Source organism: Lissotriton helveticus, chromosome 9, assembly GCF_964261635.1.
Source record: "Lissotriton helveticus chromosome 9, aLisHel1.1, whole genome shotgun sequence".
In the NCBI taxonomy this organism is placed as follows: domain Eukaryota; kingdom Metazoa; phylum Chordata; class Amphibia; order Caudata; family Salamandridae; genus Lissotriton; species Lissotriton helveticus.
The window spans coordinates 469,243,756-469,315,844 of record NC_136070.1 but is presented as its reverse complement, the minus strand read 5'-3'; positions in this window follow the sequence as shown (position 1 = coordinate 469,315,844).

Genomic DNA, 72,089 nt, shown 5'->3' with positions numbered 1-72,089 from the left:
AATTAGTTGTAGTTTGCTCCTAAGTATGTTCTATGGAAAAGGCCATTATGAGTACTGCTTCTCATGTGGTATTCTCAGAAATACCAGTCTATAAACATTTGAACAAATACGACTATTATAAGCAGGAGGTGCAATGCTGCTTACCCGCAAGGACATAACAGGACCTGCATATTAACAGACATTGAAAAGAAATTTGTAGACTTAGTAGAGGATAGACACAGGGGATTAGCTGTTACATTTATCGGCCAGGATAGTAAGGCCTGAGCACACTGCCTGGCTTCAAAACGGCCCCTTGACCCCCACCCACATGGCCAGGCCTTGCCTGTACCAGGCCTCAAAATGGCCCCCACCCACATAGCCAGGCCCCAACAACACCCCAAAAAGTCAAGAAAACACACAAAAATCACCACAATCCAAGGCCATCCATGCCCTCAATGATGTTTCAATTCAAGACACCCCACAGAAAGACTTGGTCCATGCACCACTGAGTACCCCTGGGCATAATGGATGAAAGCAAGGCAAACTGGGTGCAGGCCTGAGCACACTGCCTGGCTTCAAAATGGCTCCTTGATCCCCACCCACATGGCCAGGCCCTTCCTGTACCAGGCCTCAAAATGGCCCCCACCCACATGGCCAGGCCCCAACACCACCCCAAAAAGTAAAAAAACACACATAAATCACCACAATCCAATGCCATCCATGCCCTCAATGATAATAATAACAATAATCTTTATTTAGATATAACACAGATATCTTTAAAAGAAAATTGCAAAATTCACATTTTATACAGACTGTTAAAATAAAAAAGAAAACAAGGCGATCAATTAGGCGACCGTAATAAAAATAGAGATCTTTCGCATCCTGGACCTCCTATTTCCATCACATATTAAAAAAAATTAAAACATAATGTACAAAATTATTCACCCCATTTTTGTTAAACTGACAGTCAGTGGTATCGTACGTGTAAAAGACAGACCAGTGTTCTGAGAAGTACCACTCGATGTGTTGGCCAGTCAAGTTAAAAAACATGATGTTCTTTTTGTTTCATCTTCCCTTTTTTTGTTCTTTTGGGGATGTGGAGGAAATATATTAGATGATTTAAACAATAAAGTAAGGGGAAAGCATTAGCAGGACCTCTTTTGCATAAAGTTACGATACGCCTGCTGAATAAAAATTAATAATCCTTTGTTTAAATCTGTATTTTCGGAGTTCAGAGCCGCAATGATGGCTTGCCTACAGGTTCAACACCCAGCCTGTTCCATTCAGCTTTGAGTTTGCACCTGCGTTGGAAATTAAGGGCTGGGCAAAGGCAGACCACGTGCAACAGAGTTTCAGCTGTCTTGCCGCACCCTCTACAGGTTAGGTTTTCCACAGTACGTCGCCAAGGGGGCAGATCTTGCAAAAATCGCCAGTCACCCATTCTAATGGCCATAAGGCTGCGTTTTAAATACAGTGAGTATGTGCAAGACAGGTAGGTGACGGGGGCTAACCGTCTGTAAGAATTTACAAGAGCCCAAGCATGACTGCGTTTGGAAAAGAGGGTTTTGTCCGTAATGAGTGAACTCATTCTCACACATTTTTTAATACCGGTTTTGAATGCTGTCTGGCTGGGGTTAAGGGCTCATAAATCACTCGCCGACATTTGATGAATAGAGTCCTTAAAAAGGCGACCAAACGCACCTCTTCTGGATTTTTCTGGGTGATTTCTAGCCAGACTAGGGATTCTAGTGTGCCTAATACCGCTTGTCTCAGTTTATGACAGAGGTTTAAGTATGCGCCGATGTTAGAGGCCTCATAATTTAATAAGCCCAGCTCTAATCTTATCTGGGCTGCAGAAGCTGAATTTGGCAAATGGAGGACCTTTTTATAGATTTTAGTCGTGTGTTGATTTAAGACAGTGTTCAGTTTGCCCCTAAATATCTCTATGCCGTATAATAGGGTAGGGCCAATTTGTGCTCTCAGGACTTCCAAAAGTGGCGAGAGAGTTGGGCCAGAGAGATTTTTCGTAAGCTTGGCTAGTGACACCCCAAGGGTCATAGCTTTAACTGTGATCTCGTGACGCTGTTTAATGAGATTACCCCTAGAGTCCAGGTGAACACCTAGATCTTTGTACGAGTGACCTGTAACAAGGCTTGTGTTGTTATATGACCACCCACCACCGACATGACGTTTCCTTCCAAAGGGGACAACTTGGGTTTTCTTTAAATTAACCTCTAGTTGGTTAGTGATCGTGTAACTAAGTAGTTTATCAAGGAGCCTTTGCAGCCCGACCGTTGTGAGGCTAAAAAGAACCAGGTCATTGGCATATAAAAGGTTACTTAGTGCCGTGCCTCCCACCTTTGGGGGATGACTATTTGTTTCATCCAGTGCCGGTTCTGCATGCCTTGATGCATTACGGCTGAACTTCCGTCGCGTGGGACTACTCATCAGTATATTGTAAGTTATCTTTGGCACTATATGCTGTCTAACGATGTTGTTTCTTAGCTTGTGTAGTTGTCTTCTGCCTAAACAAATTCACTATTGCGACCTGCTAACTTTAAATCCAAGTAATAGGCACCATTTCTAGTAAATGTTGCTGAGGAGATCTCCCGTAATAGGGCTCCAGTCACGCTGTCTAACCTTGAACCTTTCAACTTTCACATGCCTAGATATAGCTCTCGCATGCCCCAGTAATGACCGGCATGTGGAACATCGCCATTATTTGATGTATAAATCTTGTTTTCTATTATGTTAAATATATAAATTTTGGGCTTAACATTCTAAGGACAACACGCATTCTCTATCTTTCACTTATGTGACAGGCATAACTGTTCCAATACCTGATGCCTCATGTTGCCTTTTGTCGATCTATTACAATCGGGCGATTAGTGACTTTGCTTTGCTGTTTAGGTAATTGGATGCGATGCGATCATTTTTTACCATGATTTCTTCGGTGCGGAATAATTAATTGGATTTTAAGCATTTTTTTAGTTACTTTCGACTCCTTTTACTGATTTTAAAAGAAGAATATATCATTTATACTCTCTTTTTAGGTGCCTCTGTGTATGGAAAACCTCCATCAGTCGTACATCATTTGCTATCGGTTGTTGTAAGTTTGATTCTTCTATTACTATTAATTCCGGTACCTAAGACATTCCCAGATCATGTCCGACGCCTCGACCAGTAGGATTGAGTCCTGTTTAGTCTATAATTCACATTACTTTTGGCTCTAGATTGGTGTTTTAAACAGGCAGCACATTGGCCTATATGGTTGGGTCATTGTTTTTCTTCAATGCCTGCCTTGCTAGCAATACTATATGAATTACCTATATATTGGCACATTTTGGTTTAAGCTCCAGTTTATATTTAGCAGACTGAATTGCCAATCTTTATAATTAGTAATCTTCATGATTAGTTTTCATTCATGTTCCAGCCCTATGAGTAACCTATGATACTTTGTTCATTATATGCCTCCATAGAAATTGGAGTTCTTCCGCTCTTGAAGAATATAGGTAGACTCACTCTTGGTTCACTATTTAGACATTTTTGTTGTCCGAAACGAACAGTTATGCATCTAATCGGTCGTTTACTTTTTCATTTCACATACTGTTGATCCGTTGAGTAAAATCTACTCGCTTGACTTATTTTGACAGTGATTTCCACGCTGTTTTCCACTGCCAGTGATTTCCAAGCTGTTTTCCACTGCCTTCTTGTCTCAGGGTCAACTTGTGTCTCCTTGTGATTACCATAAGAAGTAAGCTGTTTTGTTATCTTTGGTTCTACCTGTATTCCCTTTAGTCAATACACAGGGTTAAAGGTATTGATGTTTTGATTTACCTGCACTTTCTTGGGCTATGCACAGATGTGATCTCTTGACACTGGTAGCTTTTCTATGCCCATTTCACTATTTTCCCCATTGCACACGGTTGTCTCTAGTTTAGTTAAATCGATTTTGTGTTAATATTATGTCATGTGATAACATATTATTACATTTATTTAGGGTTGTATATCCTGCATAAAGTTATTTGTCCTGGGGATGGCCTAATGGACTGAAGCCACAAAGACAGAAACGTCAACAGTCCCGCCAACTCCAAGAAAAAAATGTTTTTCTTAAGCATTATTTTTTGATTGTTGGATTATATTTGCTTTGTCATTTTCAGGAGCTGGTGTAGGTTATGAATTGTGTGTTCAAATTCATTTGTACATCTTTATCATAACTGTATTTGCTGATATCTACTTTGTTCAACTGTACCCTTCTTAATTTTAAAACATGCCAAAATCAGATAAATTCATTTTCTATGACTAGGATCTTCTGTGTGCTTTGTTTTCTATTGTGCTCTATTACATTTAGTTTGGTTGTCTTAAGTAGACACCTAGGAGTCTGATTACATTTAACTGACTCATCAAAAATAATTTTGTATTTCTAATACTTTGAAAACAAGTGAAATCCCTTGTAGACATCTTTACTTTGATTGATTTTATTGCTCAAGCCTACAAGGGTTTATTGGGTGCGCCACCTTTTCTTAAACACTTACTGGATTAGCCAGTAGAAAGTACTCCAGTGCAAAACGCCCACAAATCCGCGAGTTCGTGGGAAAATCCGCGAATTTGTTTGCGATTTCACGCAAATTCACGGACCGCAGATCCGCAAAATTCGCCCATACTTACTGAGGAGTTATTCTGATCAAAATCATCATTTTCAGAAGGTTTATGCTGCCTGCGGTGGATTTCTTGTGCAGAATTGCAATTTTTGCAAGTTGGGGAAAGCGAGCTGTTCAAATCTCCCGCCGGAAGTCAGCTGCGCGCCGCATCTACGTGTTCGCAATTGTTTACTCCCGCGATGCGTGATCGCGGGCGCTTATGATGTACTCGCGTTGTCAAACTCTCGCTGTGCAAGATGGCGGGCCGTGATGACGTACTCGCGGTCGAAAAACTCTCACACCATTGCGCAGCAAGATCCAAAATGGCGCAGCGCACGCAAACCGGGAGAAAAAACAACTCGGCGAACTCAGAATCACGGTAAGTCAATGCCGCGCGGGCGAGATTGTATTTTTGAAGCGCAACCAAGCAAAAAAGTCCGCCAGCTTGCGAATTGCAGATTTTTTGACAAATTTGCGCGTTTCGCAGACCGCGAAATTGCCAAAAATCCGCAAATTCCACGAAAGGAACGGATTTTCAGCCCATAGTTAGTTTGAATGGCCCAAGGAGGAGTTAGCTCACAAGGCTAAAGGAATTTATGATCCTATAGCTCTAGATTGGGAACAACAAGGCAAGCTTTGCATATGCCAAGTTTAGAGTCATTATGAGACTATATTTGTGGAACTGAGTGTGTGTAACCATGTTTTTCTAATTGGTGGTCCTTGGAAGACGTTTCTGCCAGAAGCTGTACAATTGGTTCCAGGAGCATATTCTGTGGGTGGGAAGAATGCATATGTTTGGCTTCCAAACAATTGGTATGGTACTTGTTATGTGGCAGTTGTGTTTTCAAAGATATATCAACTGAAATGTGTGGAAAGTTTTGAAGGGAAATCAAACCATAGAAAAAAACGTGGATTGAGTGCTGGTTAAGTTGTGGGAAACATATGTGGAGCGATGATATCTAGCTTAGGAGCAGTGCTGAATGACATCAAGATCAGGAAGTTGTCTACTATTGTGGATAAGTTGTCGATTAACACAGCTCAGGTTTTGATAAGGGCAATGGTGAAGCAAAACCATCTTGCAACAGATGTGTTATTGTCAAAAAAAGGTGGAGTCTGTTGAATGCTGGGGGCTCAACAGGGTTGTACTTATATCTCTGATAAAAGTAAAGATCTGAGAGGACATATAAGCAACATAGGTGTGATACATCATGAGATGCATGATCTGGCAACGAGGGAGTCTGGGATAAGATTGAAAAGGGATTTGGCGTAGTTGGACGTTGGTTTGCTAATCTAGGAAAGAGAATTATTGGATATATCTTGAAGCCAATCATAATTGTTGTAGGCTGGGTTATCATCGTCATAGGTATGATAAGGGCATACAAATGGCATAAGGCGAAGCAAGTGGAGAAGTCCTTAAGGGAAAGAGAGAGAAGGGTGGAAACACTGCAGGAGAGTCATTATGCAAATTTGAAATGGTTAGAGGAGTTGAGACAGAGGAGACTAGCTACGAAATCTGTTTAGATCAGTCTACTCTACAGGGATTTTAATGGTGTTTTGTGATGACTCAACATCATCAGAGGGGGGAACTAATGCAGCGGGAATCGCAGTTTAATTGTAGGGGTGCATTATAATCACACAAGTAGAGCTCACTCGCATATATTCCTTTGTTGTGTTAACATGCCTTGTTAGAATTGTGAAATGTATTAACTTGAAATGTGATGTATTTAGGCCATTGAAAAGTAACATGGAGAGAATTAATGTGGAAAGTAAATGTAACTAGCAGGGAACATTAACGTAAAGAACTTGTGTTATGATACGGACAATTAATTATTCATGTACTAAAAATGCTAATTTAGTTTTGTATTTTAAGTGTAGGTAAATGCATTAATTGAATGTGCCTTATTTTACATGTCACTCATAAAAGCTCATGTGCTGTTTTCTTATGTTAGCTGAATCTTGTAGGCCTGAAATGCAGTTCTCAGTAAACTCTCACTTTAGAGTTAACAGTTGAATTTCATGTGCATTGTGGAATTTATTCTTTCTCACGTTTGTGTTGCAGGTGTAAGAAGTGTTCTTGTTAGTTAGAATAATGTCTTTGTCTTACTAGTCAGGCAAGTAGAGAAGAAATTACATAATGTGACTTGAGTTGATAAAGGAAGGTTGTTGTGTTTCACACAGGAAGAGGCTTTGGAACCAAGGACAACGTGTTGCGAGAGAAGAACACCGTTGTCCCATGGAAAACTACTTTTGGGATTTTACCCAGAGCAGATGACATGATCCACAATGAATCTTGGAAAAGTTAAATGAAATAATGTGATGTTGGGAGTAGGGAAAGTGCCCACTTCTTCTTCTGCGGTCTGAGAGAGGCATCTGAAAACAAGCTCTGTCTCAATAGCTTTATGCTACATAAGAACAGAGTCCTGTGCACACGTTTCGTAGGAAAATAGGTTCTAGTGTCAGAACCCCATTGTAGGGACAATGTTCATTTGAGTAAATGAGGGTCAAACTCCAGGTTTTTGCATGTGATAAAGATTTATCATTCAAACTTGATCAGTACAAACGATAGTCGCCAGCCGACACGTGTTTCGTCACACCGTGTACTTGATGTGATTCATCAGGGCTGTCAAAAATCTTGTATAGAAAAGAGATCGCAAGGGTGGAGGATGTCCAAACCGGCTGCATGCGCAGTGTTGGAAAATGGCGATGGCCGTATCCTGCTCAGGGTGGAAGGGTAGACAGTGGACAGATACGTCCCGAAACAAAGGTAGGGTCCATTACCCGGAGCCACGACCGACCACATCCCTGCACACATCCGTGCGGCCATCTGTTCATGAATACAGGACCCTACCTTTGTTTCGGGACGTATCCGTCCACTGCCTACCCTTCCACCCTGAGCAGGGTACGATGGGGCTCTGACACTAGAACCTATTTTCCTACGAAACGTGTGCACAGGACTCTGTTCTTATATGTTTGGTATAGGTCTCCTATACCGGTGCAGGGGTTGTTAGCTTTGGGTTTGTTTCCACTGACCTTCTTGCACCGTGAAACAAGTGTACTTACAAATTTACTTACCAGTCATACACGCATGAGCGCCACATCTTCCTGTCAATCAATGCAAACCCTTTTCTTTGTCTACAGCTTATGCTACATGACCCACTGATTGTGGAGAAACTTCTTAGGAAGACTCCACATGCTGAAGATGCTTAAGTTGGGATGTCACTTTAGTGTGGTGTAGGGATAGATTAATGCTCTTTATTCACCAACCCTCGATCCAGGGAAATTTGGACTCATGCTTTCTGATCCTCTGCATTCTGCTTCTTGAGCTAATTGCATTGTTTATGCTACAAAGTCTAAATTGGATAAGCAGATTTGCCTTTATGCTAATTCAAATGTATTACGAAACTCTCATTTTGAGGTGTCTTTAAGTTCAGTTTTTTTTTTTTCACAACAAAATGTTATTGATTTTATAGATCGGGTAAGCAAAACCGCAGACCTCCACAGTCAGGAGAATCCTGCCACAGTGTTAAGTATACAGAAGCAAAATGCAAGCCCAATCAGAAACAACCCCACCCAACCCCCCCCACCACCCAACACCCCCAAAAGAGCCCACTACCCACCCCTTATCCCTCCCTAGCCCCGTGCACGTGATCATTGCCAGTCACCAGTAATCGGTCAAATCTAGTAAGAGAGCCAGTGTCTCTTCAGGCCCGCAGCCCGTCCATTGAATCTGTTTCTTCGTCATCCGGTTCCACCGGGGGATCAAGTGTCAAACCCCTATATTCCGCCCACCTCTTCCAGATCTTGAAATGTTTACGGGGGCACCCTCTTGCTTCAAATACCGGGCGCTCTAATCCCATGCAATAATCAATCCCTGCTTTCCAAGCACTCAACGGGGGAGCCCGCTCACTCTTCCACGCTTGCGCCAGGTCCCGCTTGGCAATGACAAGGCCCAACAGCAACAGATGTAAATGTTTCCCCCAACACCCTCTAGGACATGGAGAAGGGCCAAACGAGGAGTCTGGGGAAGATCCCATCCCAGCACCTCCGACAGACAGCTCCATACACCCCTCCAGAACCGGGACAAACCAGCACAGGACCACACAGTATGTAGCAGCGTGCCTGTTTCAGTACCACATCGCAAACACTCCGGGGACCCAATCGAGCTCGCCTTCCACAATCGCTCTCTGGTATAATAGGCCCTGTGTAGATATTTGAACTGAATCAGGCGCAAGCGCACCGCAATAGCAGCACCCCGCGGAGACTCTAGAGCCTCCCTCCAATCATCCTCGTCCAGTGGGCCAATGTCTCGCTCCCAGGCCTCCCGCAGTTTAAGGAGGGAGGGGGAACAGTGAGTGACCAATGTTTGGTATATGCGGGACACTTTCTTATCGCCCAGATCCCCCATAAAAACCTTAGCCTCCAGATAGCTGAACTCCGGCAGCGACTCCAGGCCCACCAAGCTAGGTCCAAGTGCGTGGCGGAGCTGAAGATATTTAAAAAATTGGGTATTGGGCATATGATACTCAACCCTAAGCTCTTGAAACGACTTGAGTGCCGTGCCGGATACGACATGTCCTAGCGATGAGATCCCAATTGAGTCCCATCCGTCAAACCCGGATAGCGTGGCCAATGCAGGGAGCTACCCATTATGCCACAGTGGGGTCTCGGCTGTCAGTCTGCCCCACCAACCCATGCGGGGCAGCGCCTGTCTCCATATCGTAAATACCACCTGTGTGGCACGGGGCAGCCGCCGCCGCAATCTGGCCGAGTAGAGAATCGTGTGCAGAGTGTGGCCTTTCATCAGCAGGTGCTCCAATGCGTATGCAGGGTCCTCTCTATCTCCATACCACCATTCGTTTAGGACCAACAAGTGGGAGGCTTGGTAGTAGGACAGTACGTCCGACGTCGCAAGCCCGCCACAGTAGGTAGATAGAAAACATGTACGCAGCGCTACTCTGGCGGCGCCCCCAGCCCATAAAAAGCGTCCTAAAGCCGAGTTAACCTGCCGAAACCACTGGGGTGCAATCGGGTGTGGGTGATTCTGCAGTTGGTATAAGAGGCGCGGCATTGCAACCATCTTAAATATTGCAGACCTGCCTAAAATAGTAAGGGGCATTCGCGCCCACGTTTTAAGGTCCGATTGGACTTTATCCCAGACCGGCACCACATTTCGCTCCCAGGAGATCGACGCAGATTCTGATAAGAAGACACCCAGATACAACAGGCCTCCAACCGCCACTTTCAGGGCCGACGCCCAGCGGCCCGCTCGCGCTCCATCGCCCAACACCCATAGGGTGGACTTACGCGGGTTAAGGTACAGACCTGAGACTCCTCCGAAGATGCGCATGATCTCTAACACCCGCGGGCCTGACCTATCTAGGTCTGTAGGAAAGAACAGGACGTTGTCCGCATACAGCGCAATCCTATCCGTGCGTCCCCGATCCCATCTAAAACCTCGCAACTGAGTATCAATGCGCACCCAAGAGGCAAGGGGCTCCATAGCTAACGCGAATAGGTAAGGGGAGAGTTGGCAGCCCTGACGGGTCCCCCGCCCAATTGGAAACCGCGCAGAAACAGCACCCGAGACCCGCACTGCCGCCGTGATGTCAGTGTAAAGCAGCCGAACGTATGAGATAAAAACGGGCCCAGGTTAAGGTGAGGCAGGAGCGCAAACAAATAGGCCCAACTCACGGAGTCGAACGCCCTATCTATATTCGCCAGCAACAGGGCCGCTCGCTCACCCGTGGCCCCCATCGCATCTATGGCCGTCTGGGTCCGTCTAACATTGTGTCGCGTCGCCCTGTGCGGCATAAAGCCTGCCTGGTCCGGATGAACCAGATCTGCCACGTAGGGGAGAAGCCGGTTCGCCAGCACTTTTGCCAGTAGTTTAGCCTCTATGTTAAGCAGCGATATGGGGCGATACGAGTCGTGCGTAGCAGGCGGCCTAACCGGTTTCTGGAACACCACCACCTCAGCATGTCGCCAATCAGCGGGCAACCGGCCCGACTCACGCGCAGCCTCCAGGACCGCCTTATAGTGAGTCCCCAGTTGGAGCTGGAACTTCTTGTAAAATTCGCACGGGAAGCCACTCGGTCCGGGCGCCTTTCCCGTGTTGAGTTGCGCCAGTGCGTCATCTAACTCTTCCCCCGTAATAGGGAGGTCCAAGATCGCCCGCGCCTCGTCAGAGACAGCCCTCGGGGGCAGGACAGCGATAAACTTGTCCGCCGCTTCGGCTGGGAGGCAGTCCTGTGCGGGTTAAAGTGCGGCATAGTATCGCGCGAAGCTAGCTGCCAGGTCCACCGGGTCCGTTATTGTAACTCCAGCCTCATCTGTGAGTCCAGGCAGCGTAATCGGCTGCATGGTATTCTGACACAGTCGATGAAGCATAGTGCACGACTTGTCCCCCCATTGATAAATTCTACTGCGGGTGGCGAGCCATGCCTGTCGAGCTTCATCAAGCAACACATATGCATGGGTCTGTTGCGCCTGCAGGAGCAACCGCACAGCGTCGCCACGATGGCCTCCCTGCGTCTGCGGTGAGCCGCCGCGCACCACGCTATGTCCACCCCACGAAGCGTGGGCTTCATAGCTTCCCAAGCCAATGACACTTCCGTGTCCCCGACAAGGTTTTCCTGCCAATAGTGGGCTATCGCCCCCCGCATATGTCGGACATAGTCATCTTGCTGGAGATGCCATGGGGACATTCGCCACCGGAACGGCTGCCTCCGCCTGCACAATTCAACATCTACGGTCACTGGAGAGTGATCGGACAACCCACGAGGCAGAATGGCCGCCCCCCGCACTCGACTCAGGCACCCACTGGGCACAAAAACACAATCCAGCCGTGAAAATGAGCCATGCACTGCCGAAACATACGTATACTCTCTGGCCACAGCATGCAGATGTCGCCACGCATCAACCCAGCCCAGACCATCCACCATAGCACACAATCGAGAGGGGGCGGCCACCACAGGCGCACCCCGTGACCGATGACGGTCCACAGTCACATCCAGCACATCATTCCAATCTCCACCAATCACAGCCAGGGACTCTGGGACCTCTGCCCATACCGCGAATAGCCTCACAGCCAGAGCCCATTGCAGAGGGGGAGGGGCATAGACACTCCCAAACACGACCGGCTCCGTACCCACCTTTCCCTTCACAACAATGTACCTGCCCTGTGGGTCAAACCAGAGTCTCTCATGTACATATGCAAGTCGTCTATGAATCAAGATGGCAACCCCTCTAGAGCCCCTCGTAAAGCCGGCGTGGAAAACCTGGTGGTAGCCAAATCTTCGCAGGCAGAGTGCTTTCGTTCCCAGCATATGTGTATCTTGCAAGAGCAGTACATCCGCCCCCTCCCTCTTCGCCCCCCGCAGAACGGCTCCCCTCTTAATTTTATCCAGCATTCCCCTGACATTCCAGCTCAATATGCGCATAGACCCACCACGAGGCCCCGTAGGCAATGCATCAACCATGATCCCAGGGAAAACAAAGCAAAAGTACCCAGTAGCAGGCCCGAATACATAACACCAGCTCTAGCTCAGCATGAAAATCACGTGCACAACAAACCGAACCCCCCCCACTCACCCACCCACGCCCCCCAAAAACATCCCCCTGAACTTCCCATCTCTCAACCCCCACCCCCCTCCCCTATACCTCATAGAACACAGAAGTATCTGTCGCGGCATGGGCGACCTCGGGCCTAAAACAGAGCGCCCAAAGCCAACCATACCAATGGATCCCAACTACCCACTCAACCCGTAGGAACCCCCCCTTACCAATACCCGCCTATGAAGAAGGGATGTAGCCCCTAAAAGATAGCACCCCGAACCCCACCCCGCAGCCCCACATCAACCCCAACATGTAAAGCGAACAATGTCAAGGTATCCTGTCCCAGAATGGTTGAGCAGCAGGACATACTAATCAGCCACACACTGCCAAGATCCACCACAGCAATAAGTCACCTTATACTCCAACGACTTTCAATTGTCCTTATTAGATTGGTCCGAGTCTGCAGGTGCTCCATCTCGTGCCCCAGCGTGAGAAGGGGAGCGCTGCCGTGACCTAGAACTCCTGTGTCTTTTCCCCCGGACGCGCTGGTCCGCCCGCTCCGGAGAGGAGCTCCTGGATGAACCCGGGTTCAGGCCCGGTTGAGCATGCGGCCGAACCCTCACCATCTCATCCGTCCACTTGAAGACATCCTCCGGGGTGTCAAAAAAGTGTGTCCGCGATTGGAAAAGCACTTGAAGGCGAGCCGGATAGAGTAGCGAATACTGGAGCTTCAGTCCGCGTAGCTTCGCCTTGGCCGCTACGAAGGAGTGTCGTTGCTGCTGCACCATTTTCGTATAGTCTGGGAAGATCATGATTTTCTGACTGTCAAACATGACCGTGTCCTTCGCCCTCGCCTCCCGCAGAATGGTGTCCCTGTCGTGAAAGTTCAATATCCGTGCGATCACCGGTCTGGGCCGCTCGCCTGTAGGCGGTTTCTGCGTCAGGGCTCTATGGGCGCGCTCTATCACAAAGCACCGCGACAGCGCATCCAAGTTCAGTTGTTTTTGGCTTTGTAATAAATCAAACTAACTTTGCATAGTGGTTTGTGGTTACTATGTGTACAAAGGTATTCTTGTTTAATTGATTGGCTGAATAACAAATTTCCTCCCCTCTATGCTTTCATGCTGCTAAAAAGTACAGTCGGATTGTGTCTCTAGAACAGGTCTAGAATTTATGAGCACGGCCCTTTCAAAGGCATCCCAGAACTTTAAAACTTTGAGAGACTAATCTTTTTTATCCTGGAACCAAGTTTTGCAAAGTTACCAATGTCAAGCCCATAGGCCAGAGATACTAGTATGTATATAATTGTAATGTGCTCTATGTCTAATGTCATTCTTGTCGAGATGAGAGTAGTTTAAACTCAAATGCTTTTGACTTAGTGTCTGTGCACCATATTGTTGCAATATCCAGCTAAAATGAGGTCTAGAAAAGCATCTGGAAGACCACTGTAGTAATATCCGAATAACCAGTGGAATCCGAGGAAGAATCTGACAGTCTCCTACATGACGGTTGTCTCCTCGTGTAGTTTCTTTTTTAACTTGTTTTTATTAAGAATTTGCACAGTATAGTACATTACATTTTGTCATGTATGAAAACAATACAAAATTAAGCAACATGTAGCATCTTACAGTTAAGAAGAAAAAATCAAGTGGAGGAGGATGGATCACTTGTCCTGTATACCAGGGTCTTAGATTTCTCGGGGAAGTTTGGTAAAAACCCTCATATACTTACACAAATGGCGTGGGCGGTATATCTTGTTTCTCCGCCTATTGGTACTGTAGTAGCATCATAATTGGGTCTTTATCATCGTAGGTATGCTAATCCTCCACCCGGAGGAAGACCAACTGGTTTACCAGTAGTGTCCAGAGATGAGAAAATTAGCAAGAGGGCATTTCTGTGCTCTGGTGACAGTGAGGTGGAATTAAAAGGCCCTACATCACTGTGACGTTAGGTTTTACTGGTGGAATCAGTGATGTGAGAAATTAAAAACAAAAAGGCGTGCGCAAGTGGATCTTATTATGAGCCCACTGCACTGGTGTAGGTCGACATGTTTCAGCCTTGTGTTGGAATCTAGAGGCTTTCTTCAGGACCAATGGTGTATAAGGAGACGCTTTGTGGCTCCTGTAAAGATGCCCTGTCCGCCAACTGTGTGTAGGAACGTCAGATCTAGTGTATCTGTACCTACAATTGAAGAAAAAACAGAAAACACATACTGGTATTTTATTCGAACAGGGTCCATATGGGCAAGTTCTGTCCAAGGGCCGCTATCTACTGTGTGTGCAAACTCAACTGTCTAATTGAGTGTGAGCTCAACTACACATGTGAACTTAGACTTAGATAATACAATGCATTTTACCTGGGAGTGAACCACCCCCAAAAACATAGTAATAATCCACTGTGGTGGCAGCTACGCATTAAGGGGGGTGATCACCCATGGCAGTCAGGCAAAAATAAAGAAAAAACAAGATTTGGGGCCCTGGTCTTCAAGAGAGGTCAACCGCCTCCCCCAGATGGGGAGCATTTAGGGGAGGAACAGGGAGCCAGGAGGCATAGAGCCCAACCTGTTTGTAAATGGCTGCCACTCATCTAGAATCTAATTGTCCCAACGGCCATAGGGAGCCATTCTGTCCCAGATGGGACCCCTCAGTCAACCTCGGGGATCACAGCTGGTCCCACCTCTATTGCCTTTGTAGGTGACCCTCTACCCACATACATCCTACTCTTGCATACTCTGCTATTTATCATTCAGATATTCGAGGAGACGATCTCTAGTGGTATCAGCAGCGTGGTGGATCCCACAATCTGAGAAGGAATAGTTTGCACAACCCCTGGCTCTTCATCTGTCATCAGCCTTTCCAATATATCACCTCAGATCTCTAAGTCATGTTCCGTGTTCTCCTCTGTGCGGACCAGCTGGAGTCACCACTCCTTGGCTACTATCTATTTACTCGAATCAGCCCTTTATTTATCCAGTCAGGGGGGAGCAGAGTGGATCCAATTGATTGCAATGCAGCGCTTGGCCAACACAAGCTCCAATAGGGCAAATCTATGTCACATTTGTGACACAGTTTTTGGGGTTTGAAATATGCCCAATGGACAGTGCTGAACCTAGGGCTCAGTGTGGATTTCCACAATGCCCCACAGTACCTGAAATTCCTCTGTCCAATAATCCTGCAATCTTGCGCAAGTCCAAGTCATATGAAGGAACATCACAGGTTCCTGACCACACCGCGGACACGCCGAACAGTGCACCACATAGAAATGAGATATTCGCTGAAATGTCAAACAAGTGTGATGTGAATAATGGAACTGTGTGAGTTTAAAGCAGGTGTTGATGCCAAACTCTTGGATCGGTGCAAATGCCTGCCACCATTCCCCTCTCTGAGGGGCTGCGGCAGGTCTGCCAGCCTTCTGTCCTGGATCTTTGTCACGTCGACCTTGTGGTGTGCCTTTAGAGCTGTATATATGCGCCTAATCAGTTCCCTAGAGGACCAACTGCAATGTCTTCCAGCTCATCCAGAAAAGTAAACAACAATTCGCGGGCGGTGCCTGAAATTTTCGCATATTGCAGAAATTGACCAGGTGACAGTTAATAGCATTCCCTCGCATCCTCAAGCGAGAGGAAGGTTCCATTAAAATACAGATCCCCAGCTGCAGAGCATCCACCAGCATTCAACTATATAAGGTACACCACATTCTGTTTCCGACATGCAGCCTTCAAGGAGAAGCAGTCGAGCATACTAACTGCCAGCTCCCAAACACCCGCAACCTTATAGACTATGAATGGGTAGCCCTCAGCACACCACTGTGCAGCATAGTGCAGTAATACTAAAAATAATAGAGGCTAAGGTCGGGTAGACCCAAGCATCCAGACTCCATGTCCAGCATTAATACCTCTAGCTTCACCCTACTTTGCCGGCCGGCCTACACCAGAGAAATAAGGAGACTATTCAAGATGGTGAAAGTGGTACACAGAATGCAGCCTAGGGAGTTGTGTAGGACAAAAAGGCAATGCAGGAGCAGAACCATGTTGCTTAGTGTCACTCTTCCCATTATAGAGAGGAGGATGTCGTTCCAGAATTGAACAGAGGCGTCCAGACCTGCAATAACCTCTCCCATATTTAGTAGATAGTTAGCCTCAGCCGCATGGGTGACCTATATACCAAAATCCCGAAAGTGGTCACACTCCCACCTGAGTTACGTCATGGGGGAGCGACAGCATCCACCCCAACCAGTATTGCCAGCGGGAAGGGAACCAACTTCTGCCAGTTAACACGTAGCCCCAGATCATCCAAAGGAGGACAGCACTTCCAAGAGTGGGGGTACCGACCCTTTCCGGGTGGCAAACCTAAAGTAATTTGACGTCGACATGTAAGGAGATGACACACGTGTGTCCACCCCACCGGACCACATGGCGTCACAACAGTATCACCAAGGGCTCCATTGCCAGTGCAAAAAGGAGCAGGTACAGTGCTCACCCCTGCTTTGTGCCCCTCTATATAGGGATGCACTCAGATACCACACTCCCACTGCAGACACACGCCATCGGTCAGCTGTAAAGTAGCCGGGCACAGGAGATGAACTCCTGGCCCAGTCCCATCCTCCTCAGGACTTCGCAAAGATAATCCAAGCTTCAAGTATCAATTGCTTTTTCGATGTCCAAAACGACCATTGCAGCTGGCATATCGACACCTGCCACCGAGTGAACAACATTGGTCGCCAGATATTCATATGTGCCTCTCTGCCTGGCATAAACCCACACTTGTCTTCATGGTCCAGATAGGTCACCACATGGCCCAGGTGCATCGCCATGGCCTTAGACAATATGTTTGTGTCCACTCCTAGCATGGATAAGGGATGTTGCAAACTGGGGTCCAGCGGGTCACTACCCAACTTGGGGAGCATGACGATCTGAGCCGCATGAATGGAGGTAGGACACCTGCATGCCTGAATTCCAGGACGGCTTCCATCAAGCGTGGCTATAAAGGGTCAGCGAACATCTGATAGAACTCTACCGGGAGAAAATACGGGCCCAGGGCCTTGCAGCGGGCCATGCTTTTCACAGATTCCTATAAGTCTTTGAGTCTGAGCATCTCTCTAAGACCTTTACTCTGCACTTCAGTTAGGTGCAGGAGTGGTAAGTCATCTCAAAACTTCCCAATATCAATCAGGTCAACTTGTGAGCCCCTTTTATAAACCTCAGCCAAATGGTCTTGTAGCAGGGTGTTAATGCTGATTGGGAAGTTTGAGCATCAATATGGGTGGGGTAGACTTTGCTGATTCAGCAGCCACCCAGTAGTCTCCTGGATTGTCACCCAAACGATGTAATAGTGGCCGGTATTGGGTCCGAGTCAGGCATGCCAGTCTGTCCAAAATATCTTCCACTGTAGTAAGATCTTATGATGTGTTACTGTCAGGGGTCCTGGACCCTGTAGATCAGTCGGAACCTCATCCCCCTCAGTAATGTGTCTCTCCAGATGCAGCCTTGTACCACCAACTCTAGACAGGCACTCCTCATGTGCCACCCCCTTGAATACATCCCACTTCAGCCCCTTATTAGAGGTGGATAGGCAATTAGTCTTGAAATACCCAGCGGTCATCTCCCTGAGCTCCTCCTTGAACAAGGTGTCTCTGAGTGTCTCCGGGCGGACGGTACAGGGGGATTGTCGATCGGACTCCGCCCATTCCCGCACTTCAACAGTACCGGGGCATGGTCTGATAGGAAGCGTCTCAGAGTTTGTGTCTGTAGCACAGTCGCACCATCTTGCCAGAAATCAAGAACCTATCAAGTCAGCTATATACGTCACAACCTGGGCATCAGGTTCATTCTTGTACCCCAGGATGCGTTGCACGCCACTCATCAATGCAGTGCAAATGGTCCATTACTGTGCGCAGTGTGTCTGTTATGTGGGGCTTCGTACGTAACCTTGGGGTGTGTATATCCACAGCTCCATCGAGCACACACTTCAAATCCCTGGTCCATAGCAGAGGCAGTCCCACATAGAGAAGCAGTTTCTTCTCCAGCTCTAAGTAAAAACCCCTTTTGTCAACATTTGGAGCATACAAATTTAGCAGGCATACCTCCACACCATCAAGCATACCATGTACTAGCACTCACCAGGCATAAGTGGAGTATGTAGCTGAGAACATCTGACCTCTCCATTTCCTATGAATCAATTGGACTTCTGATTCCAACAAATACATCTAATTCAGCATTGCAATATGCGCACCATGTGTACGGGGATAGGTCTGCACCGTGTAATTGAATTGCTTTGAATTTAATTTTAATTTTGTGTACAACATTTTTGAGTAACCCCAGCTTTTCAGAGCACACTTCTAGTAATTCTACCCACATACCAATGACAGATTCATCAATCAAAAGCACTTGTTATTCATTGGTGGGGTCAATTTTGATGCCCAGATTTGTCTGATGTCTTTAACCTGGTTCACTGACATAATATCGTTGCACACAGTAATGAAACAACACAAATATTGGAAATTAAATAACAAAAATATCAACTTCCTTTACTTAACTAGTAAAACCAAAAATATTGAGTACAACAAATATATTTGGGAAACATAGTGATTTTAACCGATATTGAAAACAGAAACATTGAAAGCAAAAATATCACTATCTTTAAATAAACATATAATGGGCCTCATTAGGATGTCGGTGGGATCGCCAGGGACAAGAAGGTCGATGGCGGTCCCTCCGACATCCAAGATAGCCGTCCGACTGCCGCATTATGATACATTAGGTTGGACTGCATCAGTTGGAGGCTCAAGGAGCCTGTTGGGACGGCGGTCAGATTCCTAATCCCTACAGTGGGGCGGTGCCTGCACAGGTACCACAGTAGGGATTAGGATATCTCACTTCCATGAACAAACAGGCTGTTGGAAAAGCACTTTTGTGGCCCCTAGCAGGGCCACTGAACTGTAACCAGAGGGGCACATGTGGTGCCCCCCAAACAGCCATGCACCGTGTGCCAGGCACCACATGCTGGTGCCTGGCACATGGTGTATGGATGTTTGAGAACTGCCCTTTCCTCTGTGGCTTGTGCTGTGACTCTTTTCTGGGATACAGCACAAGCCGCTATGGAAAAGAGCAGTTTTCCGGCCACCTGCACAGCATTTGCATTGTAATCGGGCAGTTGGTACTGCCGACATATAGTTGATCTGACACCTGCATGAGGCGATGGCGGTTTGATGCTCAATATCGGAAGACCGTCCAACAGCCCCTCCAGCATCACTTGCTGCCCTCAGAGTCAACGCAAGTGTGCAGGACTTCTGGCTGTGTTCCAGGGGCCACCAAGATCAGTGCACCCTTAGCATTGGCAGGGTACGGGGTTCCCATCAGTGTCCCCCTCCAATGCTTGCACATGGAGTTCAATGTTTGTGAGGTGAGATGAGTTTCCTGTAGGAGAACTATAGTGATCCTATGTCTCCGAAGATATTGGTATACATGATAGCATTTGGCGTACCCGGATGGGGCACGGACATTCCAAGTCAATAACAGTGTGGTTGAGCTCTGTTCACATGTCATCAAAGCCATATTATTTCAAGTGAAGTCCACCCTATAAGTAATAACAACTCACCCCGCACCCACCATCGTAATTGACCCACTCGCACGGCATGAAAGGACCCCCATTTGAGATGAATAATAGTTCCTCCTTTGCGTTGTGAACAATGAAAACAGAGTAGTACCAGTCCCCAATTTCCACTACCAGGCCAGTACGCCAACTGGCAGCCAGCCTTTAGCACATATATGCAATAAATACAAAACAAGAATCAAAAGTGTCTATATCAGTGATACTGTGTAGCTTGGGGGTAAAGAAATGCCGCAACCGTGGTAGGGCCGCATGATATAAACCACCATCTGTGGCCTGGCCTATATGTAGAATTAGGCCGGTAATGCATTCCCAACCTAGCAACAGTCGTAATCACTCATTCAGACCCCTTCCCAACCTATTTGATATTCGACATATCAGTTATTCGGATGTTTGTGGGGTGATGATGGGCCTCCACCTAGCACCGCTGCGAGCTGAGAGGCTGTCATTGCCAGTGTGTCCTCATGAAGGTCTCCGCCTCGGACCCGAAAGTGAATGTGGTGTGTTTCTCAACGTCCCTTACCTCTGACCCTTATCCTTTGCTGCTTGTTCTTTGGTGGGACCCTGCAGTCAGCGTCTGTTGCATGCCCTTTGATGACTCTGCGTTTGCCACGGAAGGGGGGATCCAGTTTTGTCTCCATGTGAAGGTGCAAGTCCTTTATGCTCCAGCCAGGACCAAGCCTCTTCCAAAGTTGCACAAAAGGAGGTAGTGCCCTCATGCCGCGCCCAGAGCATGGCAAGGAACTGTAGAGCGTATTTCACATTATGTTCACGCAGGCTTTTCTTCACTTCAAGAAAGGATGATCTGCATCTCTGAACCTCCAGAGTGTAGTCCGGGTAGATATGTACCTTGGTGTTCTCAACTGTCCATCTGCCTCTTGCTCTAGTCGCCTGCAATTTGTGATCCCTGTCACGATAATTGAATAAGCGCACCACCACAGGACGCAGCGGGCGCCTGGGTAGGGTGGACCACCAGCACCCTATGGGCCCTCTCTACTGGAAAGAAGGGAGACTGTTTACCCTGGAGGATTGTATGAATGAACCAGTCTTCCATGTAGAGTTCCATGTTTAGAACTTCTGCTCGGTCGGGGAGGCCTACTATTCCCACGTTGTTTCTCTGTGACCTCCCTTCCTGGTCTTTAAGACAGCCTTGCAGATATTGCACCTATTTCTGCACAGCCCGAAGGCACTTCTCACAGTCTAAAACCGTGGGTCTGAGAGTTGCCAGCATAGATTCAGACTTTTCGTCCTGATCCTTCAATTTTCTGTGGTCTTCACGAAGGCGGCCCACCACTATGCATAGGGAATCCAGTTTTGGCTCCAAGGTAGATTTGATGTCCAGAACCTCTGAGAGCAGTTCATCAAATCGGTGGGAATAATGTGATAGTGTGGCCTCCAGTGGCTTATCCGCAAGGATATCACCCGCCAAGTGTTCATTAGTCTCCTGCACACCCCTGGCCGGTGCCTGAATCCTGTCCGGCTTGTTTTTCACCATTGTGGTGGATGCTCCATGAGGTAAGCAGCAGTATTAATGTGGCAGCTGACGAAGGGTACGACCTGAGGTCACAACCTGACCCAGGTGCCCTGCAGGGGGACAGGTAGCAGTGTAGTAGGCCGAGGCCACCCTGGTCTCTCCGCCTCTATTAGTGTCTCAGCGTTCGCTCACCCAGGCCATAAGCACAGGGTGGGGTAGAACTCGGATGCAGAGAGATCAGAAAGGGGATGTAGTAATGCAGATTGATCAATCGAGGAATATTTAAAGAGTGTGAGTGCCTTTCTTGGGCAGGGCTTAATATGGCAGGTGACAGCGTCCACTTCTTGTTGCTGAGGAGGGTTATGGAGACAGGTGCACTCGTATCCTAATGCCAAGCGTGTTGTGAGGGTGTCACGGGTACTGAGCTCTTTGTCTACGTCTTATCAACCTGGTTAAGTAATTACCTCTGGGCACTGCTGTCTGCAAGTGCACTGGCTAGGGCCTACCATCTGATGGACCTTTAGGGCCATGTGAATGAGGGTCGCGTTATCCTCAAAGCCCTCCCTATATGTGTCCCGCCACTCATTAATGTCTCCGAGTGGTTCCAGAGAGTAGAGATGGCAAGGGAGGGCGCTCCTCTGCAGCCAACGCACTCGACCGGGTAGCGCATCGCAGTGCCTCAGTTCCCTAGGCAGCACAGTCCTTGGGCGGCAGCCCAGCACAGGCGAGTTAGCAGGAGCAGAATAGGCCTCCAGGCCTGGGATTTCAATCAATCAAATCGGTGCTCCCCCCTCGAGCATAGCCACTCCCAGTAGCAGGGACAGATGCTGCGCAGGTAAGGGGGAGCACTTTGTGTACCACTGGGCCAGCGGGGAGTGGTGGAATTTTCAGGATCAGCTGCGTGCCAGGCGCGGAGCTTTCTATCACGTGTCCACCTCAGTTGCATATTGGCCACACCCCCACCACCTAACTACACTTAAATAGCATTTTCCCATTGTGCATTTTAATGCCATAGCAGCATTGTGAGTTGTCTGAGCGCCATGGTTCAGCACTTAGACAGGGCTGGCGGCTGTGCATGTTCTCCACCCAGGCTGTAATGCAGCCTGAAGGGAGAATATGTAGAGTGCACATGACAGTTTGGGCGGCCCAAGATGGTCGGTCAAACCATCATGCGCACTTTAGGTGCTAGCACCACTCCTGCCTCTTTGCCGCAGGGAGACCAGTACCCCCCCCCCCCCAGCCTGGCTTCAGCTGCAAGCTGAATACAAAAACCAAATGATAATATTTCTGCATTCAGCTTGCGGCTTAAGCAGTGAGGCGACGCTCCTCCGCCTTAGCGGAATTGATGCCACTGCATGCACCTGTGGAAGTTGGTTCTTGTGTTGATGGGATCTTATGCGAGCAAGAGGATAAACTGGGTGTCGTCTATGTGGGATAAGATGTTTAGTCCGTGGGATCTGACGATGTTGGCCAAGAGGGTCATGTAGGTGTTGAAGAGAGTGGGACTGTGGGAGGATCCTTGAGGGACACCACGGAGGATTTCTCTCGAGGTTAAAAATGTGGCGCGGGCAGGGGTCTGTGGGCAATCCTGAGTGAATAGAGTTCATGAAGTTGGTGGTGTCCTGGGGGGTGAACTGGTCCCATGAGGTAAGTCGATGGTCCGTGTTGATTTCCAAGGACCGAAATCTGAGGACTTGAGCTGGCGTTCAAAGTTCTTATAATTGGTGGGGATTTTTTTGTGGAAAAAGTTAGCAAGACTGTCACATGGTTCTTGGGAGGGGTGATGCTGTTTTCTGTGGCTGCAGGGTTGGCAAACACTCTGATCATGTTGAAGAGCTCTTTGCTTTGGTTGGAGCTAAACTTGATGCTGTCAGCTAGGGATTTCCTCTTTATCTCTCTCAGTAGCCAGTGGTAGGGATTGAGGGAGGTCTTGAAGGTTGTCCAGTCTGAAATGTCCTTGCTTGTGTGCCATCTTCTTTTCAGTTGCTTGAGTGGCGTTTTGCTGTTCTTAGTTCCTAGGTAGTCCATCTTGCCTGCTCGGTAAATTTCCTATCTGCTTGTCTTCATGCGAGTGATGATGTCAGCGCAGTTGGTGTTCCAGGAGTGGAAGCTTTTGACAGATTTGTCCAGGTTAGATGCAACTTAAGGGCAGGATGTGTTGAGGGCGTTGGTCCATTGCCTCTCTGATACTTTGCTCCAACTACACTAGCGGGTGTTGGGTGGCTTGGTGGAAGAGGTGCCAAGGCTGGAGATGTTGAAGTGTACATGGAATAGTCAGTCCAGGTGAGTTTGGTGATGTCGCTGTACTTGACCCTGTTGCTGGAGGTGAAGATCGGGTCCAGCATGTGTTCTGCATTGTGGGTGTGGTTGGTAATGAGTTGGATGAGTCCAATTTTTTTCATGCTGTTGAGTAAGCTGGCGGAGTTGATGTTGTTGAGATCTTGGAGGTAGAAATTCAGATATCCGAGGAAGATGTAGTCTTTGGAGTCAATGGCGAGAGGGGTGATGAAATCGGGGATGACGGTGCAGAAGCTGGAGCTTGGTGCATGTGGTCTGTAGATGAGGATGCCTCTGATGGTGTCTTTTCCATTCGCTTGAAGTTGAGGTGTTCCATGGTCAGGATGGTGTCTTCTGTCTCGGTGGTGCAGTGGTTGTTTTCTTTGTAGATGATGGTGATCCCTCCTACAGGTTTGTTGGTGCGGTCTCAGTGTATGATCTTGTATCCTTTGGATTTTGCCATGGCAATGTCAGAAGTGGATGTGGGTGTGAGCCAGGTCTTGGTGAGGAAGACGATGTCGGGGGTGAGAGTGGTGTGAGGTCCCAGATCTCTGTGGGGTGTTTGCAAAGTGAGCGAGTGTTGAGGAGGGGATAGGCGAGTTGTTGTAAAGTAGGTGGGTTGCGTTGGTTGGTTTGCGTAGTGGTGGATGTCAAGTTGTTGTGCAATCTGATGGTACAGGAGAAGGAGCAGTGGATGCAGGAGGCCATACAATGAGAACTCGCTTTGCCAATATGCATGCTTCACATTCCTGAAACATACACAAAGACAATAATGGCTTTGGGGAGCTGCAGAACGTGCACATACTGCCTGGGTGGCACACCTTTAGTGGGGAGCAGGGTGCTCATGGCCCTTTTCTAAAGATGGCTAAAGATGGGGGGTGGAGCCCCTGCACAGACAGTGACAATACAGCAGCTGAAGAAAGAATAGTATCTGCAGAGTGGTGCCCTGAAACCATTGAAAACCCCAACCTTCTGTGAACCTTTGGATTCCCTCCATCTGGTGCTCTCTGTTAGTGAGACACACTCTTCAGTTCATGTATTAGATCGTACACCTAACACATGGGCAGGAGACTGCACTTGTAGTTTTTAGTTAATTGGCACATTGACCTAGTCTGAGCTTGTGGCACCAGTATAAGTCATAACTCTGTGGTTACACTACTTAAAAAATGGCAGCACATCCCTCCCATTGATATTCCATTGATTTCTGTGACTTCCAATCTCAAGGTGCAGGTTTGTCTTTTTGATATTTGTTAGAACTGGAGGTCTCTAGTTAGCAATGGTATTCACCTTTAACAAAATATGGATCCTTGAGGGACACCACAGAGGATGTCTCTCGAGGTTAAAAATGTGGCGCGGGCAGGGGTCTGTGGGCATAAGAAGTCAGGGAAAGGGGATTACACTGCTGGATAACCCCTGCTCACCCCCTTTGTAGCTTGGCACGAGCAGACAGGCTTATCTCAGAGGCATTGTGTTAAGCATTTGTGAACACACACAATAATACAGTGAAAACATTATAGATGGACACAACACAGGTTTTATAAAAATAAGTATTCTTTATATAGACTTAACACAAGACCACAAACAACAAAAATCCACAATACTGTACTTAAAATAGACTTAAAGATGGTAGAAGTCACTTAGTTCAAGTTGATGATAAATGCGACACAGTTCTCACAAAAGTAACTGGATGCAAAACAAACAAAAGACTAGCAGATTTTGGAGATGCGTTGGTTCCTTGCTTCGGGGGAGACGATGCGTCGCACCTCAATGCTTGGTCCTTACCGGGGAGGGGTTGATGAGTAGATTCTCGTACTGCGGCCCGGTTATGATGCGGCAAGATGGCCCCTCGATGCGATGCGACAATCCGGTGCGATGCGATATGATGCGCCCTTGATGCTACAATGTGAAAACGATGCATGCACGCCCGGCGGCTGTGCTACGAACTCTGCAACTTTGGAGCCGCGACAGGCCCTGCCACACGCTTCTCCGGTGATGTGACGGCGACCCTTGCGTGGCAACACGCTTCTCCGGTGATGCATTGGGTAACAGCTTTGACGAAGGCACACTTCTCTGGTGATGCGGCGGCGACTTCTGTGGCGGCGACACACTTCTCTGGCGATGCGACGGCAACAGCTACGACTGTGGCATGCTTCTTTTCATTGAGTCGCGCTTCCAGCTCCCAGCGACAAGCAGGCTTCTGCAGACAGAATTCCCAGCAAGGAAATTCAGAGGGGAGCTGGTGGTGAAGTCTTTTGTCCCTAAGACTTCAGCAGTGGGCAAGACCAAGTTCAAGCCCTTGGAGTAATATTCTGCAAGATGATGAAAGTTCTTTAAAAGTTCCTTCTCCTCTCCTTGGCACTGAAGACACCACTGTAGGCCAACCCAGCAACACAGCGCACTGTCTGCGGGGCAGTTCAACTCCTACAGCTTCCTTGGTTCTTCTCCTTGGCAGAGGTTTGTCTTGTTGTTCCAGAAGTGATCTAAAGTCCTAGGGTCTGGGCCCCAATATTTGTACTACTATTCTCGTTATTCCCTGAAGGCAGAGAGTGTCAATACCTAGTCCAAACCAGTTCTGGTCGGTCGTGGAGCACTTTGTTTACAGGACTCCTTCTTTCCTTTGATAGTGTGGGCTAGGGACATCAGACGTACAAAAGAGGTGGAGCCAGCATTGTGGAAGGCAGGCACAGCCCTATTCAGACCCAGGTGCCAACCCTCCCCTCACTGTCTATGCAGATAGCTCTATTCAGCCCTGTGCTGACTCACCCTGTCTCCTGGAATCCCCCAACCCCTGTCACTCAAACTCCAGACATGGAATACACAACCTAGCAGAGGCAGGCTTGGATAGTTAGGCAAGAAAATACTACCTTCTAAAAGTGATATTTTCAAACCCAGAATGTTAAAACCAACTTCACTAAAAGATGTATTTCATCATTCTGAGTTCAGGCATGCTAAGCTCGAATTTTCTACCTAGTTCCCTGAGTCAGTTAGGATTATAAAATGTTATAATCAAACTGCCCATTCTGGCCTATGGGGAACAGTTACCCTTGCAATAGTGAAAAACAAAAATGGCTGTAATTCACTAATAGGGCATGCCACACACATCAGGGCATGTCCGACCTTTTACCTACAATGCACCCTGCCCATGGGCCTACCACAGGGGTGACTAATATGCAGAAAAGGAAAGGTTTAGGGGCTGGCAAGTGGGTGCACTTTCCAGTCAACAGGGCAGACTGCACACAGGCTCTGCAATGGCAGGCCTGCGACACACTTTACAGGCTTCTTCTGTCTGTGGCAAAACCAGTTCTGCAAGTCCACCAGCAGCATTTCACTTACAAGCCCTGGGCGCACGCAGTGCACTGTACTAGGGTCTGACAGTAAATCAAATGAACCAATCATGGAGTCACTAATCCAATACAATACTTTACAATAGGGAGAACCTATGCACTTTAGCACTGATCAACAGTAGTAAAGTGCCCAGAGTCATAAAACTGCCAGCAACTAGTCAGAAAAAATACAGGAAGAAGGCAAAACGTTCAGGGATGACCCTGCAAAAAGGGCCAAGTCCAACAATATTCCACCAAAAATGTATCCTCTTCAAGTACAGTTTACATATATTATACATCACCTGTGTTCTTCGTTTGTATAAAGTACAGAAGTACAAAGCCTGTGCTTCTAATAGCCTTACGATCAGTATCAAGGGATGAATCTAGTCCAACGGTGTCCACCATAGGTCCAGGAGCGCCGGATCAATGCCTGATGTTTAAACCGCGATTTAAATGTGCATGGTTTGGAATCGCTGTATGTAAAATATTGAATATACTGAACATCTAGCATAGACGAGGCCTTCCTTTACCTAAGCTGGACAGCCTGCTTTATTCCACATAATATGTTCTCACTACCAGACGAATTGACTGTTTCAAAAAGAGTGGCCATCCTTAAATGTGGTTTACAAAAGGAGTACCAAATCGTATTCTAATAATGCTCCAATCAGAGCATCGTACACGGCACATTTATGAACGTGCGTGCAATTGCTGCCCACACGGTGCTTGCTCTATAAATACACGGGGGATATGGTTCGTAAGGCCTTCACCAGACACCTTTTCTAAGTACTAAATTAACTGGTAAGCCATTATGTTGTGAAACATAAAGCGGATGTGTTCCTTACATGAAAGATATGCTATCACATACACGGCGCTAGCTTCAATGGCAACATAAGAGTCTGTCACGCGGATCAAAAACACCTTCTCCCCCTGGGGCCCACATCAGTGCTTGAACAACCAACACAGAGCGGGACTCGTTCCTAGAACAATCAGGTCCTATCTGGTAGTTTCCTGAAAGTCATGTTTCTCCAGTCGCACCTGGGAAAGAAAGTGCTTAAACTTGTTTTTTCATGACCATGCTTCACTTGTCATACTTTCCCAAAACACAGACTATATTGGGGCGCCACAGCATAAAACAAACATTAACAATGCAATATGTCTGACTACTTGCTAAATTAAATAGTTTGTCAGTGATTTAAAAGATTGCGCCAGTGAGCGTATAACTGTTAGAAAGTGAGTTAATTCAGCTCTTGGATTGATTAATACCTGCATGGGTGGATGAACAAAGCGATTGGATGCGTACATAATTAGTAGGGAAGCTCGTGCCTGGATTAAGGGCTGATTGAATAAGGCAGCAATTGCACTGATAAATGCATACCGGTTACACCGATAGGGAGGCCTCTGAAGTGATAAAGTTATTAAAATACAAAGAATTACCAATATTCTGAGTACACGCAATAAACAAAGGATGGACACTATCGTGCCAATAATGCCCGCAACACAGAATAAATTGCCACCATAATGCCAGTGCAGGCGTTATGGAGAAGCGGACTCCGTCATGCCATAGATGTTAACAGTATGTAAATAATTACTGTCAAAATGCTTGTGTTCGGCAAGAAGATGCCAAGCATGGCCACATTTTCTTAAGAGTTATAAACATTATGCCAAGAATTGCCATCATAATGCCATGATCGGTATCATGCCAGAAGAGGGTTCCATTATGTCAGAGGTGTGCATGGCGCATCATAACTGGCATTAGTCTGTGGGTGGTACCCACCATGCCATGATCCCTAAATGATGTCTGTAATTGGTAGCTCTGATCATATTACCTGTCACACCTCACAACACAAAAAAGGAATGTGTAGCCCATCAAAAACACAGATAGTGTGCAAACCACCATAACAATGACTTTCTAAAGCAAATGCATGCATGCACATTGACAATCTCCCCCACTTTAAACATACACAAAGGTTACAAACTCATGAAACTTACTTCCAACAAAGAGCTCTTATTTATTGTTCCTATTAAATATCACAAAGATGCCCAAGTTGATGTTCCAATACAATGCAATGACACACAAATACAATCGAATCACACAACAGCATACCACAACAGCAACACATCACAACACATAAAAACAATCACAATCACAATACAATACAATTCAAAACAATACCAAACAATACAACACAATACAATGATTGTATTATTGTGTGCATACATGTTTGTGGTGTTATTGTTTGCTTTTGTGTTTTTTATATCAGTGTGTGGTGTTATGGTGTTTTGAGGTGTTATATTAGTATGTTGATTCTGTGATTGTGTTAATGTGTTGTTTTTACGTGTGTTGTGTTGTGACTTTGCCTTTTGAGTATTTATAATTGATATTTTGTTATGCAGCTATTGGTATTTGGTGTTTTGTGCTCGTTATGTGTGGCCCTGCTTAGGTTGTGCTATTTTTGTAGTTACATGTGTTGTCGTTGCCTTGAGTTGTGTTGCTGTATTGTCATTGGTGTGTTTTGTTATGTTTTGATGTGTTCTACCGTATATTGTTAAAGTGAGTGTTTTGTCTCTTTTTTGGGTGTGTTGTGCTGTTACTGCGTTGAGTGTTTTATGTTTAGTTGTGTTGTGTTGTATGTTGTTGCTGTGGGTTGGCCACAGGGCTTAGCTCCTGGCTAGGTTCTGCAACTAGCCCTATGTGGGTAGCCAACCACTGCTGCACATGGCATCAGCTGTGCACAGCAAGAGGAGGCCACAGGTCCTGTCCTCTAGCAAGGCCATGCACCCAACCATCCAAGGGTGGCCAACGCGCCGCTGCACCCAACTGTGCAGCAGGGGTTGAATGTCAGGTACTGCACCCAGCACTTTGCAGGTGACCAACCCTGGCTGCTCAAGACCTCTAGTAAGGCTTTGCACCCAATCCTTTGTGGACAGCCAATTCAACTCAATACAGATGGAGGACGAGGTGGGACAGGTGGAGGCAGAACTAAACACCCAGGCACATTTAGAGGGAAGGTCTGTAGTGCGGTGCTAACGCTGGAGAGCAGGACTAAATCTTTGGACAACATAATCCATATGCCCCAAATATGTGTATTAAATGGGATGAAAACTACCTGATGTAAATACATTCAGTAGTTTTCAAGCAATAAATATTTGAAAAAAATCAATGGGCTTCAAACAGTTAAAAATATAAAGATTTGGACATTTAGTCCTCTGAGTTCCACAAACCTGGGAAGGTCCACCTGCTATGTGTGCAGCTATGTTCTCAATAATTTTGAGTCCCTGCAGAAGATAATCAGGGAGGCTCAAGTACAGAGGGTTAGCTTAAGCATGACTTGAGTCAATCATGGCAGAGCCAGGGCCGGCTTTAGAGTTTGTGGAAGTCTGTGCGACAATCTTTACTGGTGCACACCCAACAAACATTTTATTTTTTGAGTTGAGTAGTATGGCTTCTCACCCACATATTAAATATCTCACAAAATCTAAAGTGGCAGCCCAACATTGATAAAATGGTTTTAAATCATAAACGGGTGGTTGGTGCATTAGGGCGAGAACATCGCATGTCCATCTCCAAGCCCATTGCTCCTGCCTTGGATATTTATGCTGCAAAAGCTGTAGGCAGCGCCCTTTATGGTGCAGAGTTGTGGGGTTTCGATTGCATCAATGGTCTGACCACTTCTGAGAATAAGTTCCTTAGGGAGTTGATATCCCTTCCAAGGGGCACCCCGATTAAACCACTATTGAGCGATCTGGGTCGCCGCTCCATTCGGGACCTAGCCAGGTTACGGCCTCTCTTATACTGGGCTAGGTTATGGCGGACCCCAGAGCTCTCAAAGTACCTAGACGGTTTGAAAGAGGTCATGAACCTTAATGGTGCCCATAAAATTAACTGGATCCGCAACATAAGGAAGTTTCTCCATGAAACTGTCTTGCCAATTGATTGGGAGCTCGGAGTTTCTTTATCTAAGGCCGAAACTAAGCGAGCTTACTGGCATTGGGTTGATGAGCAAGATCTAAGGGACCCAAACCAAGGAACATTGACTGAAGCGTTTAAACAGCATAAACCTAAGCCTCGCCTGGAGCCTTACTTGGATTTTATCAAGAAACCAAGAGACAGATCCTTATTTATTCAGTTCAGGTTGGGAAACCTCCCCCTCCATGAGTATACCTGTAAATGGAAGCCCCCGTACCAAACCTCACCTGACTACCCTATTTGTGAAGGTGTCATTGAAAGTATCGCTCATGTTTTCTTTGTATGCCCAGCCTATGTTAAACCCAGACAGAAATGGCTCAAACCCGTGTGTTTATTGCTTGGAATAAGGGATCATTCCTCAGCACTTAGAATACTCAAGGCTGACACTAGTACAAGCTTAGTATGTGGGGTCGCCAAATTTCTGAGCTGGGCTTGGCTGATTAGATCAAAGGCTGCGAGATGACCTCAGTTTTAGTTAAATTTTTAACATTCACATAGCTGCTAATGTTTAATATGCCTTTTAAACTATTTATTGTAATATGAATGTTTTTACTGTAACCTACTTTCTAAAATGTAATATCTATGAATTGTGGTTTCTTATATTTTGTATGTGGTTTTATGATACCTTGCATATCGAAATAAAGCTTTGATGACAATATATATAGAATAAATTTTAGAGTATACAAATGTATGCTCAAATATCATGTAAATGAAATACGGATTAGATGGGGAACAGATCTCATGACACCACCAGTCTCACTGCCTTCAGCTACAACCCAATTGTGCCCCACTATAAACACCTGGATGTGACTCAATTCAAATTATGCACTAGACAAGAGTAATATGCCACCTAAAAAAAAAGGGAACATCCTGGAGAAAGCGAACCCTCATAGATAATGCAAGATTAAGAAAATCATTTGAAACTTAAGCAGAGCAACATGGTTACCTTAACACTTTTACACTCATTATTCAGATATCAATTAGTGTTTTTACCTAAAATGTTAAGGACATGACTACAGGGCCCGGAGGCGACCCGTTTCAATGTTTATTGAGTATATCCTTACAAAACTTGAGCAGTATGGTTTAAAAAGACCACATCCCTGAACAAAGAGCCGCTGTACACATTTTATAAACTAAAATAAGGAAAACAGCTGACAAGGATCACATTAAACGTTACCACTCCAGTCATCAACCAGGTATTGCAGAATCACCAGGAATGGTGTACTTCCCCACCCGTGGAAAGCAGTACTGTTCAAATAAATATGAGAAAATGAAAGTAGCGCTTTACTGGCATGCTGTGTTAAGTGGCACTAATGTGTTTGGGGGTGAATAAAAACAATCTGGCCACTTTGTGACTGCTCTGTCATTCCTTATTTAGTTATTTATTTTCTCTTTGTCCTGAGGCTGCACTTTGGAACAGAATAATGTCAGAAAAAGACATTTCCATCAAAAGTGTTTCTTTTTTTGATGGGAACCGTTTCACAGGGGAACAAATAAAGGAAAGTAGAAGAAACAGAGGGTAAGAGACTTTTATTGAAGTCACAGTTTTCAGCAAGTGAGACAGCAAGAGAGAGAAAAAGAGTAAGAGGAAAAGAGAGGGCGGGCAGCTGACAGTGGCAGAGCAGGAGAAGTAGATAGTTAGCTGGCTTACTCACGCCTGCAGGTTTATTAAGGTAAGATTAATGGTCGAAGTGTCCACTAACCATTCCACAAACTTGATAATCTTTAATTCAATTTTATATTTTCAGAATCAAAACATTTTCAATTCTGATTATTCACAATGACATTGTTATTTGTTTTATACTACTAACAGGCATTATCAAACCTATTAAGTCTTCCTTCTTTTAGCCATATGTTCATTGTCATAAGATATGTTTGGATGCCGTAGCAGAAAACTCACGGGAAAGGCACTCAGATACTGATTGGTCAAATGGTACACCATGTGAAGCAAACAATTTAAGTTAATACTTTAACCCACACCCTTAACTGCATAGATCGCGCCTCTCGGATATAAAGCAGGAGACGAATAGCAGTGGATGGCGAGAACACGAATCAAAGATGTCTCTGACGAATAATATGAAATGTCACTTCGCCACTGCAGTGATACTGCTGCAAGCGGGTCGGGCAAAGTCCTGGCAAACTTTTAATGTTCATGTACAAGGTGCCTAGAATGTAGAACCTGTGATATTATGGTGGTTAAGCACACATGAGAGTGTTTTACCCGGCGTTGCAAGATTAAACAGTCTGCAAAACACTAAGCAAAAGTGTTTCTATCTTTTTTGGACCTATCTCACAGGGAAACAAATGAAGAAGAGTAGAGAAAACAGATGGTAATAGACGTTTATTGAAGTCACAGTTTTCAGCAAGTGAGGATCAGCGAGAGACACACAGGAGGAGAGGTAACAAGAGAAAGAGGGGGGCAGCTGACAGTAGCATAGCAGGAGAAGTGGACACTTCGACTACTAATCTTAAATTAATAAACCTGCTGGGCACCTACGGATCTACAGCCCAACAGAAGCAGGCTGCAGGATAGGTCAACCAGCCCTGTCTTGACAATGACGACTCCTCTGCTTTCGAAGTCCACAGCACTCTGACTTAGCACGACTTTCACTGCCAGGGGGCGGGCTCGGGACAATAATGTCTGCAGGGCCTTCATTGGTAACGCTCTCGCGCACTCCCAGCTTGACGGCCCTAGGACCAAAAAAAGCTAGTTTGCATCCTCACTGAGGATGCAAACTAGCTTTTTTTCCCCTCAGGTGCTGCTACTCATGCATCCTCAGGTGGTGCATGCAGTGCAGTTCCACTTATACACACTGGTGGCCAATCAGGGCCAGTCATGCTTCGCGCTTCGTTTCCATTCTCTGAGGGTTGTCTGCCAATGATGATAGTGTCCTGGCGATGCGGACACTGCTGAGACGCTGCCCCAGCTTGAAAAATTTGCACAACGGGGTAATAAATGCCCAAAAAGTAGCACCCCTCAATTTATTTTTTTTCTCGCACAAATGGGAAAAATGTTGCCCATTTGTGTGGGAAATAGCCCAATCTAGCAACACTGTGCATGGGCAGGCATGGGCGCGCCTCATGATCTGTTTATACTGTTATCTCTCTTCTATTTTTATAAAGATTAATATTGTGGAAAAGAAAGAGGGACAATAGTGTTCAACAGCGCAGGCTTTTCGGAAATGGGACTGACGCCGATTTCAGAGTACACATGGCACCCCCTGACCTTGGCACCCGGTGGGTGGCACCGCCCAAAAGCCGGCCCTGAGCAGTCAACCCAACTTTTTAGTATCCGTATTCAAGAATGGAATCATTTCCCCAAGAACTGTAAGTTAAACGGGACAGCTAAGTATGAGTACTGCAACCTGTTGTGATATATAGCAGACCCTCTTTACAGTAGACCTAAGATAGACCTTCGATAAACTCATGTGTGATCTACCTACATCTTCTGATGTTACAATTTCAGCTGGTATGCTTCTAATGAATAACACACTGATTGATCTGCAAGACATATAAGATAAACTTGGAATTTATTTCACCATTAACAATCAATCAAAAACTATGAAAGTCAGCACACAAAGATCTAAAAAGAAAGGAGCTTGTTGTGATATTAATGGAAAAGTCAAAACTGAATATTCTTAAAAATACTTTAAGCATTACTTTTAGTCATCAGGCCTTTTTCAATTAACATAAAGTATCACTGCAACTAAAAATAATTACTCTTTTAAACAGTTGCATGCCAAATTGCATGGTCTTTCTCTCAAACCACTCCTAAAAATATCTATTAGCAAGCTAGAGCCTGCCTTTAAGTATGGTATTGATGCCTTGCCAACTGATATTGCTAGTTGTTCTAACCTCATCATCACTAAAGTATTCAGGAAAATCTTTCAACTGCATCCAAATGCAGCCCAAAGCTAGATCAGGCTAGAATTTGGGCTCCGTAACCAGCTTTTCATCAGGAAGCTCACATATATCAAATTAATGCATACATTGAAAACTGCACACTTTGACACACCAAGGGGCTTATTAATGATAATATTGCGCAGTGCTGTGCTGCACAGCATGATAGGAAAAGTGCAGGGATGCACAGTATTTAAAGCAGTATGGCACACTCCTGCCTTGTAATGCAGTGATTGCCGGTTTGGAAGGTTCTAACATCCATCTGAGCTGCTGGTTCACCAATATTTTTTATTGACATCGATAGATAAAAATCCTTGAGCCAATTTGCCTACCCCGACTTGCCTCCAAGAAGTCCTGAGAAACTCAGACAAAATCGGGCCCAAGGCTAACGGTCTGATTATGAATTTGGCTGATTTACCACCATATCGCTGTAGAGGCGGACCCAAGAACACCGTGAAGTCAGGGGTCTTCCATCCGCCCTATTGCCATGCATGCAGCAAGAACTGCCAGCCTCGTCGTCAAGTGTGTTCCGCCTGTGACTCGGAGGACGGCAATGTTGACGATTCGCACTCCGTCACCGCCAGGGGTGGACGTTTGGGTGACTAGCAATAATGACATGCAATACTAATACACAGATTTGGATTGATGATGAATGTTACAGACATACATATATACGTAGATATTTCTTTGAGGAGGTGACAATGGTTTTTAAACACTTTTCCTTTGTAGTAATGTGCTATTGTAATATAGGAATATGATGCGCATTCTTTTAAGTTCAAGAAAATTTTATTTGATAATGACAAGAGAAAGCAAGGTGTCAAAACAAAATACAGTGGAAATATAAAACATTGAAAATTATGATAAATAAAACAAGCCTACGGTTGTAAATAGTGTCAAAAGGGAAATCTGGGCAATAAAATAAATAAATAAATAAATAAATAAATACATAAAAAAAGGAAAAAGCATTTGAAACATTAATCATAAAAAGCATGAAGATACCTGAAAGGAATATAAAGTTGATACGATGAAGAAAAATGGAATGCAGTGAGCATTTAAGGAGGTTTGGGGACCTCTTGTGGCGCAGGCAGTGGACGAAACAAACGACTAGCACAAGTGTCCAAGTAAAGCGTGACAGGGAGCCATAAGTCCATGCGCTTTGCAGCCAAGCGAGCCGGAAAGACAAAAGCAGTGTCAAGTTTATGATTATGGTAAACATTAAACCACCACGCCTTAAAGGAGATATTGGAGAAGTCCTTCCAATTTACCGTTATCTGCTGGAATGCAGCAGCCAATAGCAAGTCAATAATCTGAGGCTTTAGTTCAACATTATCCCAGCAAGGGGAAAGGCTGCCTAAGAAAATGTGTATATGAGAAAAGGGGATAGATGTGTGAAAAAACAGATTAATTTGAGCCCAAACCTGTAACCAAAAATCATGAACAGAGGTACATAGGAATAACATATGAAACAAAGTGGCCTATGGGGATGAACAAGACCAGCAGGTATGAGAGGTGTTTGGAAAGCGTTTATGGAGGTCAAAGGGGGTATAAAGAAGTCTATTATAAATGAAGAACAAAGACTGTGTCAAAGTTGCCGCTTTCGAGGATTTACGGATCTTGATCCAAACTTTGTCCCATAGTAAAATTGGCCAGGACGTGGAAAGGTCACATTCCCAACATTCCTCCACTTTGGATTTAGGTCTAACAAAGTCAGTAGTGTGAAGGTACTTGTAAATGGCGGAAGCCTTTGGGGTGGTACGCAAAAAGGAGTGAAGCAAAGAGATGGGAGCGAGAGAAGCAGGAGAGGGGCATAATTGAGAGAGCCGATTGTAAGTTGTCAGTGCAGCCTCTCTAAGTGAATGATATTGACGAATGAAAGAGGTAGGGAAGCCATAAAGGGAACGGAGAGTGGGGAAAGGTAAGAAAGAGGATTGAGAAAAGGGGTGGGGATACCCATATCAGCCCCTTGTGGTGCCATGCTTTCCAAAAGAAGGGTTTGTTACGGATAAGTAGGGCGGTGTTATGCCAAATGGCAGAGGAAAGGAAATCAGCAATGTTCATGGGAGGGGAAAGAGAGGAAGAGAGGAGCAGTTTAGTAGTAAATTTGTGAATGGGAGTGGAAATGGAAGAGGGTTTACGGGAGAAGGAAAGATATTCAGCAAAGGAAAAAGGAGAGAGAAGAAGGCGCTCAAATTTAGTCCATAAAGGAGAAAGAGTGCTGGGATCCTGCAGCCAGAAGGAGGCTTGTCGTAAATGAAACGCTTTATAGTAAGCAGGGAAGTCTGGGAAATTAACTCCACCCTCCGTCTTAGGACGGATCAGTCGAGCTAGAGACATTCGAGGCCTTTTCCTATTCTAAAGAAAGGACATTAGAATGGAGTTAATTTTTTTTTTAATTTGGAAGGAATGGAGACTGGAATGTTAGAAATATTATAAAGGACTATGGGAGACAACATCATTTTAATAGTGTCAAGGCGGCCCCACCAGGACAGGTAAAGAGGATGCCACTTGGACGTTAAGTCCACTAATTTTTGGGTGCATTTGGACAGACAGAGGGAAACAGTATCTGGGATGGTAGGAGTAATATGCAATCCAAGGTATTTAATATGGGAAGATTTCCATGTAAAGTTAGATGCAGCGAAATCAGGCCTAAATGTAAATTTCGTCAGGGGCAGGATCTCGCATTTATCATTGTTAAGTTTATAACCGGATATTTGGGAATAATCATTTACTTCAGAAAGGAAGGCGGGAATCGAATCAGTAGGGTTAGAGATAAAAAGAAGGATGTCGTCCGCGTATGCGGCTAGTTTAATTTGGGAATCTGATATCTGAAAGCCCTGAATGGAAGGGTTCTGACGGAGTTTAGACAGAAAGGGTTCTAAGGCCAAATTGAAGAGAAAAGGAGATAGGGGCACCCTTGACAAACGCCTCTTTTCAAATAAAAAAAGGAGGATATTTGACCATTAGCACAAACAGCTGCACGTGGATTAGAGTAAAGTAAGGAAATCAGAGAAATAAAATTAGGACCAAAACCAAACCAATGAAGGGTATGAAAAAGATAGGTCCATTCAACTCTATCAAACGCCTTTTCAGCATCAAGGGCAATGGCCGCAAGGGAATGGGGCAAATGACGAGACTTAGATAAGACATTAAATAGCAGTCTAGTGTTGTCAGTTATGAAACGGCCCTTGACAAAGCCCGACTGTTCCTCACCCAGAAGATCCGGGAGAAGAAGATCGAGACGTGCTGCAAGAGACTTCGCAAATATTTTATAATCAATGTTAACCAAGGAGATTGGTCCATTAATTTTTACAATGTTGAGGATCTTTTCCTTCCTTGGGAATGAGACAAATGTGTGCATCAGAGAAAGAACCTGAGGAAGATCCCAAGGTGAGGAAAGCATCAATAAGGGAGTGTAGTTTTGGGATGAGAAGTTTTGAGAAGTGAAGGAAAAATTCAACAGTAAAGCCATCCGGCCCAGGAGCTTTATCTTTTTGAAGATTCTGAAGTGCTGTGAGTAACTCTTGTTGGGAGATGCTAAGCTCTAAATGAGAAAGGTCAAGCGGGAAGTGAGCTGGCTTTTGGATGTTGGAGAAAAAGTGGTCTAAGGAGTGAGAGGAGGGTTGGGTTTCGGAAGAGTATAAAGTTCTGTAAAAGGTAGAAAATTCTGCAAGAATGTCTGTATCCGTATGTTTAAGAACAGAGTGTGTGTCATAGATTGATTCAACATTTAACTTGTTGTGCTTTACCTTCAGATAATTAGCTAAAACCTTCCCAGCTTTATTTTTGCCTCCATAAAACTTGGCACTCGATTTCAACAGATATAAGGACGCATCATCCGTGGACTTTTTGTTAAATTTCATTTTAGCATTAATCAGGGCTGTTAAACTTTCCTGCGATCGGGAAGTAAAATAAGAATGCTCCAATTTCTTAATATCAAGAAGGATGGCAGCCGTAAAGCTACGAGCAGCTCTCCGTTTTTTTGCCACAAAGCCAATTATAAAGTCTCTTGCTGCAGCCTTGAAGGCATCACAAATGGTGTGCTTGGGAATAGAGGGAGTGTCATTAAGTAAAAAAAATTCATCTGAAAATTCAGTGAAGGATGCAGTGAACTTGGGGTCCAAGAGAAGGGAGTTATTAAAGCGCCATCGCTTGGGCCCAACTGATTTAGGTAGGATGTCAAGTTGAACCAAAGTGAGGGCATGATCTGAAAGTAAGATCGGACCGATCTCTGCATGGGTAAGGGTTTGGACAATGTTGTGAGTAACAAAAATGTAATCAATCCGGGATTGGGAGTGATGACAGGGAGAGTAAAAAGTGAATTGCTGCAGCTCTGGGTTACATAAGCGCCAAGCATCAGTGAGCTTATGCTGAGAGATAGCTTGAGAAAAGGATTTATGTGACTTATTAGGAATAAAGTGAGCCTTGGAATTTCTATCCAAAAAGGGGTCAAGGGGCTGATTGCAATCTCCCGCTAAAATAAAGTTGTCATCAATAAATTTGGTAATATGACGGGAAAATGTATGCCAGAAAGTAGGATCGCCTGCAGTGGGGGCATATACATTTAAAAGGGAAATTGGAACATTCTTAATAGAGAGCTTAGCATATGTCCAGCGACCATCATCGTCTGATTCCTGAGCAAGCAGAGAGTGTGAAAGATTTTTGTGACATAAAATGGCTACTCCATTACGCTTGCCATCCCCTGGAGATTAGTAAACATCACCCACCCAAGCTCTCTTCAGTTTAACAGATTCTTCAGCAGACAAATGAGTTTCTTGCAAAAAAGCAATAACAACATTTAAACGTGCTAGGTGCGACAAAATTCTCTGTCGCTTGATGGGAGAATTAACGCCCTTAACATTCCATGTAACTATTTTCAACGACATATCATGGAAGTGAGAAAGAAAATGTCAATGAGAGAGAAAGGAATAAAACAAATACCCAGAAGGAGAAAGTGAGCAAAAGGAACAGGAAAGTCAAGAAGAAGTAAGATAATGTGAGATTGAAAAAGTGAATAAGGAAGAGGGATAGAGAATAAAAAAGTGGCGATAAAAAACAGTTGAATGAGGAAACAAAGTAGAGGAATGTAAGTGAGAGAAAAAAAGGCATGAAAAAAGTTCAAACATAATTGTTGTCGAGAACAAGAAGAGGAAGACACCTGTGAACAAAGGAGAACCAGGGAAAATAAGAGGATGAAGGATAATAAGGAGGCAGAAAACAACAAGGGAAAGGAGGAGAACATACTTACGGAGGGAGGAACTGGGGAGGAACGATCACTAGGGAGAGGAGACGAGAAGAAAAAACTGAGGGGGGAGCACCAACTGGAGGAGGCAAAACATCCAATGTAAGCAAATCACCAGACCGAGGGGGAGACACATTGTAAGTTGTAATACCTGTGGAAGAGAAGAAAGAACAAAAAACCTGAGAAGAAGGAAACATCAAGGAATTAAGTAATAAAAACGAAATGGCAGACAATGGCAGACAACAAATGACTATGTTGTAGAGACATAATGGAACAAACGAGAGGCAAAAAGAATCATATAGAAGAAAGGGGCGAAACAACGTGATATATGCGAACATAGAAACAATCAACGTTAATTGTGCAGACTAACTAAGAAAACAAAACAGCAACTCATGAAAGTCATGGAGGAAAGGCTGATGAGGAACTAGATAGATCCATATCAGACGCTTGAGCAGGGTTCAAGAAGCTCCGGAGGCGAACAGGATCCTCATAGGTCGTCGTATTGTTGTTGTGAGTAACTCTGAACAGGCAAGGATGGAAAAGGCCATATCTGGCGCCAATGGAACGGAGCTCTGGTCGCATATCCAAGAAGGCTTTATGGCGGCTAGCTGTGGCTCTGGCGTAATCCTGCGCAAAGAAGAGAGTGGATCCAGACCATGTGAGGCGAGGAGAGGCACGGGCCGCTGAAAGGACTTTGAGACGATCAGTGTATGCTAAGAAATACATGATGACACCTCTTGGTCTTGAAGAAGCAGAGCAAGTGGAGGAAATGCAACCCAGCCTATGTGCTCGTTGGATGTTAAGCGTGGTACCTTCGGGCAAGTGAAGGAGCTTAGGTAGGAAGGATTTGAAGAAAGCAATGGGGTCATTTCCCTCGCAGTTCTCCGCCAGGCCGTAGAGACGAAGGTTGTTGCGTCTATTACGATTCTCAAGCTCCTCAACCTGCTTCTGGAGAGAGGAAATCTGCGATTGCATGTGTGTCACCTTGGAAGATGACTCTTGAAGAGAAGATATAGAGCGTTCCACTGTAGTTACTCTCGCATCCATCTGTGACCAGTTGTCAGTCAGAACCTGCAGCTTGGAATTGGTTTCCTCCATGAAAAGTCGGAGAGCACGTATTTCCTCCAACAGCAACTCCATAGATACAGCTGAGGTAGAACCTGTCGGTGATGGAGGATCCTTTTAAGGACGTTTCGACGTGGCTTTCCCGGAAGGTTGAGCTGAACGTTCCGCGTTGGACTGCGACATTTGGACAGCAAGTGCCTGAGAAGCTTCCAGATGTGCCAATGCAGAGAAGACTCTTGAGTTTTTGATGAAAACACGTCGTGGAGTTTTGGAAATACGAGTATTTGCACTTCTCTCCATACAATGAAAGTCACCTCCAAAGAGAAAGCGAGGGAAAAGCTAGCACCAGGAGTATTCTATGCGTGCCTGCGAGAATTGGTACATGTGTGGAGGAACGCCTCAATCAGCAGAAGCACATAAGAACCAAAAAGTAACAAAGAGGGTTCCCTCTCAGCCACTTAGGAACGCTAGAGTATCACCTAGAGGCGCTAAACAGTATCCATCTACTTATGTCAGGAAGTCCTCACATTGAAGAACGAAGCGGAGAATGTCCATGATAATGAGAATGAACAGGGTGGTGTATTGTAGAGAAGGAAAAGTCCCTCAAGAAAAGCACAGCGTCATAGTAGAGAAGGGCAGCCAGAGACGAGTACGCAAACAGGAGAATGCGTGGGTGGCGTGAAGAGCTGCCAAAATGAAGAAATTCCAAATGTGGGAGAGTGCAAGGAAATTGTATTGCGCCTGGTAGAGAGCAAACGCAGAGAGTGAGCACAGGTAAGCTGTGTGAGAAAAGTGTTCCAAAAGGACAAAATGGCCGCCAAAGTCATAAATATCGCGAGTTAAACTCGCACAAATCAGCACAGGCAGGTTAAGGGCGACAGCAGCTTGAAAATATGAAATTTAGCTCACCAAGAGCGGTTTCCGAGGTCTGGAGCGCTGTAGGGGACAAGCATTGTCCATAGCGAGGTGCGCGCTGAAAGCGCGATGCGAAAAACAAAATGGCGGTCGCGGCCGTCAGAGAGCCGCGGCCGCTCGAAAACTTGCCAAGAAATCCAGAAAAATGCCCAAAAGCTGCCTCGAACTAGGAGCACGTCATTCTCCTGATGCTCCGGTGGAAGAGACTGCTTCTGGCAGGTGATGGCAGTAGGCGGAAGAGAGCGAAGGGAGAGGTGTGGTGCCGCGGCCAGGGCGACTGACGCTGGAATCTGGGGATCACGGTTCGATCCCCGGCTCCGGCGGCAGGTTAGCCCAGCACCATGCGACTCTGGGCAATAGCTTGCTTAATCTTCCCGACGGCCCCCAGCGCCTAGAGACCCTAACGGGTGATTGTGCGCTATACAAATGTGGATTATTATTATTATCCCCCGGTCGACCTGGAGCGCTCACATCGGAGACGCCGTCCTCGTCGGGCGCTAAGCCACGCCCCTCTATGATGCGCATTCTAATACATATTAGATCGGGAAAATTGACATGTTCCAAGAACACTTCAGGTAGTGCACTTGGAGCAGGGATGCCGCTTTGATTTTAACAGTGCCCGAAATCGAAATTGAAATAGAGAAACTGGACATTATATGGTGACTAACTATGAAATACTGAAAGGACATATATCGTAAGGTCACGCCGATATTTAGGGCTTTTAATCGAGACTATTGAGTGGTCTTCCGCAAATTATCATACATTAGTCGGTGGCTCCAACGTGCAACTTTAATATGGAGGTGCAATGTTACTCTAATATAAAAAAATAAAAAAAGGCACCAATTAAGCAGCCGGTGGATACATTGAACATCCAAGGAATTATGAAATTGCTGAAACATAATTCCCACTAATATCATAAGATTTTAATAAAATAAATGTTTTCGTCCTGATGAAGGTGGAAAATACCTACTGTACACCGAAACACCACGTCGACTGTTTTTAATTATACTTGTCTCTTTCAAATAAGGTACACTGGCAATGAATTGTTTTAGATTGTAACCTCTAGGGAGGTACTCATATGATTTATGTGAATAACATTTTTTTAACTACAATTTTTATATGTGCTTTGTAGTATATTGTGATACCCAAACCATTGTTATAATATCAGAAATCCCTGACCTAATGGTATTGAGCCTGGTAGAAGTAGACTGTGTGTATTGGCTCATAGGCATAATTTACACTGTGGTCAATAGGTCCCTTTATGTAACACTTCACAACAGGGTTTGTCCTTTTGCATGTTCCAAGATGGCCACCGGGTTACATAGCTAAGAATGACCTCTTCCGAGATGACCAACGATTCATATAGCCAGAAATATGTTGCTCTTGTGAGGATCGCACAATTACATACATGTACGTGACTGACTGTAAGGGGGTGGACACCGGGGTGCCATTCTTATCTACGGTTAGGGAACAACATCGACCCAACTACTCCCCGAGCAGAGATCGGACTATGAGGGTCGAATGAGGGAAGCCACGTCCAGTAAGATAGCCACACCCACTTCTCGTGTTTCCCTACAGTGAGGTGAGGAGCCGGAAGGGGTGTGGAGCTGACCCCAGAAGTAGTGGTTCGCCACCACTGAAAACGGACTGAGGCCACTAAGGAGGGTCTATGACCAGCAGAGGAGGCAAGGTGTATGCGGAGAGGAGAGGAGATAGAGAAGATGGAGACCAGAGCGGCGTCGAAGAGGAGGAGCCCGACAATCGTTGGAGTGAAGAGTGGTGGTGCCCACCAGAGGAGGCTGGACAATGGCTGCAACTCAGGAGAGATGCGACAGAGCCGGTGAGTGAAGGCAGTTCCAGGGAAGGTGAGGGCGGATTCGAGGGAGGCGGGAGGAGGGTAGACAGCGAGCATGGGTTGGGAGAACGGGACCTCTGATAACACCACGGCACGTAGCCCTTTTTATAAAAACGGCACATCCCTGATAACGTTTCCTCACTAATCCCTACCCTTGTTCCTATCAACCTTATTGTGTGTAGCAAGACACCATTGATTGCGCACAAAAACATTCCTATTGTTTTCAAGTAAGGTTGCCTATCGCCCCCAAGCAGCTACAGTGAGTAACTTGACACTTCTAGACTTCACCAATCCATGGTGCAGGTGAAGGTTAGTTTACTCAATCCCTCCCTATGTTACAGTATCACTGACAGCATCCTTTCTCTTCTCCCTCTATGAGCCTCCGGGAGGAAGCCAGCACGACAGACGAGCCGATGCGAGCACCCCTCAGCATCAGCCCTGAGACGGACGAAACGGATCAAGTATTCTCAGCCCCTATCAAAGACCAGAGGAGACAGAGCAGGAAGAGAAGGAAGACCAAACCCCGGTAGTCAAACCAAAGACCTTGACCCCAGACAATATAGCACGATCATTTGGAAAATACATAAAGCCTCCGCATTTATATATCTGACCAGCCCTCCCACACTGACGTGAGGATACAAATAGTAGTATTTTGCAACTTGGTGCCGCACACCACAGCTGATGGTTACGTGATGTGGTGGCATATTCTTCTTCGAGGAAAAAAATACTTGGTAAGTGGAGAGCACACTACTTGTTTACTGTAGATAGCTTGATCACAGGTGCCGGTTCTAGATGCCGATTGTAATGCTGCATTTATAAATTTTTTGATGATCAGATTATGTGGGTAACTTTCCTTAATTTACCCACATGTTTCAGTTCAGTTCTTTTATTAGCATAGAAAATGAAAATGCTGACAGCAGTTTTCTCGATCAACAGTAGATACATAACCACTGATGAGAGCTTACATAGTGTTGCTAATATCATATTGGCAAATGGTACCCTACCCACCCTAACCCGCCCTCCCTCCCATCCCTTTCTCCCCCCCACATAGTGAAGCTTGAAGCATACTATTGTTGAGTCTGCTTAGTGATTTGGAGTTAGTGGCGGTGTGGTACAGAATTCCGTTTTCTGTCATTACTAATATGACATTGTTAGACTGATGTAGCTGCATACACGTATATTCATAGTTATGTAAATAACGAAGAGTAGCTTTTGGTTATTTTTATAGGTTAAGTTACACATTATTTATTTTATTTTATTATTTTAAAGGTTTTATATAGCGCGAACAAAATCCTTACAGATATCAGAGCACTTTACATAGATATGAGAAGACAAAAACAATGTAATACAGGGGAAAGAGAAACAGTTAAATAGTATTTCCAAAGTTTCATGTTCAAGTGAATTTAGCCAGGAGGATCGATTTGACTTCCTTTTTGAAGGATGCAGTGGATGAGATAAGTCTTATTTCTGGAGGGAGGGCATTACAAATCCTGGGAGCCATTCCTGAGAAGGAGCGTTTGTATGTTTTTGTCTTGTGGAATTTTTGTGGTTTTAGAAGGAGAGTTTGTGCGCTTCTTGTTGTTCTTGAACCTCCTGAGATTGTCATTTTCTGTGCAATGTAACTGGGCAAATTGTGGTGTAAGGCCTTATGAGTAATGCACGCGATTTTCAGGTGTATTCTAGCTTCAAAGGGTAACCAGTTCAGAGATTTTTAGTCGGCGAAGATGTGTGAGCGTTTTTTTGATCCAGTCATGAGTCTTGCTGCAGCATTGGTAGAGGCTCTTAGTGGTGCGGTTGTAGATAGGGGGAGGCCGCAGAGTGTGGTGCTTCCATAATCAATCCGAGGGATAACTAGCGCTTGGACCGCGGTTCGGAAGTCGTTGGGTGGGAGGAAGGGTTTCAGCTTCCTCAAGGTGTTGATTTGGAAATTAGCTCCCTTCGTTGCATTGCTGATATGACGTTGCATATTGAGATTGGAGTCGAGGGTTATACCTAAAGATTTTGATGGGTCTACAATGATGGGTTGGACGTTGAATGCATTGAGGTGTTTAAGCCAATCCTGAGCGATGTGGATTTTGGCGGGGGGAGCTATTAGTAAGAACTCACTTTTTAGAGCATTAAGTTTGAGATGGTTCTCTGCCAGCCATGTCTGTGTGTCCTTAAGCGTTGAAAGGAGAAGTTTGATGTCATCCGGGGATTGTAGTTTGAGGTAGAGTTGGGTGTCGTCAGCATACATGTGGAATTGCACATTAGAGGCATGAAGCAGCACGGCGAGAGGCTCCATGACTAGATTGAATAGTGTAGGGGATAAGGCTGATCCTTGCGGGACACCTAGGGGCCGATTCCGATCCGGTAAAATGCGCTCCGAATCGTCGTACGGAGCGTTTTTTCCCCGTACGAATCGTACCCGTAAACGTCCCGTACGTATGACGAAGTACGATCCGTACCAGGAGCCGAACTCCGTACGAGTCGTACAGGACTCCGTACGAATCAAATCTCCGTACGAGTCTCACTCGGAACCCGCTGTACGCGACATCACTACGGTTTTTACGACCCAGCAAGTACGATTCGTGTCGGGTACGCACCGTACGACCCTTTTCCTACGGGAGCTGAAAACAGTCGTAAACGCAGAGTTCGCGCCGAAAAAGGTACGGAACGCCCCCCCCCGGGTACGGCACGTACCCCCCATGATCGCAGGGGTACGCGCCGTACCCCTGTGATCATGCGGGGTACGTGCCGTACACCCAGCGTACATGGGGTACGCACCATACCCCATGTACGGTGGGTGTACGGCACGTACCCCATGTACGCTGGGTGTATGGCACGTACCCCGCATGATCACAGGGGTACGGCGCGTACCCCTGTGATCATGGGGGGTACGCGCCGTACGGTGTGTAGGTGATCGTGCGCTTTTCAGTACGAATCGACGTGTACCGTACGAATCGCGTCCTGGTCGGCCGATCGGGATCGGAATCGTCCGGTCGTACGGCGTCCGTACGAGTCGTACGGAAACGGCTCCGGATACGATTCGTACGGACGGGGATTTTACCGGATCGGAATCGGGCCCCTAGTGTTACTGGGGCAGGGCTGGAAAAAGTGTTGTTGATTTTGAATTTTTGAGTCCGATTGTGGAGGAAGGAGGTGAACCATTTGAGTACTGTTCCCGAAAAACCCATTCTGGTGTTCAGCAGATCGAGTAAGATCTCGTGTTTGACCATGTCGAATGCTGAAGAAAAGTCGAGAAGGATGAGGAGCCAGGTACCATTTTGGTCAAGAATTTGAAGTGCATCATCAATTATGTGAGTCATGGCTGTTTCTGTGCTGTGGCCTGCGCGGAAGCCGGATTGGTGCAAATTGAGGAGGTCAAAGTGATCGATGTGTTTTGTCAGTTGGAGGTGAACACATTTTTCCAACAGTTTGGCTAAGGTAGGGATGTTGGAGATAGGGCGCTAGTTATTAAGGTCAGTAGGGTCAGCTGTGGGTTTCTTGAGTATGGATGCATCCTTGTTGGAGAGAGCTGTTAATGATTTTGGTCCAGAGCGGTAGAAGCCATGGGATGAGATCCTTTACAGCGTTTGCAGGTAGAGGGTCCGAGAGGTGATTGGAGGGCTTCAGGGTGCCCAGGATCTTGCCTATGGAATCTTCTGTGTAGGTGTCAAAGGATGACCAGGACGCATTGTTTTTTAGTTTGATGGGGGTTTTGCTGAGGGGTGTAGAGTATAGGTTTAGTTCAAGGAGGAGATTATTCTTGATGTTGGTTGTTTTTAGATTGAAGAAGATAGAGAATTCTTCACAGGACGGTAGGGTGCTGGATGTGTTCAGTAATCATTGTGGTTCGTCCTTGGATTGCGATTTGATTAGTTCAAAGAGTTTTTTTGGTCGTTTTTTTGCTTGGTCAAGTTGAAGGCTAAAGAAGTCGGCTTTCGATCGTTTGATTTTCCTGAAGTAAGCATTTCTCTTTTTCTTTAGTGCATTGAGGTGAAAAACTGACGGGGTGGATCTCCAATTACGATCAGCTAGTCTCATAGCTCGTCTGTCATCGATAAGCAGACCGTCGTACCATGGTTTAGAGATTTTGGAGGAGACTTTCTTTAACTGAAGGGGTGCAACTTTGTTGACTATCGTGGTCATTGAATTGAGGTAATGATCGGTGAGAGCCTGAACATCGTTGTTTCCGGTGGGAAGAGTAGTTAGAGAAACCACACTAACGCCATTTTGCATTTGTCGACTCTGGCCTGAGTAGTGATTACGTGTTGTTTTTCATGTTACTGAGCGAGTCTCAATTAGTTGAATACAGGACAACTGAATTCACAATGTTTTTCTCTGCTCTAAGGCCCAAGGTCGCATCTGGCTTCAGAGGTGATAAGCACATTCTTGCCGGAGCCAGGCTGTTACTCCCATGTACCGAGACGAAAGGGAGTTACCCTTTCTGACCTTCCCCATAATAGCAGAAACAGACTTCTGAGCAGGCGTTGTGTGCCATATATGGTTCTTCCTTAAGATCCTGTACCTATTGGGAGGTTGCCAAATATGGGTATTTCATGTAATGTACCTAAGATATAAATAACTTGTCTCATGTGTAAATCGTCAGTCTTCTCGGTGAACTAATTTTGGTGTGGACGAGGGGGCTCCTCTGCGCAGAGTCTGTTTGTTAATAAACAATTGCTATTTCTTCACTGCCAACTGACTGGTTATTTGGTAATGTTATTGGGCTATTGGTAAGTGTGGCCTTTCTCGATATTTTCCAGTACTACAGTTGGCGACTCTGCCGGGACTCCGCGTTTGGGGTCGTCCTCCAGTAATGTGGGGTGAAATAAGGACATTAGGGGGATTGCTCTGGTCGAGGGGGTGGATGGATATATGATTTTGGCCGAACTCCGCTCTCGCGATCAGAGAGCCCCAGCTGCGAGTGACCCCTCGCCGGAGTCCTACGGGTGTAACCCAGGAACCGATCCGAGTTGATCTTCAGGAGTGGGCAGTAGAGAACTTGCAATCCTATTTGAGTGCACCAGGTGAGTGTATTAGTTCGTTGTTTATGGATTGTGCTATTGAGAAATGTTTTAGAAAACTGATTTAACTGATTTTGGTGGTTTGGTGGTCGGCCTACCACGAGGAGTTTTGGAGATCTGACGGGGTAGCATGAAGCTGCACGGGCAGATGCTCCGCAGACTTGTTTGGTGAATAATAGAGGTGCAATCAGACGTTTCGGTGTGGTATTTTTGAGTGCAGACCCGGACGGACTGCCCTCGGAAAGGCCCGTGGTTCTACCTGGGTGACTTCTGGACACATCTGAAGCGGAGCTAAGGTAGCGGGCTCAGTCAGAATAGTCCTGAAGGTGAACCGGGAAGAATGCGGGATGGTCTGTAGGCCGGTTTGTGGTTAATTCCTGTCTGATGACCTCTTGGTAGTCTCCGGACTGCCTGTTATTTTTTTGTTTCTGTATAGTCCGGTGGCTGGAGGTTCACAACTTTTCTATGAACAGGAGTCGACGGGCTCCGTTCCTTGGCGGTTTCATATCGATCGAAAACTGAAAAGGAAAAATGTTTGCCTTTTAATGTGAAAAGTTGTATGTTTAAAATTGTGTGCATGGTTGGTGTGGAATCGACGAAGATTGAGTGTGAATGAAACATGGCCATGTTTTGATTATGTGTGATGAAGTGTGAAGGGTGATCACCTAAAAAATGTTGTGTTTTAGTAAAATATGTTTTGGATGCTGTTGTCGGCGGAAAAATACATGATTAGGTGAAAGTCAGCCTGCCCCGCCAGAAGGCAGTCCAAATTTTGATCTGTATGTAAAACATGGTCTTACGCCCATTTTATTCAGCAATCTATGGCATGAATACACCAAGGATAACGAAGAATTACAGTGGCCTGTAACTGGGTCTTTTGATGAGAAGAAAATACAGTATTTACAGGATCGTTTGTTCTCTAAAAGAAGTCGGCAGGGAATGTTTGATTGTTTAAGATTATGGCAATAAGAGGCAAAACGTCGTCAAATTAGAGACGAGAAGTTGTTAAAAATACAGAATTGTCAGACCATAACTCAAAAAGCTATAGCATATGATAAAGAACAAACTGAGAAAAAGATAGAATGTTTAGACAGACAGTTCCGACTGCAGGCAGATAAAAGTTACACAGCTCGACCTGAGGTGGAGGATGAGATAGAGTACGTATTAGATACGCATCCACCACCCCCTTATGCTCCGCAACGAGTGTATCCTGCGATACCCCTGGCAAGTGCCCCCGGTGCACCCGTCGTGTTAGCTACGGCCCCTTTGACTCCTGCCACGACTATGTCAATGGGAACCATTTCTACTCCTTCCCCTACGACCCCTGCTATGGCTACTTTATTGACCGACGATTCATTGACCCCTGTCATGTCCCCAATGACATTGATCTCCTCTTCGTCTTCGGTTGCTTGGCCTTCCCAGTCAGCCACTTCAACCCCTGCCAGGGTGGATTCGACCCCTTCCCATGCTCCCGGAATGGGGGGCATTCGACGATTATATACACGTGTTGTTGTAGGATGCAAGGGAAAACAGATGGTGATAGATCAGGCATCCCTGTGGGTGCAGAATGCTATTTACAATATTGAGGACATTTGGGGAAGGATTACGAACCGGTTATGCAGCAATATACCATAGAAACTATGGCAAATCGGTTGATTTCTCTATGGGAACAATGTTTTGAGGACAGGAGAGCCCCGCAGGTCCTATACGATATTGTGGACCAGGCCCATAAGTTTGAACTAGGACTGGAGCATGTATATGGAAATTTGGTTACCATTATGCGATATCGGCAAAGATTATTTACAAAATGTCCCACATGGGATTCTCAGCATCCCATGCGAGAAGTCCACCTATTTACCATCCTGAAATTCCGGAACTTAAGGATAATGCCAATCAGGTCATTCAGGCCCGAGTTGAAGCACGGTTTCAAGAACAGTGGGTATATACTCCTTGGAAACTAAGCAAAGTCCTATCCCTAAAATCCCATTTACGCGACCCACGAAAGAATCCCACTGCCTATTATAAAGAGCTTACTGAAACAGCTTCTTCAGCTGTATTGACTTTGGCTGACATGGAATTATTTTTTGGATTATTGGTTCCAGTTATGTATGGCGCCAGGTACACGACCAACCTCACGCTAATGAGTTAGGGGGGACGTGGGAGCAATTTAAGGCTTGGGATGGGGAACGGAAACCTGGAGATAAACCTAGAGCTGAAATTTTGGCCTTGCCAGGTCGAATTATTACATATATGCACACTCTAATTCCACCCCGAAAAGTGGACTGGGATAAACTGACTGCTTGTAGACAGAAAAAGGATGAAAGTGTGTCAGCTTTCTTTACTCGATTTGAAGGCGTGTTTATTGATTTCAGTGGACAGTAATTATTGGTAGAAGGGGGAGTAAGATTGTTTGTTAATCGATTTGTGACTAATTTATTGCCGGAAATATCAGCACGGCTCCAGGCTGCCGAAAGTACTTGGACCACCTCTACTCCCTCAGTTATATTGAGTATGGCCCAATATTATGAACGTAGGGAAAATGAGAGTAAAGACAAGTCCGATGAAAAGACTAAGGGCCAGATGTAGGTACATTTTATTTACCGATTCTAAAATACCGACTCATACCGAATCGGTATTTCAGAATCGGAAAATGAGATGTAGGTAAAAAATCGGTAAAAATTACCGATTCGGAATCACTCGGAATCTGAAATCTGTATTTACCGAATCGGTAAATACCGATTCGGTAAATACAGATTCGGAAATTTGAAACTGACAAACATGTGAGCCTGTGAACCAATCAGGAACTCCAACCACACCCAAACCCAAAGGTACAGTGGAATCAACCAATCAGAATTAAGCACCCCTCCCGAGTACCTGGGAGTGGCCACGCCCATGCAGGTGCAGAAACCAACAGTCAGGAGAGCAGGAGGACAGACTGAGGAGCAGGCTTCCCTGAGCTTACCTGTACAGCACCATGGAGAGTCAGGATGGACAGAGAGATGCTGCTGACCACAAAAGAAAATTGAAATTCAGCCCTGAAGAACTGCAGGTGCTTGTTGCAGAGGTTGTCAGACATTACAGCAAGATCTTTGGTAAACAATCACTGCATGTTGCTGAGTCCATCAAGCGCACTACCTGGATTGACATACAAGGAAAGGTAAATGCCATTGGTGTCACCCACCATGAAATAGACGATTTGAAAAAACGGTGGTATGATCTTCGCATCATTACTAAAAAGAAATTGGCCGCCCACCGCAAAGAAGCTGCAGCAACAGGGGGAGGAAGAAACCGAGCACCACGACTCACTGACATTGAGGAGCTGGTGGAATCCACCCTTGAGCCTGAATCCATCCACAGCATTGGGGACGCTGACAGCTCCGCAAGAGCTGCAAAGAAACAAGGTAAGATGCATGTACATGGTCATTAACCCATTTACCTATTCCCCTTACACACTCTGTGTGCCTACATCACACTCCAGAACAGGTTTTACCAATGGCCAGCAATGCATCATGGGAAATGTAGTCATAGGTAGATACTACTATGCAGTCAGCATACCATACAGCAAGGGATGCAACACACTACTAGCATAAGCAAATGAGGGACAGGCAAATGTGCAATACTAGAGTGTTTAATCAAGAGACACAGGTGAACAACTCCACTGACACATTGTCCTTGTCTGTCCACAGGAGAGTCATCGCGCAGCACAGCAAAGGATAGGGAGAAGAGGAGGGAAGAAGCTGGTCCCAGCACAGTACACGGAGGGAAGGACAAAGAGCAGGCAGCCAAGTCACCTGAGGATACAACATCACCACATCCACAGTCTCCTCTATTATTTGGGAGTCAGGAGTCAGGAGCGGCTGCACAGTCCCCAACCCCGACAACTCCATCCCCAGTGCTGGAAAGGGCAAGGCGGCTTGATGTGCCCCCTCCCCGCATACTGGAAACATCCGAGGAGGAAGAGGAAGAGGGTGACATGGCCATCAACCCACTAGAGTCAGCTGACGCAGAGCAGCTGCCCACTCCTAGAGCTGTGCAGGCCAGTGTCCGAGGATGAAGGTCACGGGAGGCAGCTGAAGAGCATCACGGTCAGGGGGTCTTCTGCGGTCTGGAGGCCACCATGGTCAAAGTGCAGCGCCTGCAGGCTAAAGCAATGATGGGTGTTCAGAGGCAGACACGCACCACCAACAACAAGCTTGATGACATAGGCAAGGGCATAGGAGACATATCTGAGAGCATGCAGGCGATGGCATCTGGCATTACAGACATGACACAGTGCATGACTGTCCTGCGTGACAAGTTGGACAGGGACCATTTGGAGAGGCGCAAGGCTCGTGTTGATGTGCGGCAGTAGACATAAGCCCTAAACAGATTTGCGACTGCAACCACCCTGCTGTGCAGACGGTCAGTGCCAATGCAAGATGCTATTGTTCAGTGCTGCACCAATTTATCTGTGGAAATGGCCAGAGTGACCTCTGCCATGGAGCTCATGCTCGCACAACAGACTGGCACTCGAGGCGACACATGTGTGGGTGAAAGTGAGGAGTCCACCATCAGGAGTGGTGCAAGCACTCCTGAACCAGAAATATGCAGGAGCAGCAGGCGTCATGCGACAGAGACAGGCCACACCGAGAAACTTGACACACAGCCACATCAGTCCCACCCTGTGATCCGTGAACGTAAACATTGACTATGCCCTCCACCCAAGGAACAGGTCATGGTGGTGTTAACCGTGACCACACAGTCATGAACATTAATATTTCGTGTAACCATTGTGTGGTATCATTGCACTTGCGTAGTGAAAATTAAACTACGTACATCATAATCTTTGCCTGTCTGTGTCTCATTACTCACTCAGAAATATTGCTGTGTGACCTCTGCCATCTCAGTCGCCCATCTATAGCAGGTGCCTCTACTGTACCATGGGCCTCTGCCAGTTCTGTGTCATCATCAATGTCCTCATGATGTGTTATCTCCACCTCTGTGCCTTCCTTGGTGGCGAGATTGTGTAACATTGCACAGGTCGCAATGATTTTGCAGCACAGGATTGGAGTGTACTGGCGTGCACCTCCGCTCTTGTGGAGGCAACGAAACCTGCTCTTGAGTAGTCCAAATGTGCGCTCTACAACGTTGCGTGTGGATCTGTGTGCCACATTGTACCGCCTTTCACTCCTGGTGGATGGGTTGAGGTAGGGGGTGGGCACAAAGGACCGCAGGGCATATGCACTGTCGCCTAGGGGGGGAAAGATTGACATTAGTTGCATGTACATGATACATTGATCTGCTGTGGGTGTCAGGGTGTGTCAATGGCATTTACCTAGTAGGTATCCGTTTCCAAATTCTCCAGCAACTAGGCGTGTGTATATTCCACTGTTCTGGAATATGTACGAATCATGGGTACTCCCAGGGAATTTCGCAACGATGTCTGTGATGATGTTGCCAGCGTTGCATATGACCTGTACATTGATGGAGTGTGTTGACTTGCGGTTCCTGTATATGTGTTCTGTGGCTGCAGGTGGACATAGTGGTACGTGGGTGCCATCTATGCAGCCTATCACGTGAGGGAAGTGTGCCAGTTGATAGAAATCAGTCTTGGTTTTAGCCAGCTCCGCAGGTGTGTCAGGGAATGTAATATAATGTCCCATCCTCTGGATCATGGCATCAAGGAACCTCCTGAAGAAGTGGGACAGGCCACCCACTGCAGCTATCACACTCTGGTAGCTCCCGGAGGCAAGCAGATGTAAGCTACACAGCACCTGCACATGGGGTGGGATGGCGTGGGCCCTGGGTGTTGGGTGCTGCAGGAGTGGGTGTAGGTCCCTGATCAAGTCCTTGATGGTTTGGGGATGTAGCCTGTACCTCTGGAGTATTTCAGGCTCTGTCAGTTGGAACAGTGTTATCCTCTGCCTGTACACTTGTTCCTCCCTTTGCCATTCCCTCTCTTCTGCTGCCTGTAGTCTCTGCCACCTTGCAATGACGTAGAAAGCCGCCATTCTGGTTCCACTGTTGCATTTTGGGACTCTTGTTATTGCCTTCACCTGGTTACCATCTGCATTCAATCCATGGTAAATACCGACTCATAAATACCGATTTTCCGTGAATTCGGTATTTTTCGGGTTTCCTACATCTCCATGGCCATTTTTTTACCGTTTCTTATTTACCGATTCGGCAAATAAGGATTCGGTAAATATGTAATCGGTAAATTCCGCTTCGGTAAAAAAACGCCTCTTATTTACCGAATCGGAATTATACCCATTCATAATTACCGAGTCGGAATTATACCGACTCATGTTTACCGAATCGGAAAAAAAATCACTCCTACATCTCATTGCATGGATACCGGTCGGTAACGGCCGAAATTACCGATTTTCGGCCGTTACCGACCGGTATTGGGTGACCTACATCTGGCCCTAAGGATCTTAAAGCTCGTGTATTATTACAACAGGTGGCCCGGGGACGTGGCAGAAATGAAGGAGGAGGAAGGGGCTTTGTTCCAAGAGGGGCAGGGACAGGACGAGGAGGAGGTTCGGCTGTTGCTTTGGGCCAGAATCAGTGTGCTTATTGTAAGCAGGAAGGGCACTGGCGAGCTCAGTGTCCTTTCCTTTTCAGCACAGAATGGAGCTGTGAGAGGCAGAGGTAGAGGAAGAGGATGGGGTGGGGTTGATCGAGGCGATCTGAAAAGAGAGGAAGTGATACGAGGTGAGTCCAGAGGGAATTATTTTGATAATACCAATGGGAAGCAGTATTACAATGGAAATAATGGAATGGACGAATCAGATGGATATTTTTATGCATAGGACAGCCACGGACAGAGAAGGGGCCAAGTGTCAGTACCCGTGGACCAAAAGGGGCCTTACGTTGAAGGACAAATAATGGGAATGTCTGAAAACTTTTTAGTGGACACGGGTGCAATGAATAGTTCGATTGCTCATTCATTGGTCCCAGGAGCTGCTCTGTCCGCAACCTACATCTGGCCCTAAGGATCTTAAAGCTTGTATATTATTACAACAGGTGGCCCGGGGACGTGGCAGAAATGAAGGAGGAGGAAGGGGGTTTGTTCCAAGAGGGGCAGGGACAGGCAAGGAGGAGGTTCGGCTGTTGCTTTGGGCCAGAATCAGTGTGCTTATTGTAAGCAGGAAGGGCACTGGCGAGCTCAGTGTCCTTTCCTTTTCAGCACAGAATGGAGCTGTGAGAGGCAGAGGTAGAGGAAGAGGATGGGGTGGTGTTGATCGAGGCGATCTGAAAAGAGAGGAAGTGGTACGAGGTGAGTCCAGAGGGAATTATTTTGATAATACCAATGGGAAGCAGTATTACAATGGAAATAATGGAATGGATGAATCAGATGGATATTTTTAGGCATAGGACAGCCACGGACAGAGAAGGGGCCAAGTGTCAGTACCCGTGGACCAAAAGGGGCCTTACGTTGAAGGACAAATAATGGGAGTGTCTGAAAACTTTTTAGTGGACACGTGTGCAATGAATAGTTCGATTGCTCATTCATTGGTCCATGGGGCTGCTCTGTCCGGGCATAATAATGTTTCAGTTGGATTTTCTGGTATTCCAGAAGTAAGCCCCATTTCAAAGCCACTCTCATTTAAAATAGGCCTAGTTACAGTAGATTCTCCATTTTTGTTGACATCGCAATGTGGGGAAAATTTATTGGGATTGGATTTGTTAAAAAAAATGCACACTAAGAATTATTGTTCTCCGGATGGAGTATATTTGACAGTTCAGTCACCAGAACAATAAACCAAACAGAATGTCATGAAAAACGACCAGCTCCCTCCGGAACTGGCGGCCATTCCTCCTACGCTGTGGGCAACTGGTGATACTGATGTAGGCTTATTGAATATTCCACCAGTTTCCATCACGTTAAAACCCAATGCTCGGTTGCCTCGTATTCCACAGTATAAAATCTCCCCGGCAGGAGAAAAAGCAATAATGTTGATAATACAGGATTTGATAGACAAGGGCGTGGTGGAAGAGACAGCTTCTAACACATGTAACAGCCCCATATTACCAATTTTGAAGAAGGCTCCTATAGGGAGCAGTCCTGATTATGCTGATACGTACTGCTTTGTAATTGACCTCCGGGAGCTTAATAAGGTGGTAGTACCACAATATCCAGTGTTCTCAGGTAATACAATGATACTTACTATGATTCCCCCTACTGCTAAATTTTTCTCAGTTATTGATTTAAAGAATGCTTTCTTCAGCATTCCTATACACCCTGAGAGTAGACATATTTTCAGCTTCTCGTTATCAGGCCGTAGCTTTAGATTTTGCCGTGCTCCTAAGGGCTATACAGAAAGCCCTAGTATTTATTGTCAGGCTTTGAAGGTAATTTTGGATGAATTGACTCTACCCTCAGGAAATGTCCTTCTCCAGTATGTAGATGACCTGTTGGTGGCGTCTGATACGGAGGAGGGTTGCAAAGAAGCTACGGTTAAATTATTGTCTCATTTAGCAGCCCATGTAAATAAAGTATCTCTTTCTAAATTTCAATATTGTTGACAGGAGGTGACCTACCGTGGTCATCTACTGTCGAAAGAGGGGAAGAAGTTGACTCCTGAACGTGTGTCTAACGTGTGTCTACTATTTTTAACATGCCTGTTCCTCGTACTCAACGAAACGTTCGTGCATTTCTTGGCATAACCTCTTACTGTCGCCAGTGGATTCCTAATTTTTCTCTTCTTACTAAACCACTGTTATATCTGATTACGAAAGAAGTGCATGAACCCTTACCTTGGATGGATGAGTGACAGAAAGCTTTCGATTCTTTGAAAACTGCTCTTTGTTCTGCACCTGTTTTAGGAACTCCTGACTACCGAAAACCTTTTGAACTTTACGTGCACGAGGTGGATGGTTGTTCTCTTTCAGTGTTAACGCAAGGATTTGGTGGTAAGCAAAGACCTTGTGCTTATTTTTCAGCAGTAATGGATCATGTCGCTAGAGCACTTCCTAGCTGTCTGAGGGCTACTGCCGCGGTGGCGGTGGCCTTTAGGCAGTCGGAAGGACTGTTAAATTCTGACCTCACCTCACAGTGATGGTACCGCATGCTATTGACACACTTTTGAATAAAACGAAGACACAGCACCTTACGAGTGCACGTCTTACTGGATATGAATTGCCTCTGTTTGCCCCTCATATTACTATATATATATATAATGCCACTCCAGCCACGTTACTACTCCTCCCTTCGGATGAACCAAATAATGACATACATGATTGTATATTTCGGACAGAAGAAGAAACGAAGGGATGGGTGGACCTCACAGACACACCCCTATCTGACCCCCAAGGGGAGTTGTATGTGGATGGTTCTTGTTTTAAATTACCAGATGGCACGACGACAGCTGCATACGCAATCACCACCCTGCGCATTGTAGTTGAAATGTCTCAAGTTCCCTATCATTCTACACAGGCAGCTGAGCTAATAGCCCTGTTACGGACATGTGAGCTAAGTGAGGGACTGGAGGTAAACATTTATACAGATAACCAGTATGCCTTTGGCGTGGCTCATGTTATGTTATGTTATGTTATTTTTATTTGTAAAGCGCGTAGCTGCCACAGCCAAGCGGCGTCCCAGCGCTATGGTGGACAGAACAACACAACACAGTGGAGGACCATACCAGAAACAGAATACTATTAAACCAAGGTGAAGAGAAATGTCTTCACGGCTTTCCTGAAAGGCAGCAGGTCGGGAATGGAACGGATGTTAACAGGGAGTGAGTTCCAAAGTTTTGCTGCCAGAACACCAAAAGAACGGCCGCCAATTCTGGCTTTTTTAAAGCGAGGAATCTTAGCCAAGAATTGTCCAGTAGAGCGTAATGCTCTGGCCGGGGTGTAATAGGAGATAGCTAGAACAAGAATGGGGGGCGAGGCAGCCTTTAGGATCTTGAACACCAAGCACAAGGCTTTGAACTTAATCTTCTGCCCAACGGGCAGCCAATGTAGATCGGAGATGGTACGCCTAGCGGAGCAAAATTTAGGCAAGCCGACCAACATTCTGGCTGCCGCGTTCTGCACGCGTTGAAGCCGAGTCAGTTCAGCTTGGTTGACACCTAGGAGAAGGGAGCTGGCATAGTACAATCTGGACAAAATCACAGCTTGGAGAATGAGTTGCCTAGTAGAGGCATCAAAAAACTTAAAAATAGGTCTAAGGCTCTGAAGAGCCCCAAAACAGGTCCCCGCAACTCTTTTCGTATGGGGGGTAAAAGATAGATTTGAGTCCAGCCAAATGCCCAGATTCTTTACCTCTGTCACCGGAGTAGGTGCTTGGCCCAATTCCTCTGGCCACCAACAGTCTCCCCATAAATGAGCCTGTTTGCCCAGGACTAGAACTTCGGTTTTAGAAGCATTAAGTTGGAGACAGTTATCTGTCATCCAACTAGCCACGTCCTTAAGGGCTGCCTGGAACTTAGAGGCTTCAATCATCATGTCCCCATTTAGTGCCACCGCTAGCTGAGTGTCATCAGCGTATGACACCATGGTTAAACCCCATTTTTTAGCAACAGCAGCTAGCGGCTGCACATATAAATTAAACAGGGTCGGACTAAGTGCCGAACCCTGCGGGACCCCTTGAGGGATGTGGCAAGAAACAGATTCGAATGGAGGAGTAGAAACCTTAAAAGTACGCTCAGCCAAAAATGAGCGAAACCATTCGAGAGCTGTGCTCTCCACACCAGCCTCTTTTAAACGTTGGAGAAGGACAGTGTGGGAAACAGTGTCGAAAGCGGCACTGAGATCCAAAAGGATCAGTGCCGCCGTCTGCCCTAAGTCCAACAACTTCCGCAGATGTTCTACCATCGCTAACAGAGCTGTCTCTGTACTATGGCCTGCGCGGAAGCCTTTCTGAGATGGATCTAAGACGCCCAGATTTTGTAGATGACAACTCATAGTTTTGGGAAGCTGTGGGCGGAAAGGGAGTGCTTCACTTCTCATGGCCAACGGAAACAACATGGCCCTTTGATATTAAGATTGTTAACTGCGTTGACCTTGCCCCGGAAGGTAGCAATTGTTGTATGTAGTGGTCATAAAGCCACAGTGGATACTGTGGGAGAAGGAAATGCTTTCGCAGACCAAATTGCAAAAGTCACTGCTAAATCTAAAATGTCCCCGATGTATGTAAATTCAGCCAGGTGGGTGGAGGAGTCTGATATGTTCGATAACACCATGGAGAGTGTCCGAGAGATACAGAAGGAAGCTACCCCTGCTGAATTGGCCCGGTGGGAGAATGAAGTAGGGAGGTTGGATGATAATGGCTGCTGGGTTGATTTAAGTGAGAAGCAACGATGGATGCTTCCCAATGCTTTTTCTCAATGCGGTAGTAACTATGGCCCATGGGAATGTACATATAGGAGCAAAGGGAATTTGTCATTAACTGGACCCAGTTTGGAATAATCCCAATATCTTGAAAACTGCCACCCATCTGGTCCAACATTGCATGGTTTGTTTACAATACAATCCTGGAGGAAGAGAACCTGTTCTTAGTGGGAATTTTGCACCACCCTCTTTACCTTTTGAGGTGCTCCAAATGCATTATATCGAATTGGAGAAAGTGAATAATCTGAAGTATGTCCTGGTAGTGGTTTGTGCATTCAGTAAGTCGGTAGAAGCTTACCCTACCGTTGAAAATACAGCACTAGCAACTGCTAGAGCCCTAATAAAGGGGTATTTCCCAAGATACCGGGTCCCTCGGGTCATATGGTCGGACAACGGGACCCATTTTAATGCTGATCTTATCAGACATATCTGTAATGGATTACACATAAAACATAAATTTCATGCTGCTCGACATCCTCAGTCTGCTGGGTTAGTCGAGAAATATACTGGGATCTTGAAGTTGAAAATGGCTAAAATTCAGGAAAGTACCGGGTTGCGGTGGCCAGACACGTTGCCCTTGTCTTTGATGTCTTTGCGCATGACCCCCCAGTCCAGTTCAGGTCTGTCCCCGTACAAGGTTATTTTTGGACGACCGGCTAATGTTTGGGGTGTTCCTCGTCCGAGAAGTTTTAGTGAAATAGATTATTCAATGGTGTCAGATTATTAGATTATTTGTATGCCTTGACTAAAGACCTCCATTTTATCCATCAACAGGTATCTGATGTTTTGCAGCCCCTGCCGGAGGGTTCGGGACATCGGTTGGAGCCCGGCCAGTGGGTAATGGTGAAAAATTATCAGCGGAAATTGAGCCTTGAGCCTAGGTGGACGAAACCGTTTTTGCTGGCCACCCGAACAGCGATGAAAGTGACCGGATGGAAGCACTGTATCCATGTTGCTCATGTTAAAAAGGTGCCACTCCCCTTTCTTTTGATCGTCTGAATCCAGAAGGAATATTGACCCAGGAAGGTGAAAGTGTTCCTTGTGTGGTTGCTTTTTCTGACGCCCAAGAAATCGAAGGGCAAGAAAGGGGAGCAAAGGGCACGAGATAGGCCGCGTCAACAAGTGTTGAATTGGCCTCTGAATATGTTGCTCCAGTTGTTGCACAAAAAGTTCATGGAAAATCTGGCACCTTGGATGCTTTCTCATCTGTTTTGTTCAGTGATCAAGAATTGCCAGGTTAGGCTCGATACAACCTGCGGCCCAGAAACCGACACGGTACCCCCAATAATTGTAGGAGATAGGGAAAGACTTTAGTGGTAGGGAATTGCTAGAGAATCTTGGGGGTACTGAGCGAGACACTGGACTGAACCCGTTGAGAGCTGGAATTTTGTGTTGCTCTGTTCAGAAAGAAAGACTGAGAAACAAAGGAAAAAGGGGCCCAGGTTGTAGTGGGAGAAAATAATCGACAAAAGAGTTTGGGCCAGATGTAGGAACCATTTACCGACCGGTAACGGCCGATTTCGGCCGTTACCGACCGGTAAATGGGTTTTTGGGATGTAGGGGCACATTTTTACAGAATCGGTAAATTTGCAGATTCGGTAAATTTACCGATTCTGTAAAATACCGAATCAGTATTTTTACCGATTCTGTAAATCTCAGATGTAGGTGGGACTCTTCAGAGTCCCAATGGCCCTACAAATTCGGTATTTTACCACCCAATCCAATTGGGTGTTAAAATACCGAATCCAGGTGTGCATGCACATGTGTGCATGCACACCTATGCCATGTGACAGACAGACATGCCCTTAGGGCATGTCTGTGTGCCACATGGCGCACATGTCAATTTCTGGGGTGCCAGAGGGTGTCAAAGTGACACCCCCTGCACCCTTGCAGAATTCGGTATTTACCGATTCGGTAATTACCGAATTGGTATTTCCCATTGATTCCTATGGGCTGTGAAGCCCATAGGAATCAATAGGAAATACCGGTAAATACCGAATTTTACCGATTCGGTAATTCCACATGTGGAATTACCTACATCTCCCCCCTCTATTTTACCACTTCTTAAATACCAAATCAGTAAAATTCGGTATTTAAGAAGTGGTAAAATAGATTTACCTATATCTAGCTCTTTGTTCCTTTTTGATGAACGATAGGAGCCTGCCTGTGAGGCTCTAGACGGACACAGGAAAGAAGCACCCTCTGGCATGACGAACTTCATTTTTTAGAATAGTTTGGACTCTAGTTAGAATGTACCCTTTTGGTCGATTTATTCCTGAGGAGGAGCGTCCCCTTGCTCCTCGATATATGCCCATTTATATACCTATGTCTTCATCATGGACAACCAGAGTGAAGGTTTCTTTCGTAATAACCGTTGCAGTGTTGTTTATTATAATAATGAGTGTGTTTTTATATCTAGAATTTCATCACTCTATGCATACAGTGATAGGGACTCCTACCCCGCCAATAGAGCACCATTTCTTTACGTTAGCCCCTCATAAAGAAAGACATCGTCAGACCTATGTTAAGAATGTATTCGTAGAAATGCTGCATCAGACTCACAGTGCTACCAATACGACCAATGGTTGGGTTTGCGGTCTGCTACCCTCTGTAATGCATCGACACGATCTCTTTATCTCATTGCCATTATCCTATCTAGGAAGTTGTGAAGCCTGGTTTAAATTATTTTGTATGATGTACTTACATTACATTGTAGATACCTCTCGATATACTGAAAGGGATTACAAGATGATTTTGACTTATATAGAAGTACACCAAGGTTTTGACCCACAGGGAAATAATCGGGAGGGGTCCTTGGACCCCAAGGCTTGCATGAATATGTAAACCGAATATGAGAATGTTACATGGTTGAAAACAGAGATATTGGATTTTGCCGAATTTAATTTCACGCAGTATTTTCAAGACTTCCAGTATCGAAATGTTACAGACGACAAGCCAATCCCCGTGCCCGTATTAAATAGCACCTCAGCCTTTTGTGTACAAGGAACATGACATATCCCGGTAGGAGACAGTCGGTGCAATTACACCTATCGATTGCGTACCTTTAGTAGTCCACCATTGATAACACCCTCGAATATTTATTTTGTTTGTGAAGAGAACGCTTATACTTGGCTTCCCCGGGGGTGTATGGACCGTTGTTATCTATCCTTCCTGTATCCCCCTGTATATACAGCTCCCTCGAATTATCATAAGGATCATCGGTTAGATGGACAAGGGTCACTAATAAGACTTGATAAAAGAGAATTGGATATGTCAGAAGTAGATCAAACTGATACCCCAGAGCAGCATTTCGTGGATATAGTAAAGGGAGTATTTCCCATTTGGGGACCCATAATGACAAGCAAGGAGGTGAGGCGGTTATCCAGAGTAGTTGAAAGAGTCATTAATACCACTGCTGGTATATTACCAAATTTGACCGTAGAGCTTCAGGCTACGAGACTTGTTTCTCTTCAAAATCGTATGGTGCTAGACGTTATCTTAGCAGATCGAGGAGGAGCTTGTCGGGTCATCGGAAGCTCTTGTTGTTTATACATTCCTGATTCTGCCCCCTCTGTCCATTTAGCCATTCAGAAATTACACCGTTTAGCAGCATAAATACATACTGATACAGGGAGTTGGTCCCTCTCCGGCTGGTCTTGGGGCCTACTATCAGCCTGGGGATGGAAGATATTAATGGTATTAGTAGGTATATTGAGTGTCCTGTTCACATGTTGCTTATGCATACATGGTGGGCCTGCCTGTTGTTCCTATTGTGCCAGGAAAGTGTCCTCTGCCCTGGTACCGCCCCCTCGAAGAAGGAAAAATCTCAGATGGTGCAACAGGAAATTCGAGATTTGATGCAGATAGATGAGGGTATCTTTGAAGATTAATTTAGATATATCATGCTAAAAGGGCGGTTCTGTGGTACAGAATTCCGTTTCTGTCATTACTAATATGACATTGTTAGCCTGATGTAGCTGCATACACGTATATTCAACGTTATTTAAATAACGAAACCACACTAACGCCATTTTGCATTTGTCGACTCGGGCCTGGGTAGTGATTACGTGTTGTTTTTCATGTTAATGAGCGAGTCCCAATAAGTTGAGTTACAGGACAGCTGAATTCACAATGTTTTTCTCTGCTCGAAGGCCCAAGATCGCATCTGGCTTCAGAAGTGATAAGCACATTCTTGCCGGCGCCAGGCTGTTACTCCCATGTACCGAGACGAAAGGGAGTTACCCTTTCTGACCTTCCCAATAATAGCAGAAACAGACTTCTGAGCAGGCTTTGTGTGCCATATATGGTTCTTCCTTAAGATCCTGTACCTATTGGGAGGTTGCCAAATATGGTTATTTCATGTAATGTAACTAAGGTATAAATGACTTGTCTCATGAGTAAATAGTCAGTCTTCTCGGTGCACTAATTTTGGTGTGGAAGAGGGGGCTCCTCTCCGCAGAGTCTGTTTGTTAATAAACGATTGCTATTTCTTCACTGCCAACTGACTGGTTATTTGGTAATGTTATTGGGCTATTGGTAAGTGTGGCCTTTCTCGATATTTTCCAGTACTACAGTGGCTGGTTCATCTCAGATAGACGCAATAGACTGCGATATCTTGGGCATGTCAATGTCCAGAAATCTTTTGCGAGCAGGGACAAGTATGGGTGCCACAGGTCCCCGAATGAGGCTCCCTGCCCAGCTAGGGTTTATGTGATCTTTTCCATTCCGAAAATATGCTATAACCTATGAACGCAAATAGTGTGTGTAGGAGTCTGCCGGGAGCCCCAGAAGCTGAGAATGTTTTGAAGGGATGCTCCCAATGCTTTGCAGATTTGCCACCCATGTCAAGATTTCAAGGGGTATTTTAGTGGGTTTGGAATACCCAGGAGTGTGAATGTGGGGCAATGTGGCAGTTGGGTTTTTAGATGCATATCTTTGTCGGAGGGCACCTACGACCAGTATTTCTGGAATTGCGGGCAGTCCCATAAAATATGCATCAGGGTCCCCTGCATCCGGCATCCTCGCCAACAGTTCATACTTTGTGTGGTCTTGCTGGATTATAATACCAATATGTGGCGACTTTTGTGAGTGTTTCGGCGAGGGCATTGCTGCTGGCAGTGTGTCTAGCTCTGTATGATATCTCTCCCCATTCCTTGGCACTTCGTGACCTCCCCAGTATGTCCTCCGACCTCCCCTGTCCAGAATTGTATGCATGCCTATGAAATTGGATCAGAAATGCATATGATTATGCCTTTATCTAATGCTGTAGATAGAAGCCATCTCTCATATTGTGTAAGGTGCCGTTGTGCTTTAGGTTTATTTTGTAGGTGTACAATTCAATGTTGTAATAGTAAATAGTGGAGTCTTTCTGACTCTTGAAGCCCATACGCTTCTTGTATTTGGGGGAAGGAGAGCATACCCTCAGTATCGAATAGGTGGTCAATTAAGCAGCAGGCTGATTGTCTCCGCTCGGCAAACCCCTCTCCCTCTGCCCCTGTGGCAAAGTCTGGGTTGTCGAATAGTAGGGTCATAGGCGATAGGAAGGTGGTCAGTCCATGTCTAATGCTGCTCTGGTCCCAGGCTGTCATAGTCACCCGCATGATCGGGAATCCCTTGGTCTGTGCGTCTTCATGAAGAAGGGGATCTTCCATAGGGATGTTCCAGCCAGTGCTTCTCGGACTCTGCTCAACTCCACTTGGCCAGGTAGCATAGCTGCTCCACCTGGTAATATAGTTGAAGATCAGTGATATCCAGACCCCCAGCCTCCGGAGGTAGGTAGCTAAGAGTCTTCTTCACGCGCTGTTTCCTGCCCTGCCAAATAAATGGTGAGAATTCTGTTTGGAGTTTGGCAATTGTACCTGGGGCAGAGGCAGGGGAAGGGTCTGAAAGAGGTACAGTATCTTGGGGAGGGTAGTCATTTTCGTTGCTGCTATCCTTCCCAGTCAGGAAATCTGATGGCGCTTTCATCTCCCAAAGTCATTATGCATTTGCCCGAGCAAATGACCACGTGGTCGTGGTCATGTTGATCCCCAGCTACGGAATTGTCTCAGTTACCACTGAATGGGATATTGGTTTGCCAATTGTTTCACTAGCGGTGGCAGCAGAGAGAGGCTAAGGGGCCCATTAGGATGGCCCATTAGGATGGCGGGCCGACTTTGTCCGCCTGCCATCCTATCGTGAAATGGGACCAGCCGCCATAAGGGCGGGGGTCCCGTGGGGGCCATTAGGATGCGCCCGCCAAATTGGCGGGCGCATCCTGCATACCTGTCATTGTGGCGGGCGGTGCACTCAGCACCACCCGCTGCAATGCCAGGAAGGCCTGTCGTGCACTTCAATGCACAACATGGCAGGCAACGCACGGTGCCTGCCATGTTGTGCATGGAACTGCAGGGGGGTACCATAGGTACCCCCCATGTACACCCCCCACCCCGCAGAGTCCCTGGGGGCCCGCAGCAGGCCCCCACAAGCAATCCCTGCATGCCTTTGCGTGGTGGTAATGCCGCCCGGAAAGGCATGTATCTGCCCCTATCCTAAAATGGCTGGCGGTGTCTAATAGGCACAGCCACCATATTAAACTCTTTTCCGCCCGGTCAACTTGTTGACCAGGCGGAAAAGCGGCAGGCGGTCTTTCGGTCTCCCGCAGTCCCCCCCACCATAGTAATATGACGGGCGGGCAGTGGCGATCCGACCGATATCCTAATGGGCCCCTAAGTGTCTGTGACTTCCCAACATTGCTCTGGAAACCTGAAGCATCCTCAAAGGACCCAAGCACTCCCAAGAAGGCTTGTGAGGCTATAGCCGGTCTGTCACAATCACACCATCTGCGTACAAGCTGATGGTATGGAGCTCACCTCCGAATTACTCTCCCATGATTTTGAGGTGTTCATGTGTTCTCTGGGCCATTGGCTCCATGTGAAGAGCGAAGAGTATGAGAGACAGTGGGCATCCCTGGCTTGTGCCCTTGTTTATCAGAAAGGGCATGGAAGTGTAGCTGTTGATTCGGACCATCGCTGTGGGTGCGTGGTGACAGTTGAGGATTTGTGTCTTACATTTTTCCCCAAAACCTAAATGAGTAAGACCTGTTCAAGATAGGGCCAATGGACCCTATTGAAGGCCTTCTCCATGCCAACCACAAGCAGCATGTATTCCCCTTGAGCGTGTGAAGTATTTTCAATTATATGCAAAATGTGCTTAGTATTGTTGCTTTTCTGTCTCCGGGGGATAAAGCCAGTCAGGTCTGGGTCAACTAAGTCTAAGTGTTATGATACTCAATTGCGATTTGCCCGTACTTGGCTTTGGGAGGACCACTATGGAAGCCATCAGCATTGACTCCGGGATGCCCCAGGGTCTGCGAAGGAGTTAAAAATTCACATCAGTATGGGCGCTAGGATAGGACAGAAGGACTTGTAAAAGCCCAGAGTCACCCGTCGGGCCAGGGTGACTTCACAGGTTTAAGCCGAGAGATGGCTGGTATGACTTTCTCTATGCAAATCTCCCCGTCTAGGAGTGCAGATTGGTCTGGGGTGAGGGGTGCTGTTCATGCCAACTGAAGGTACCGGGCACCATCAGTGGGGTCTAAAGTTTGATCTGTGAATAAGTGAGAGTAGAAATCTTTGAAGATGTTCGCCATGGCCATGTCAACTGTTACCAGGTCCCCCTGTTATCTGTATCGAGTGTAAACCCTGTTCCTGTCATCTAGCTGGCAGCTTATTAGCCAAGCGATGGCCACATCTGTCCCCACCTTCATAAAAAGAATGGCATACGCAGAGAGCTGCATACTCCACTCGATCTAACTCTATGGCTGCCACTGGGAGCGAATGTTAGATAACAGGCTCCACACTTCTTGGGAGCGCCTGTGCATTGGTGAATGCGTTCTTGCTCTTTCATTTGTTTCATAAGATCTTCCCTTTTTTCTTTGCAAATTTTATTATGCACTGCTGAAATCGCTATTAGTTTACGCCGTATTGCTGCCATGAGTGTCTCCCACAACACAGCCTGCAAAAGCACTGGGGTGTCATTATATATTAAGTAGTCTTTGATTGCTTGCTTAATCTGCGTTATGACATCCTGATGATGTAGCATGGTGTTGTGTAAGCACCAGTGCATAGTAGAGGGGGTCACTGGAGGTAGGGACAATGAAAATAAAAGTGTGGCTGTATGTATTTCTATAGCTGTTGTGAGTGTCAGTTCTTTCCTTGTGGCAAAAAGTTCCTTCACTCATACATGCCTCTCGCAGGACAGGGCTCCGGCGTTTCCATGTCTCTGTGCCGACATCGGTACCGCTGACTCTGCCTGATTACCCTGCGAGCTGCTGAGACTCTGTGGCATCTGGTGGGTCCTGCATGGCAACGTACACCCTGTATATGGCAGACATCCTGTGCACCATGCACCTCTCTGTCATATGCTAGACGAGGCCCCAAGCAACTAATGGGACTCTCATCACCCATGCCCCCTCCCTGAGGAGTAGTATTGCTGGCTGCACGCTGGGGGAACAAAACTCCCATCTACGGACTTTACTGGCTTGTGCCCTCTGTGAGATATGAGTGTGCCTGAGGGGGGAGGGGCTGCGATCCTGACCCATGACTTACTACGCGGCTGGACTGGCTTTAGGGACCGCACCCGCCGGTAGGCAAACTGACGTTAGCGCTGACCACACGCTGCTCAAATGCATAATAAATGCCCCCCTTTGAAAGCGGGCACTTTACAGCCTGCATTTTCCGGGAATCCTCTTCTGCAATACCTCTGGTGATCTCTCCCTGCAGTCCTTGGGGTTGCTACACCAAAAAGATGGCGGCTCCTTGGGACGGAGACGCGAGTTGGGAGCTGGCCCTCCTCTGCACTGTCTGTTAGGAGGCTCCAACCATGAGGCAGACAAAAGTCAGCGTGTGATGGGCAGCAAGGCAGGGCAAAGACCTCGGAGCCCACTTCAGTGCCCCACAGCTATGATGCATGGGGGACTAGCAATATTAGATGTGGATACGGCTCGCCCATAAAGACACTACTTTGCATAATGGAGCGGAGGATGCAGCAGTCGCAATAAGTGCGTGTACAACTAGCCTTCTTTCATTAGTCTGTCCAAACCTTCCATTTTGTGCCATCAATGCTGCGGCAGTCCTGGAGAAATGTTTCATGGGAATGCTTTTGTGTGTGTGTCTGTGCATGTATGAGGGTGTGTGTGTGGACGCACGTGTGTGTGTGCGCCTGTGCGTGTATGAAAGACTATGTTCACATTTGTGTGTGCTTGTGCATGTCTGTGCGTGTGATGGTGTGGACATATATTTGGGTGTTTTTGTATTAGAGCATGTGATTCTATGTGTGCTTGTGTTTGTGCGCGCAGATGTTTCTGGATGTGTGCTTATGTCTGTGCGTGTGATGGCGTGTGCATGTATTTGAGTGTTTTTGTATCAGAGCATGGGATTGTATATGTACTTGTGCATGTGGATGTTTCTGTATGCGTGCTTGTGTGCACCCTCTGTTCGCATTTGAGAGTGTGTGCACACATTTGTGTGTGCTTGTGCATGTCTGTGCGTGTGATGGTGTGAGTGTGCATGTATTTGTGTGTATGTCCTTGGGTATTTTTGTTCTGGAGCATGTGATTGTATGTGTGCTTGTGTTTTTGATAGTTTCAGTATGTGTTCCTTTGTGTGTGTGTGCGTGTCTGCATGTATGAGAGTGTGAACGCATTTGTGTGTGCTTGTGCATGTCTGTGCATGTGATGGTGTTTGTGTGTGCATGTATTTGGGCGTTTTTGTATTAGAGCATTGGATTTTATGTGTTGTGTTTTTAGATGTTTCTGTATATGTGCTTCTGTGTTTGCGTCAGTGCGCATATGAGAGTGTGTGCTCACATTTGTGTGTGCTTGTGCATGTCTGTGCGTGTGATGGTGTGTGCAAGCAGGATTTGTTATTCTCTGGCGGCCGCTGTCCTGGATATTGACTTTACTTGCCAGATGCCTGACCTTAGGATGGCCACCAGTGTACCAGTGTACAGTACAGTCCCCTGCCTGACCCCAAGATGGCTTCCATAGTGGTCCCCTACAGGTTGTTTTACTTCCCTGGGACAACAATTGGACATTGACCAGACCTTGAACCTGTTCCCTAACCTGCCTACACATCGGGACTTGGAACCTGCGGAACTTACCCCAGACTGTGGAGACCTAGCGATTTGGCTGATGCCCGGTTGAGCTACCATATAGCTAAAGAGGAGATGGGTTGTGGACTCCCCCCCTGCCGTCACCTACCCAGCCGGACCTTGGACAGATTTTCCACTCGTCTCTACGTCCTATCTTCCTCCTACCCCTTTACCCTATCCCCTTACCCTTCCTTGCTCCATTCACCTTGTCCCCTATGTTCTTTAAATGCTGTTCTTGATACTTATGTAACTTTTAACTGACGTAAATTGCAATATTATTGTTCCTCATGTAAAGAGCTCTGATTCCTTCGGGTCTAGCCAGCACTATATAATAACTCAATAATTAAATTTGTTCTCATTTAGTACTCTTTCTCTCTTTGTCTACCTCCCTAGCTCCTATCCTCTCTCCCTTGAATCTCTCACCTTGCCTGCTAGTCTGCCTTGCCCCCTGTCCTTTGTGCCCTTTGACTAAGCACTCCTCTACCCTTGTTGGGGAAAGATCCAATATTTCTACTCTGGAGTCTCAGCGAACCCTCTGAGAGAGTCCACTGCGTCAAGGGAGCCACTCACAGCTGAGGTACGGTATGGCACCCCTTGCCAAAGCACTCCCTCTCCTCTTTTTGGGGAAGAATCCAGTGTGTAGGCCTTGGAGTCTCAGAGACCTCTCTGAGAGAGCCCACTGCGTAAAGGGAGCCTCCCATAACAGAGATAGGAAAGTGATACCACTTCCCATGGGATCACAGCTTACTGGACTTTGGACGTTGCTTTGACTCGTCTACCGGTTTGTGTCCCCGTCGCCCTTCCCCTCCTCTTTCCATGCGGTGTCCTTCACCCTCCCCTCCTCTTTCCCGCCTTCATTACCTGTCTACTTCCCCAGCAACTTCCCTCCTCCCCATAATCTTTCCCCTTGCCTGCTTTTCCCCTTACGTATTTGTGCTTATTGTTTATCTCGACCTTACAAGTAACTATGTTGCCATGCTCTAATAACTGTGTAACCTTTGTAATGATGTAACCTGTAACTATGATCTGAAGCTCATGTAAAGCACTCTGCTACCTCCGGGTCTAGCCAGCGCTATATAAAACCTTTATATGTCCCATGGAAGGAAGGTGCCACCAATATGGCAACTCCAGCTATTTTAGAGGGGAACAATGAGAAAAATTGTTGGGGAAAGGCGCAGGATCTAAGGTGGTGACAGTCTCCAGCGAGCAGGTGGGTCTTCTGTAACAGGCAGATGTCCGCCCTGAGTTCTCCAGATATGCAAGTACTGCCCTGCACTTAATCGAGTTATTAAGACCCCTCACATTGAGTGTAAGGATTCTAACTGAAGTGTCTGGCAGAGAAGTTGGGAGAAGTTATATGACCCCCGTAGTGTCGCAGCCCCTGAGCCCAGCAGTGTCAGTGGATTCCGTTGAGCCCATCGCCACCCAGCCACATGTTGGTCATTGTACCCCATGTGAGGTGAGGGTAAACCCCAAACATAACATAAGAAACAAAAATTAACAAAGATAACATGAGAGGTGGAACATCTGCTTACTTTCAGTATTGTAGCCAAATAAAGCTGTATGGCCAGCCTAGTGGGGTCCTGCATGCGGCCAGTGGTCCTGTCTCCCCTGCACGCTGGCCAGCCCAAGGTCTCTTATGTAGTGCTGTAGAGTGTCCCAGGGTTTCAAGATTCGTCCAGTTTTGCCAATGCTGTTGGTACCGCCTCCAAAGCTGCTTGCCGGATTTGGTGGTCTCCTCCGGGTCGGCTCGCTGTTCCGCGCGAGCCTTGTCTCCGCCATCATGCTGGTCGCTTCTCCAGTAGGGGGGGCGAGAGGCCTTGATTGCATTG